At 42.7% G+C, this 63,304-nt stretch overlaps 2 protein-coding genes and 2 non-coding genes across 5 annotated transcripts; 1 reads left to right on the top strand and 3 right to left on the bottom strand.

Annotated features, from left to right (window-relative positions):
• Positions 1-30,970: 30,970 nt before the first annotated feature.
• LOC118665589 lies at positions 30,971-31,051 on the bottom strand. The gene has a single exon (XR_004970691.1).
• Positions 31,052-38,680: 7,629 nt separating this feature from the next.
• LOC118665644 lies at positions 38,681-38,787 on the bottom strand. Its single transcript, XR_004970721.1, has one exon. It is a non-coding gene; the product is annotated as a U6 spliceosomal RNA (small nuclear RNA).
• A 12,671-nt stretch (positions 38,788-51,458) lies between these two features.
• Positions 51,459-51,818, bottom strand: CUNH11orf71 (chromosome unknown C11orf71 homolog). The gene has a single exon (XM_036323975.1). The coding sequence runs from the start codon at positions 51,816-51,818 to the stop codon at positions 51,459-51,461; it is 360 nt and encodes a 119-aa protein (XP_036179868.1).
• A 204-nt stretch (positions 51,819-52,022) lies between these two features.
• Positions 52,023-62,371, top strand: RBM7 (RNA binding motif protein 7). Of its 2 annotated transcripts, XM_036324281.1 has the most exons (6): positions 52,072-52,223; positions 52,815-52,975; positions 53,202-53,364; positions 54,207-54,294; positions 57,550-57,640; positions 60,891-62,371. In XM_036324281.1, exons 3-6 carry the CDS (start codon positions 53,304-53,306, stop codon positions 61,224-61,226), a joined length of 576 nt encoding a protein of 191 aa, XP_036180174.1. In that variant the 5' UTR covers positions 52,072-52,223; positions 52,815-52,975; positions 53,202-53,303; the 3' UTR covers positions 61,227-62,371. The 2 variants fall into 2 exon arrangements, with proteins under 2 accessions (XP_036180173.1, XP_036180174.1); XM_036324280.1 differs by lacking the exon at positions 52,815-52,975 and having other exon boundaries at positions 52,023-52,223.
• Positions 62,372-63,304: the final 933 nt, after the last annotated feature.

Below are 63,304 nucleotides of genomic sequence, written 5' to 3'. Positions count from 1 at the left end.
ATCTAAGGTGTGCATTTCAATACATGTAAATTTTACTTTTAAAAGAACTGTAAAATTATATTATTTCACTGGCAATGGGGAGCGTTTGGCAATATAGATAAAATAAAAATGGCAAAATGGTAATTGCTGGAGCTTCATGGTGGTTACATGAGGGTTCATTATACTATTTACTATGTACATGTTTTATACTTTCTGTAATTACAAAATTAAAAGTTATAACCCTTGTGTTGTCAGACCATAGTAATCCAAGGATGATAGCCAAGGAGACTGAATTATAAAAATAGGTTTGGGACCTGGCTGGTGCTCAGTGGTTAGAGCATCGACCTGTGCCAAAGGGTCCTGGGTTTGATTCCCCGTCAAGGGAACATAACTGGTTGCAGTTTCAACGATCCCTGTCCCTAGATGGGGTGCATGTGATATGCAACCAAGCGATGTGTCTCTCTCATCTCTCTCTCGTTCTCTCTCTGAAAAAATATCAGTGGAAAGAATATCTTTGGGTGAGGATTGATTACAACAATAAAAATTGTTTTGCCCTAGCTGGTTTGGCTTGGTGGATAGAGAGTCAGCCTGAGGACTGAAGGGTCCCAGGTTCCATTCCGGCCAAGGGCACATGCAGGGTTGCAGGCTTGATCCCCAGTGGGGGGCGTGCAGGAGGCAGCCAATCAATGATTCTCTCTCATCATTGATGTTTCTATCTCTCTCTCCTTCTTCCTTCCTCTCTGAAATCAATAAAAATGTATTTTTTAAAAAAAAAAAATCGTTTTGGTCCAGGGCTACCTTTCGGTTTAGAGTTTCAATCTAAGTATCCTAAGGTCGAACCATCTGTCTCCCAGAGCCCACCTTTGGTCCTACGCAAAACGGGCCTCCAAAAGGTCCATCCTAGACAGTCAGGACTTTCCTGCCGGTGGAATCGCAGCTCGTGGGATGCTGAGAGGACTCCTCCTCGCGCAGCCAACCCTGTCAGAGGCTGGGTGGTCGAAGGGTCTACAGTGAGAAGCAGCACAGGGGAACTAGGCAGAGGGACTAGAACTTGGGCGCCTTGAGTCTGCGTCCAGAATTAAAAGGCTTATCTATAAACATGTGCTGTGATGAAGGATGTTTTTTTTTTAAAGAAAGAAATTCAGTGCAAACTAGTTTAAGCTCCAAATGGAATTATTGGAAGGATGCTGAGGTAGTTTACAGAATCAAAGGAAAAACACCTCTGGACTCAAAGAAGGTACCGGATAGCGCAGAAACTAGAATTGTGGACTCAAACTCCTTTGGCAGTTTGTTTCCTTTTCTTTAATTTTTGTTTCCTTTTCTTTCAGTGATGGTTCCCCAGAAATTTATACTAATGTTAAAGTCCTAGAGATTGCTGATGTGTCTTAAAACTAAATTAGAGAGAATTCACACACACACACACACACACCCCAAACAAAAAACAAGAGAGGATTCAGTTATTCTAATAAGCTAATTAGAGTTACTTATATTTATATTGCAGTGCACAATTTTGTTTATTTTTTTCCTAATGAGTACTATTGTTGGAAAATTCACTATTGCAAGCCATTGTAAAAGGCAACTTCTTGACACTTAATTGTATAATTTTCCTGAGGCAACTTCTCACACTGCTCCCAGTCCACCTTCCATTGGTTTATTTTTAAATTCCTCCACTCCAGATATGCTACTGCCCTTGAGAATCACTGCATCTTGTTTATGTCCTCACCAGCTAAGAAGCTTACATTGAACTTCTCTCTGTGTTATCTACATTACAAAAACAATGGGTGTTTTTTCACATTCATCCTGCCCCACCAGCCTACTGCCCTCAGTGCGTGGGGGAGGTCGGAAAGGCAGCCCTGCACACTTGCTCAACCCCTGCGTGGCTGCGGCAGAGTGTGGCTTGGGCCTGACACATATCCTGTGGAGACGGAGAGGCTCAGAGCCTGTGCTGGACTTAGCGTCTGGTTTGGGAGAATCTTTCCCCATCCTGGCCTGGTGTGCACTCCTTCATTCTGCTTAATGTGTGTGTATTATACAGCCAACCTGCTATGCGTGTTCCTGGTGGGAGAACACAGGGTCTCTGCCTGAAGCACAAGAGGGATGCTACAGACCATCGCCCTGCACTGGCCATGGGAGGAGATCCACTGGCCCTGGGAGACCAATGTTATTGAACCTGATCTTGCTCTCCCTCTTCTCCATTCAGGTCAAGTGTTGCTCCATCCAGTGCCCGAGTTGTGTCTTTCTTGGCAACTCCGACACCTGTGAACCTGTAGTGGGTTGACATCTGGGATTGCTACTCCTAGTGGCAGGCATTGTAAGTGCTTTGCTGCCTCCACACAGGGGGACACTGTGGGAACCATACCAGAGTCACCTGACAGCCAAGGCCACTCAGAGTGAGAAAGGCCTTGTTGTTAGTATGCCGGAACGGCCAAGGCCGCTCTGAACACAGCCGCAAGGCCACAGCCATCTCGCGGTACGCTGTGCCCTTCTATAGCCGAATGATTGATGTCGTTGGCAACCAGCCTCTTTTGTCTAAGTAATATTAAAAGTATATTACTAAGTCTAGAGAGCTCAGACAGAGCTGAGAGCTGGTACTGCTACGATGTAAAAGCTCGTAGAGAGCTCAGATATAGCTGCCAAGTTAACCAGCCAGTGAGCTGAGAGTGAAGCCCAGAGGTAGTTACTCTGTGAGGATACAGGGACCAGCCAGTGTGCTGGGCCGGGGAGACAGGAAGCTGCTGAGCCAGAGAGGCTGGAGAGGCTACTGAGGCTGTAGCGCTAAGGGAGAGCGCAGGTACTATTGCTGTGTAAAGCTGTAGGTCTAGAGGCAGCGTGTGGCTGCTCAGATAACAGCTGTGGGTACAGAGCAATGCTGCTTTTTGGGAAAGACGTATCTGTTTGTCAGCGGTGTACAGCTGACTGTTTTATGAACTGCTTAAAGGGCTTCTTTGCCTGATGGCTATACGGCCACTGGCTTCTGCAATAAAGACTCATTCTTATATACCCACAACTTCTCATGGCTTCTCCGTCTACCACCTGGCGTCCAAGAAGGTCCAGTCCCCTGGCAGAGGGGCTAGGCCCTGACAGTTAGTGCAATGCGCAGGGTTTGAGAAGGAACCTGCCCTGCTACTTGGCTAGTCGAGGAGAATTTAGAAGAATATAGGGACTCAGAGCAACTCAGAACAGCTGTGCTCTGGCTGTCTCTAATACCCTGGAAGGGGGAACAGATGTCACTTGCTCAAGGACAGGTGTCCTTCCAAACCCTGAGAAACACCATAGAAGAATACATCTATTGTTTTAATCCCTTTCCATCCCTAGTCCATATCAGATCCCCACACGTGCTTGTTGAGCTGGTTGGCCTATAATAAACATTACTCCAAAGATCTGTTGTATAACCCTGAGGAGCAGCAGGTGCACTCATCGATCGGATTCTGCAGCCGGCACAATGCTCCCTCACAGAGGCCCTGTGTCTCCAGGGACAGAGGCAGCTACGTGAGGCTGTCAGCCCACAGCCTGACACCACAGTGGCTCCTGGAAACAGCCACTGACCTAAAGAGGGCAAGCACTGAGGTTCCCAGACCTCCACCTAGCTGCATTTTCCATGACAGACAGGAATGGGTTTTGTTCATTCTAGCCGGGTTCTGGTCTAGTGGTAGCACATCTAGAAGCTTGGCCCAAGGAGGCATCCATAGTTAAGATGATAACGAAACCAGCCAATGACCTGCTTTTCCCTACAACCCTTGCTTGTCCAGTAGATGAAAAGAGGGGAGCTGGGACACCTGGGGACAGAGTGGAGCCCACATTTGTTGACAGGTCCAGACTGCCCTGTACGTGGAGCACACAGAGAGAGAGAAGGAGCATGCCTCCCCTTCTTAGCTCTGTAGGCTCTGTTATGTGGATACAGCGGTTTGGCCCATAAATCCCTCACATTCTAACTCAAAGCTGTCTTCCTTCTTCCTACCATCCATGCATGACTTACTCGGGGAACAAGTCGTGGGGCTCATGTATGAATGCTTTGCTTTCATAGAAACACACGCAAAGAGCTGTCTCCCTGCTCCGTGCAGGTGTCAGGCAGCTCCCTGGCCCTCAGAGGGTGGGACGGAGACTGCCCACACAGAAGAGTGTGCGGTGAGTGTATTAGCCAGGGTGACCCATTCTTGTAGGCTTTTCAGAGAAATAACTGTCATTTTCCGTGGTTGCAGCCAAGCGCTCTATCACTTTGTGTAATCGGGACAGCATTTTCCCGAGGGTGGCAGAACATGAGGCCGTTCGGGCTCCCCACGCCCCACCCCTACCCGGGATAGAATAGCTCCAGTTCTGAAGCCCTCAGAGCATGGATGGTCTTTGGGCGGAGTGAGCCATTGGGGCAGCAGCGTCCTAAACATCCGGGAAGCCGAGAGGAGAGACAGGCACAGACGACGTGCAATCAGCTCTGCGGCAGAGAGATGAGTGACAAAGCTGCTTGCTGATGTCCTACCTGCCCATCACCGGGTGCCACATGCCCCGTGGGCATCTGGCCTCTTATTTTTCACCAGGGGACTGAGGCCCTGAGGACTCTGAAGCTTATGTCTTGACATGTCAGAGCAGAAAGGGATTCAGTAAAATTTTCCTGCCACACGCGTGGAAGGGAACTGAATGCCACTGTTTGCAGCATTCGCTTTGTTCTGGCCCTTTTACCTACTGCTGCTCAAATGACTTCACTCAGCCCAAGTCTCCCTCCGCCTCCGCCAAAGGCAGTTTCAAGGCGTGAGCCACACTCCGCTTCATTAGTGTCTTTGTTTGGGCACCAGCAACACTGATGATGTCAGTCATCGCTCTGGGAGCGTGGCGTGTTCATACATTAACCATCGTTAGGAACAAACAGCGAACAGCTTTCCTCAGGAGCAAGCCTCATTCCCTGCACTGATAGAGCCTAAGAAATGGGGCTCCTTCCAGGGCCGGGAAAGCCCGCTGCTTACGCTTCCCTGTCGCTAAGGCGCGTGCTCCTGAGCTTAGACACCACCCTTGCCGTGGAGAAGGCGCCCTTGTTGTTTGTAAGATTCTCAAACAGCATCCTGTCACTGCCGGGACCAGGCAGTCCCAGAGCGTTCATTATCCATGCTTGGTGGCTGTATTGAGTTGTCGTTTATGTCATGGACAATCTTGTCTGCAGCATCCTGAGACGAATTTAAGTCTTGGTTCTCAACATTTCCATTTACACAGCTAAACAACAACAAAAAAAAGACATATTTTTTAAAAGGACATATACATTCAAAATGATCTGTTGTAGCTCTGCTCTCTAGTGATGGGTTTTGACATTAAAGATCAAACCCCTCTATTGCTAACATTTGAGTGATGAGATTAAGAATACTTTCAATAGCAGTTACTTTCTCAAAAGAATTTCCTGTGGTTTTATTTATCTGATGCTGAAAGGCCAACTTCTGAGAAATGATGGAGAGTGGATGTGGCTTCCGTGGATCAAGTCCTTTGGCTGATTCACTTTCCCAGACACACCAAAGTCACCTTTCCTAGCAATCCATCGATTAACTGAATTGTCAATCCCTTTTACCAACTAACTCATATTTGCTTTGTGTTTGATTGATTTCTCTGGCCACTGATAAAACAAAAATGACTCGAAAACAGTAGATTCCCTGAAACACACAGACATGGCCAAAAATCTCACTTCTTATCATTCCAGTTTATCTGTGATCATCTGTAAACAATGGAAGAACACTTTATCTGTGATCTGAACTGTCCTATAAATAAGTGACCCAAAGGATTAGACATGTTTTTCTAGCTAGTGCCTCAGGCGCCATGACAATGACAGGGACAAATCTCTTTCTGCCAACAGCCCACATCTGCTGGAACATCTCCTGGTGTGACCAAGCAGACCACTGCACTGGGGCTGAGAGCCTGCACTGGGGCTGACAGCCTGCACTGGACTGAGAGCCTGCAGTGGACCGACAGCCTGCCCTGGACTGAGAGCCTGCACTGGGGCTGACAGCCTGCCCTGGACTGAGAGCCTGCCCTGGACTGAGAGCCTGCACTGGGGCTGACAGCCTGCACTGGACTGAGAGCCTGCACTGGGGCTGACAGCCTGCCCTGGACTGAGAGCCTGCCCTGGACTGAGAGCCTGCACTGGGGCTGACAGCCTGCACTGGGGCTGACAGCCTGCACTGGACTGAGAGCCTGCGCTGGGGCTGACAGCCTGCCCTGGACTGAGAGCCTGCACTGGGGCTGACAGCATACACTGGACTGAGAGCCTGCACTGGGGCTGACAGCCTGAGGGCCAATATGAAAGCAGTCTCCAGGGAGAGCCTTCCCAACCCAGGGAGAAGCCCGGGGCCTGCAGACCGCTCTCTGCAATTGCCGGAGAGCTCTCCTCCCGGTGGAGAAGCTGGTGGTTGGGGACAAGGGATGTCTGCACTCTCTGCCACCATGTCACAGCCTTGACCTCTGGTGGGTGTGAGGTCTACCACAAGTCTGCAGGTTTGTCCTTACGAGGCTTGATTTTTGGAGGTTATCTGATTCGAGCCAGATTTTTATGTCCATAATTCACCTAAGCTGCCGGCAAGCAAGGAGCGGCATAAACCAGGAGTTGGCAAATTTTTCAGTTTTGTGGGACCTACTGTCTCTGTCACAACCTCTAATTCTGTCAGTGGAGTGCAAAAATGGCTATAGACTGCGCATGCGTGTAGTTGTGTCACAATTAATTTTACTTACAAAAATAAGCTGTGGGCTGGATTTGACCCATGAGACGTAGTTTGCCAACATCTGATCTACAGGAGTTGTCTCTAACTTTTTTTATTGCGTATGCTGTCAGTTTAAACAAAACAAAGCACAGCACTGGACAGTGTGGCTCAGTTGGTTGGAGCATCCTCCGGAGCACCAGGAGGTCGCTGGTTTGATTCCCTGTCAGGGCACATGCCCAGGTTTTGGGCTTGATCCCCAGTGTGGGGTGTACAGGAGGCAGCTGATCAATGATTCTCTCTCATCACTGATACATATCTTTCTCTCTCCCTCTCCCTTCCTCTCTGAAATCAATAAAAATATACTTTTAAATGAGATATGGATTCAATAATGCTTTCAAGTATAATTTTAATTGTGATGCCTTCATACTGTCATTACCCAAGGTCTAAAGTACAAAATATACTGAGGGAATAGGCTCACATTTAGTGACAGTGGATTTAAATCCATTATTCAAATAGTCTTGATAATTAAACAATTTTCTGACTAACTTTTATTATAACGTAAATAAACCTTTGTTGCCCTAGCCGGTTTTGCTCAGTGGATAGAGCATCGGCCTTTGAACTAAAGGGTCCTGAATTCGATTCTCGTCAAGGGCATGTACCTTGGTTGCCGGCTCCTTCCCAGCCCAGGCCTGGTTGGGGCTTGTGCAGGAGGCAACCAATGGATGTGTTTCTCTCACCTCGATGTTTCTCTCTGCCTTTCCCTCTCCCACTTTCTCTAAAAAATCAACAGAAAAATATCCTCGGACAAAGATTAACCATAAATAGATCTTTGTTTTTATTTTGTAATATTGCTGGCAAAGAATTCAAATATTTTTAAAAAATATATTTTTATTGATTTCAGAGAGAAAGGGAGAGGGAGAGAGAGAGAGAAACATCAATGATGAGAGAGAATCATTGATCAGCTGCCTCCTGGACACACTACTGGGGAATCAAGCCTGCAATTTGGGCTTGTGCCCTTGACTGGAATCGAACTTGGGACGTTTTAGTCCACAGGCTGATGCTCTATCTACTGACCAAACCAGCTAGGGCTCAAAATATTTTTTATTTTAACAAACTCATTGTTTGCTCTGTTCTAGGCACTGTCCTAAGTATTTCAAAAGTATTAACTTACTTAATTTTTATAAAAGCCCTGTGGGATGGGTACTGCTATTACCCCCTCTTTAAACATTTGAAACCTATAGCAGAGAGGTTAGGTAACTGGCCCAAAGCCACACAGCTGCTAGCTCCAAAATTCTTGTTCTTATCTACTGAACTAAGCTGCCTCTCCCACTTTTTTTGCTGTTCTTATTTTTTCACTATGAGAATTAAACTTCAGTCTACACTTTATTTTCAAGGATATTTGAAAGTCTCCTGTCTACTTAGGGTGTGGTGACTTTAGGTAAAACTAGATAAGGTCCAAAATTCCACTTATGCAGGCACATGTAAACTGCAGTACATAGCAACACAATGACGGGACTACATGGATGAGGGCTCCACTGCTAAACCCTGGCCTTGTGGAATCTCCCTTCCCCTCTAGGGAAGCCAGTGAGATGTGTTCATCAGACAGATGGAGTAACTAACTGAAAGTGCCAGGGTTCATTTGCATATTAAGGATTAGTTCATTATTTTTGAGATTTTAAGTCCTAACATATTCTTTCAGTCCTGAAATGTGCCACCTGTGCTTATCTAAAGGAATGCCTGTCCCAATTATAAAATACTAGAGGCCTGATGCACAAAGATTCATGCAAGAATGGGCCTTCCTTCCCCTGGCTGCTGGCACCACCTTCACTCCAGCCTGGAGCCGCCTTTCCACCTTCCCACACTGCCCAGAGGCCTGGAGTGGCTGGGGCAATGCAGAATGCCTGCATCATCACCATGGCAACGACACAAGCATCCTGCCTCGCCCCCGGCAGTTCAGCGCCTGTGTATGCAAATTAACCTGCCATCTTTGTTGTGTTAATGTGCATACTCACTCCTGATTGGCTGGTGGGCATTGCAAAGGTACAGTCAATTTGCACCTTTCTCTTTTATTAGTGTAGATCATGTCCCTAATAAAATATTGTCTTTGTTTATACTAGTAAACATAATAAAAACTAATCTATAATATCTATAATTGTCATTATAGTAAAATAAGTTAAAATACAATGATATAGTTAGATGCCATTGCACTAATCTTCAGCTGTTATTAATCACCTTGTTAACTTAAAACTCGGCTTCTCTCTTCTGGACTTAAAGGGGAAATCATCCTCACAGCTCTGCACGCCACCTGGGGGCAGTGGGTTGCTATGAGATGTCCCACCAGCATATTCCTCCCACATTTAATTTCTCAAGTTTGTGACCTGGTGCTTCTCAAATGTTAGTGCACATCGTGGTCACCTGGAGAGCTACTGGAACACAGTGCTGAGCCCTGGCCCTGCGTTCCTCAATCAGTATGTCTGGGTGGGGCCTGAGAATTTGCATTTCTAACCCCTGAGGCCACCCAGGTGATGCTGCTGTAGTCCAGGGGACCACTTTGAGAACCACTACTCTGGATAATGATCCATTCCAGGTCATTCCAGGAAGCAGAAGCTTTCTGTTGTACACATGGTTTTCTATTCCATATGACTTGCTATTACCCAGAAATCTTAATGCCTCATCCAACCCCATATTCTTAGATAGACCACTACGGTCTGATTCCTGCTGTCAGCCTTTATCCCATGCCAATTCTGGTCCAGTCCTTCCTCGATAGCTACCCACCACCAAACCCACCCTCAGTAATTCTTGGCCTGGCCTTGAACAGAGGCTGGTATTAATTATGAGAGAAATTACATAAGGTTATATTCTTTTCCTTCTTTCCATGCTATCTTCTTTCTCTGACCAAGTTCATATAGTCGCTCACATGTTTCAACTGCCAACTTAACGTGATGATTCTTCAACCATCATCTACCTCTGACCTCTCTCCTGAGCTCCAGCTTGCACATCTCAACTTTACACTGTACAGCTCTAACCTTGCTGGGCCATCAGTGTCAGAAACTCACTGTTATGGGTTACATTGAGTCCCCCCAAAAGATGTTGAAGTCCTAACCCCTTAGTTCCTGTAACTGTGACCTTATTTGGAAATAGGGTCATTGTACATGTAATTGGTTAAGTGAAGTCACACTGGAATAAGGTGAACTGTTAATCCAATAGTATGTTGTCCTTAAAAGAGGAAGAGAGACACACACCGGAATACCAGCATGAGACAGTGGAGGTGAAATCGGAGTGATGAAGATAGACGGAGGTAAACCTAGGATTGCTGACAAGCAGCAAACACTGGAAGAGGCAAGGAAAGCTTCTCCCTGACAAAGAGGGAGCCTGGACCTGCTGACATTTAAAAAAAAAAAAAAAAAATATATATATATATATATATATATATATATATATATATATATATATATATCTTCATTGATTTCAGAGAGGAAGGGAGAGGGAGAGAGAGATAGAAACATCAATGATGAGAGAGAATCATTGATCGGCTGCCTCCTGCACGCCCCACACTGAGGATTGAGCCCGAAACCTGGTCAATTTCCTGACCGGGAAGTTGAACCATGATCTCCTGGCTCATAGTTGGTCCCTCAACCACTGAGCCACACCAGCTGGCTCCTTTACCTTTCTTATATTTCCAATTAATTCTTTTTGTTGTTGTTAATTTTCACCCAAGGATATTTTTCCTTTGACTTTTAGAGAGAGTAGAAGGGAGGGGGAAGAGACACATATTGATGTGAGAGAGACACGTTGATTGGTTGCCTCTCACATGGGCCCTGACAAAGGCTGGGGATCGAGCCTTGCAACTGAGGTATATGCCCTTGACCGCAATTGAACCTGGAACCCTTTAGTCCAGTGGTTTTCAACCTTCCTAATGCCATAACCCTTTAATACGACGGGTACTCATATGTGGGCATATCTGCATGTGGGCAGACCCGCCTGGAGACGGATAGAAGAGCAGTGTCTCGGTTCCTAAGACCATCGAAAATATGTTTTCCGATGGTCTTAGGCGACCCCTGTGAAAGGGTCGTTCAACCCCAAAAGGGGTCGCGACCCACAGGTTGAGAACCGCTGCTTTAGTCCGAGGGCCTGATGCTCAATCCACTGAGCCAAACCTGCTCCAATTAGCTCTTACTATCTGCTACAACAATCTATCATATTGTTAAACTACTTATACTAGCAACCCTTTATTGGGACCGTTCTTTGTGCCTAGAAATGGGCTATGTTCTGTCATATTTATTTGACTTTCACAAATTTCGGTGGGAATTCCAGATGGTCTCCAACTGACGTTGGTTGGACCTGCAGTTTTTTACTTTACAATGGTGTGAAAGCAATGCACAGTCAGTAGAAACCGGGCTTTGGATTTTTATCTTTCCCTGGGCTGGCAATACGTGGCACAACAGTCTCCTGTGGTGCTGGGCAGAGGAGTGAGCCGCAGCTGTTGGGCCCGCGATCACAAGGGTAAACGCCAATACTCTACAGTGTGTGTGGCCAGTGTTTTTAGGATATTGTGTTCTAAGCACATTTACGGTAGACTGGCCCAAACTACGGTGTTCAGTAGGTTAAGTGTCTTACATGCATTTTTGACCTATGGTATTTTCAACTTACAATGGGTTTATTGGGTTGTAACCCTATTATAAAACAAAGAGCACCTGTACTATAATTATCTTTGATTTATGGGTCAAAAAACTGGTGCCCAAGTTCATGAAGCTATCCAATGTCAGAGTTGGGTTTTAAGTCTTACCCACTCTGCCACTCCTTGTGGCATGTGACGGCTCCGCCTTAAAATACAAAGTGCTGGGTGGCACTCAGGCCAACCCAGCGCCTGCTTCCTGCCGGGCCCTGCAGCCCTGGGCTCCAGTGCGCCAGGCTCCTCCTCACGCCTGAGCACCTGCCTTAACTTCCCTGCCCTTAGGGCTGTGATGATACAGTTCCTTCAATCCAAATACCCAAGGGTTTTTCACGGCCCAGAACCCTTCACATGGCTCAATGACAAGACACCAGTGGCCTCAAAGTCAGAACTTCCTGTTCCTTCCTCTGGGTTGCTTCCTTAGAATGTAGGTCATTCCACACTGCTTTATAAGTAGCCATTTACCTAATCTTATTGGCCACTATATCGTTTAATTTTGTCACTTATGTTCCTCCCATCTTTTATTACAGTGCCTCAATAAATGTTTGTTGATTTGAATTGCTAATAAGAGCAATAGTGATCACAATAATGATGTTAGCAAGCCTTTGCTAGGCATTCATACTCAACCGTTCAGTAATATTTAAAAAAATAAAGTCTTGCCCTAGCTGGTTTGGCTGAGTGTATAAAGCGCCAGCCTGTAGACTGCAGGGTCCCAGGTTTGATTTTGGTCAAGGGCACATGCCCAGGTTTTGGACTCCATCCCCAGTAAGAGGCGTGCAGGAAGCAACCAATCAGTGATTCTCACTCATCATTGATCTTTCTATCTCTCTCTCCCTTTCCCTTCCTCTCTGAAATCAATAAAAATATATTTTAAAGAAATAAAGCATTTTATTTAAAAATATGGCATCAGTTTTTCTTTTCCCACAACTGAAAATAAGAAATTTCTTATTTTAATATAATCTGAGAAGCTTCATTTGAAACATCAAACCATTTCTAGTCAATTCGATGCTCTGTGTGATACTCATTTACTAGTATTGTCTGGAAACATCAAAATCTGTCCATTATCCTTAGAAACAAATGCTCCAAAGGGGGAGGGGAGCATCCACTCTCTTCCCTATCCTCCAGCTGCTACTCCCTCTGGTCCTGGACCTTGAAGCAGATCTGCTCTGATAGTGACCTTAGGTGATGCCCAGCTGTGCAGACCGAACCTTGGACTCAGTTACATTTCATGATAGGGGATCAGACTGAGTTGAAAACGCACTGTTCACCTCACTGCCCTCACCATGCTGGCAGCTTAAACTGACTTCACTTATTTTGGAATCTGTGAGAACTGACGTGAGATCAAATGTCTATACTTCTGGGCAAGTGGTGGGAACCCAAAGAAGGAAGCAGACAAGAAACTAAATGAGCCCCAGGGGCAATCAAGCCAGACTGGACATCCCGGCGAAGCGACGAATAACTTTCGGCTTAAATGAGACACTACTTAGAAGTCACTCATGAGCAAGAATTAACCAACATGGTTACATGTGGGTGCCGTCATGGGGGATACGCTGAAGCAAGTGATTAGGGAATAATTAAAACAGTATGTCCCACAAAGCAGAGAAATGTGATGAAAACTAAAGTGCTCACTCTTCCCTCTTGGGCTTTTTAATTTTTTCCCAGTTGGAAAAATATCCCTGTTTCTGCCCATAATTTGAAATATACAGAACATTGAATTTATCGACAGAAAGTGCAGTTACCATCTAATCAGAGAAATCCCACAGGGAAAGGAGTGCTGTGTACACATCAGAGGTACCCCAGAGACCCCGCTGATCCTAACTCCGCGCGAACCGGGGAGGGGGTGCCACATTCCCATTAAAAAGCAACACGGCTGGTTAAAGAATGAACACAAGGCAGCATTTCTTCATTAGTGTCATTGCGGGGAGCTGATGCTCTGCAAGTGGGAGGCCATCAAATGGGATATTGCAGCAATAAAACGCCGGGAAAAATGAAATGCTCGCTCTCTTGTCAATCTCATAGGCTTGTCTTTCTTTTTAATAAAGCAGGCACTACCCTGGTAAGCTAATGCATAGCTGCAGTTTAGTTTTGTGCTTGGTAATTGTGCTATGGGCACTTATTCATTTGACAGAATTTGCTTTAAATGAAGGGAACTGGCAGGTTGGAAGTAAAAGCCCAATGTTGCCAAATCACCAATTAAGGAGCCTGCCAGAGGGGAAACTGGTCCCGAGACCAGTATCAGTGAAAAATGATATAATGATGCTGGGCTTCAAAAGACATTTGAAGAGACTCTTAATGAAGGAGATCAGAGAGTTGGATTACAGGGTGGCTGCTACTAGTATATGTGACTGCCAAATTTAGACCAGGAAGGTAGATACAACAGGTAATTACAGTCACTTTTACAAAATTTTGGACAGCTAAACAACAAATGTATCCGATCGTGATGAGTGGAGGAACTCGGCCTCACCTTCAGTTCTGTTCATAACGCCCTCCTGTGAAGGGATGTCACCTTGGCAGGCAGTGGGGCATGAAAAGTGAGAAGCGTGGTCCTGGCCCACCCTCTTAGAGCTCATAGTCTAGCAAAGGAACAGGCAGGCACACAGGCTAATTGCCTGTAGTTCAAAAGGATGAAGCAGAACATCGCTTTTCCCGTTGAGGCACCCACATTCACCTTTCTTTCTCCAGTCTCCCTCACCCTTCTTCCCTACGGTCTCCCTGATTTCATTCAGTTTCTCTAATTTTCCCCCTGACCCACCGCCACCTGGGGAACAACATCAACTCCTCAGTGGTTTGCAGTTGCTGGGGAGGCTCTAGTGCCTCCACATTCATAAATAACCCACTTTCCCCTCTCCCTAGTATGACTGCTTCTCAAGGCTTAACTTCAATGAATTCTTACATTAACCGCATTCTTGTCTTTTTACTTAGTTTTACCAAAGACCTGCCCCTCCCAAGAAACTGTAAAGGAGGAAAAGAGGGAAGAAAGCCCTATCTTGCCACGGGCAACACGCCAAAATAGTGGGGTGAACAAAGTCCTGTAAAATTACTGAGAACTTGTGGGTGGCATCATGAGAGACTTCGTGGAAGAGGTGATATTTTTCAATTGCGATATTTATGCTCAACACTGTGCTATGTACTGTCAAATTACCTAAGGCAAGCAATGAAACTCCGGTCCTGAGGAAGCTCTGCATTTAGCCAAGGAGATAAACATGCATGAAATAAAAAGTACAAGACAGCCTATGTGTGGTACAAATGCATTGAAATTTTTGGAACTGAAATTTATTTCCCCATTTCTGTGTTGTATTAAAGGACTAGGCAAAAGTAACTTTGCTACTTGTTCCAGGTGTTAAAGAACAAAATTCAACTGGATACATTTGAAGACCTAATTGACTCTATTAAGTGATGTATGAATTGGGTGGCATCCCATCTAGCAACTAGAAGGGCGCGCAAATGTGCTGTACAAAATGGGAGGTTCTTATAGGCAGAAAGAGGGTGAGACTAGAAGCTAAAGGAGTGACTATTTTAGGCCAGGGCACCTTCCCTTAGTCCCCGTTAAAGGCAGATTATCACTCTGCAGTTGATCAGAAAACTCCAGACTGATTGGTTTAAAATTCCATTTCTAGGAGAGGCTGACTCTGCAATTCAGTTAGTTATTAAGTTTTGGTTTATTTGACATGGCTTAGCAAAAGTGACTCCATTTTAATCTGTTGTTTTTTCTTTTTTTAAAAAATACTTTTTTATTGATTTCAGAGAGGAAGAGAGATGGAAAGAGAGATAGAAACATCAATGATGAGAGAGAATCACTGATCGGCTGCTTCCTGCACGCCCCCAACTGGGGATCCAGCCCTCAACTCGTGCATGTGCCCTGACCAGGAACAGAATCATGACCTCCTGGTTCTTAGGTCAACGCTCAACTACTGAACCACAGTGGGGCCAGGCAAATTCTTACTCTTTATACATTGATTGTACTGGGGACACAAGCAGTCAAAAGCATAAGGAATTCTAGAATAATAGAGGCCAGTGGGTGCCTTGCCTGGTTACGGCATTATTCCGATACACCAAGGTTGTGGGTTCAATCTCCAGTCAGGGCACATACGAGTACAAGAATCAACAAATGAATGCATGAATAAATGGAACAACAAGTCTCTCTTGCTCTCTCACTCTCCTTTCCTCTCTCTAAAATCAATCAATTTTTAAAAATTAAAAAAAAAAGCCAGTGGGAACCAGAACGGTCCAAGGAAAACATTTGTGGCAGAGAGAGTTGGCCTAAGAAGGATGGTAGGGAGACTGTTAATGAGAGGAGTGAGCTTGACACACAGGCAGACAGGACAGGTGTCCAGTGGAAAATAAAGGCAGGTAGAACACGGCAGACACGGCAGCCTCACCACAGAAACAACCATGCAGAAATAACAGGGTGTTTTTGGACTCAGAGCGGGAGGCATGTGAAACTGGGGAGGGTCTGCAACAATAAGGTGAACTGATGCATAGGAATCAGGAAAGTTCAGGTCCGTTGCTGGGCAAGAACATTTGAGGGAATCCATCAGGTGGCGACAGGGGTAGATATAGAGCAGGCTTGTAGCAAATATATACCCCTAGACCACGAGGCTTTGGCAGCAACCCATTATTGGGCCCCCTCCCTGTGCAGGGGGTCTAAATCTGCTTGAAATAAATTTTCCACACTTTTGCTTAGTTCTTCTGGTCCATGACTTTATTCTTCAGCTTCATGAGACATGATGGGGCGCAGGGAAGGGGGCATTGGCTCACTGTTCCTGATATCATTAACACTCTCTGTCTGGTTTTGTGTCCGCACACATCCACTGTCCACAGGCCGGGCCTCCAGCCCACAGAGCAGTTAGCACCTCAGTCTGTGCTTGGGGGTAGGGGAAAGGCAGAGGCGCTGGACAGTTATGTCACCATCTGGCACTTGGCCCCGTTGGCTCCATATGCTGCTGTTAGCGATACAGCCTAGCTTTTCCAGGGCAGCACTTTCAGGTGACCCGCATCACTGTCCTGGGAGAATGGTCTGGAGAAGGAAAAGAGCCGAGGTGCCCAGCTCTCCGTGCTATGGCTCCAGCACTGACCCTAACCTTGTGCGTCTCTGAGTAAGTCCACTCTCTCTCTTAATCTGTTCTTCACGGAAAAGGGAACTGGTGTCAACCTCATGTAAGTGTGGCACCCCCTGCTGGCTTTCATCTTTTCTTTCTCTCACAGTAACAGAAATGTAGCAAGGCGCAGGGCTGCCCAACCATACTACCTTTCCCTACCTTCCCTGCGGACGATGTGACTAAGTTCTCTCCAGTGACGTGTGGCAGGAGTGACATGTCCCTTTATAGCTGGTGTCTTGAGACCAGACCAAGAGAGGCCATATGCTTTCCCCTTTCCACTGGCTACAACCCAGATGACATGCCCACTCGAAACTAAACAAAGAACCAAGATGGAGAGCACTTGTCCCTGAATCATTGTGGGGGGGAGAATGGCCTGCTGAGCAAGTCTCTCTATGTGGGAGGAATAAAGTTTCATACTCAAGCTATTTATTCTGGAATTCCCTAAAGTTTAACCTTATCCAAGTTGGACACTGTTAGAAATGTAGAACCATTTGAAGTAAAAAATGAATAAATAAAATAGAGGCAGTGCCCTGGCCAGTGTGACTCAGTTGGTTGGGCATCATCTGTGCACCTGAGGTTGCTGGTTCGATTCCCAGTCAGGACACATGCCCAGGTTGTGGGCTCGATCCCTGGGAGGGGGTGTGCTTGAGGCAGCCAATCTATGTTTCATTCTCACATCGATGTTTCTCTCTCTCCGTAAGAATCAATAAAAAAAATTTTTTAAATAAAATAAAATAGAGGATGTGACACCTCCATATAAACTAAAGTGTTTTACAAATAGATTATGGCTGCCACATAATTGAATAAGACATCAATGGAAGCAACAATTCAGAAAAACTAAAAACTGCCAAAGTGATTTATTCAGCCTAAACTTGAAACCAGACAAAAAATGGGTCCGGGCTGCCTGTCACTACTTGAGCCAATTAAGCAGAGACAGGGTTGAATCATAGATGAGCATTTATTCCAATACTGCCAGCAGTATGGGAGAGCAGCAGGTCATCCACGAAAATCTGCTCTATACCCCCTCAATAAGCCAGCTGCTTATATTGGGTAGAAGGGAAAAGATTGCCTGGGGAAGTAGGCAAAGGGAATAGAATGGGCATGCGGGCATGGGGAGATAGGCAAAAGGAATAATAATGGTTACATATTACAGTCAGTGTGGGCTGAGGGTTTGCAACGGGCAGGCACCTCTGATTTCTGCACCAAGGTCGTTAATCTCTCCATGGTAATAGGCAGCTCTCCAATGAGGAGGATGGCCCACTACTCCAGGTCCTGGGTGTACAACTCTCAGCCAGGTTAGAATGTGCTTTATTTTATCAGAACAAAACAATCACGGTTAACAGAGCATGATTAATATTTCTTATAACTATAGCTAGTCTTCTCTGTTCTATTTTTCCCCCTAACAAATTTACTATGCAGAGCAAATTAAACAAGGGCCACAGACACTTTGCTATCTGGTTGTTGGCTATCAACCCTTGCCTCCTGTTAACACACCTTGTCCTCTTTGGTGTGTCTTGGGAGGTAGTGGCCACATCCCCTCTGCCCGCTTCTGCACATAACCAGCCTGATATAAGGGTGGCTGGAGTTCATGTCCATCATGTGGTGAGTGGCAGCAGCAGACAACACCTCGCTTGGGGCCTGCACTTTGCCACCAAGAACCTTGGCTGATGCCCCAGGCAACTGTCAGCCCTCCACATCTGAGCTTACTCACAGGCACCATTTAAGCTATTAAACAAGATCTGTCTCAAGAATCTCCCAGTTCCCTTCATTACAGCCCTTCTGGAATCCTCTCAAGTCTTTGAGAAAGTGGAAAGCAGGTGTAGCTTTCCTAACCTGACAGCAAGCAGATGTTTGGGAAAGGAATTAGTCAGCCCACAGCGCCTCGGGGAGCAGAGCAGAACTCAGTACAGCTGCCCTGTGCGCCTGCGTCTGACCAGGGCTGCTCAGCCCACTCTCTACCCACAGAGAGTGTCCTCTCTGCCCACTGGCAGTCAGGGCACTTGGCATGTCTGCTGTCAGAGATGAGAGACTCATCCCTTTGTACTTTCCAGGAATTAGCTTTTTGTGCAATGCAGAAAGCCCTGGCGGAGGGGTTCACACATGTTCCATTATTGCCTAAGCTGCTGCTGAATTGTGAGAAATGGCTCACCTGTCCGAATTTCAAATGACGGACTTGGCGGAGACAGAAGTATGGCGAAAATGAGACCTTTAATACACTCTCATGAGCGGGCGGCTGTCCCACATGGAGTAGCAATCGTGTCCCATTTATTTAGTCCCTCCTCCGGTTCCTCACTGGCTGGGTACTATGGGGTCACCTGTTCCCTGTCACCTAGGTCTTGCTGTCTCCCCGTGGGCCAGTTAAAATATTGGGCTGAGGCCTTTCTAGCTGCCTCCACCTCCCCCTGTCTAGCTGAGGCAGACGCCTCCGGGGTTCCCACCACATTGGCCCACATGCACAGCTCTTTGTTCCTCCTCCCTCCGCCCTCCATTCTGTATGTCCTGGGGAATTCAGTAAATTCCATCCAAAGCCCCCATGCTGGAGACGGAGCACAGAGGTCCATTTCCTACAGAGGCACTGGAGGGCCTGAGCCCCGGGGAGAGGGGCAGACAAAGCTCCCTGATGCCAGTGACAGGACTGGGAGCTCTCCCCTCCCTCCCCCCACACCCCACACCCCCCGCCCAGGCGCAGAGTGCCTTTCCTTTGTACCACCTTGGTCCCCAGAGCTGAGCGGGACACAAGTCAAGAACATTAATTGGATCTGGTTTCTGAAATCCCCTGGTGTACCGCAACTTCACCTCCTAAGAAACAAATTTTTGCTTCAGGTGCTTCTCCACTGGGCCTGGATTTTCCTGTTTTAGTGTATCCTCCTTGGGACTTCCTGTCTGTCCTTGAGCCCTGCAAATGACCCAGTCTTTTCAGTAGCCTGCAGCAATGGGAAGCGGTAAAGGCATGAGTGCAGGCCTCTGGGCACAGCCTGAGGCACATGTTTCTGATCTGGGCTCTGAATAGCTGTTCCCTCCAAAAAAAGTGGCACAAACTTTCCCTTCCATTCATATGCAACCCACCTACAGAAATGTTTTCCTTTCTCTCCAGTGTTCTACTTGACACACTTCTGCAGGATTCTGATCTTTACAATTCTCTGCCTGCCTCAGACCAACTTCCCTCACAGCCTAAGATCACTTGACCTTTCGTTAGGGGCAGAAAGATAATATTGGGGACTAGCTATTAGTTATAAGAAACTAGAGGCCTGGTGCACAAAATTTGTGCACTTGGGGGGTCCCTCAGCCTGGCCTGCACCCTCTCACAGTCCAGGAACCCTTGGGAGATGTCCAACTGCCAGCTTAGGCCCGCTCCCCGCACGGGGAGTGGGTCTAAATCAGCAGTCGTACATCCTAAGCACTGCCACGGAGGCAGGATAGGCTCCTGCCACCACCGCTGTACTCACCAGCCATGAGCCCGACTTCTGGCTAAGCAGTGCTCCCCCTGTGGGAGTGCACTGGCCATCAGGGTGCAGCTCCTGCATTGAGCATTGGCAACCTGGTGGTCAGTGCGCATCATAGTGAACGGTCGTTCTGCTGTTCAGTCGATTTACATATTAGTCTTCTGTTATATAGGATACGAATCATGCTCTGTTAACTATAATGGTTCTGATTAGCAAGCACACTCTCACCTGGCTGAGAGCTGTGCGCCTGGGACATGGGAGCTAACATTGGAGTGCCTGTCCCACTGCCTGTCATTACGGAAAGACTTACAACCTCGTGGCTAAGACAATCTAGCCCCAGAGGCACCTGCTCTTTATGGGCCTCTACTACATGTAATCTGGCCCCAGTGCCCAGGGGGGTGTGTCCCCTTACAAGTCCCCCTCACCCCTCCCAGCCCACATGCCTAGTAACCTGTAATGGTTATCCATGCCCACTTTCCCATACCTATAATTCCTCCTTCCCCATGTAATCATTGACCTTCTGCCCAATATAAGCAGCTGGCTTGTGGTGGGGTGCAGAGCAGATTTTTGTGGATGACCTGCTGCTCTCCCATGCTGCCAGCAGGATTGGAATAAACGCTCATCTATAATTCAACCCTGTCACTGCTTAATTGGCTCAAGTAGTGCCAGGCAGCCCGCGCCCTTCGTTGCCCAGCTGTACTTTCTTTGAGGCAAATGTCATTTCCTTCTTTAGAGGGGGAGGAAGATTAAAAGCTTGTTTCTCATGCACACGTTCACTTGATTCTATAGCAAACAGAAACTTCCTTATGAAAGGACAGCACTAATCAGACAGGCTGCTGCCCTGACAGTAGGCAGGGTCTTGAAGGTGGGATTCTGGGGAGGCAGCACCTGAAATGAGCTCTACAGCAGGAGATCTGGACCCCAGTGCAGCTTGGCTACTCACTGGCTGTGACAATATAGGCTGATCATTATGGATGAAAAGTGTGGAGAGCGGCTGCAGTGTCTGGACAGGTTCAAGCCTCAGACTAATGAGAGGACACAGTCCTCTCATGGCCACGTGCAAGTCCCAGCTTGGAGGGCAAAACCCTCCCAGGACAATTATAGCCAACAGCTGTAGTGTAAGCTTGAACCTATGGTCCGAACACGTGGCCCCATGTGCCTGAGTGATGTGGGCTTGATAGAGTTCAGGTGCATGTAATTGAGTAGGATCGAAACCCAAGAGAATGTTGTAAACATCTTGACCACGCCCTTACTTTGCCTCGTGGAATCTGTCTATAAAAATAAAGACACAGTTTGTAGTCCATGGTGCTGTCACTAGCTCTCCATCAGAGAGGATTTCCATCAGAGAGGACAGCGTCCCACCCAGACCCAGCTTCATTCTCTTGTCTGTCTTTTCTCCATCCTTCACTACCCCCTCTCAGGGTCACTGAACCTGGCTGAGCTGGTGTGGCACATAAGGCGCCCTGGAGCTGAGTATGCCATGGCCGTGCCGGCTCGCCACAGAAAAGGGGCCACATGCTACACCTGACAAGTTCAGGGAGACCTGCTTGGTGGCCTTAAAAACTCAGAGACCTGCTCTAGCCAGTTTGGCTCAGTGGATAGAGCACTGGCCTGCGGACTGAAGGGTCCGGGTTTGATTACGGTCATGGGCACATGCCCAGATTGTGAGCTCAAACCCCAGTAGGGGGCATGCAGGAGGCAGCCAATCAATGGTTCTCTCTCATCATTGATGTTTCTATCTCTCTCTCCCTCTCTCTTTCTCTTTGAAATCAAACATATATTAAACACACACACACACACATACACACACACACACTAAACCTCAGAGACCTAAAATAACCACAAAGGATGACTGGCAACCTGGAGTTTTTATCAGTCTGGTTGTCAGAATAGTATGGCGGTCACTGAGGGCTCCTTGAGACTCTACAGACCGTGAGCTTGGCCTCTGCCTCTTCTTTCTCTGTAAAGCTCAAACTAAAAGTAGTTTATGGTGGGTAGTCATGTCCCAGGCCTGTATCTCCCTTGACAAAGGTCAATCTTTACCTTAACTGAGCCGTCTATTGTCTTTTGCATCTACCATAACATTCCTTTGGAATGTCAGGGGAACTTCCTTTTTTCCAGACCCCATAGGGCGGTGGAGAACATAAACCCTCTCATTGTTTTATCATGTTAATTGTTGACTGTTAACTGTCTGGTACCCACCTGTGTAAAAGACGTATGTGTCTATCATTTTACTTTTTATCCAATCCCAGAGGTTCTCCCCCTCTTTCTGTTTTCTCCCGCCTCCCTAATCTATCACCTGCTGGCTGCCAGGGAGTCTGGACCCGAAATCACAGCCGAGAAAGGCTGCACCATGAGAAGAAAGCAGCATGGTTGGGGGGGGGGGGGGGCAGAAAGTTACAGTTTTGTTGCTGTTTTTGTTTTGTCTTGTCTTTCTTTTTAGTCTCCAAACCCAGAACACAGGACTTTTCAGTTGCAGTCACTCACCCAAGGCTTTGGCGCAGGGAGGGAAGCTCGGATTTGAGGTGGCTGAGGACAGGCTGGGGAGGGAAGCAGGGCAGGGAGGACGTGGCCAGAAGTCCTGCATTGGGATGTTCTTTTTTTTTTTTTTTTTTAATTATTATTATTAGTTAAGGTATTACAAATGTGTCCTCATCCCCCCCATTAACCCCCAACCTCCCCCCCACACACAAACTCATGCTCCCATCCCCCTGTTGTCCATGTCCGTTGGTTTGGCTTATATACATGTATACAAGTCCTTCGGTTGATCTCTTCCCCTTACCCCCGCCCTCCCCTACTTTCCTTCTGGGGATTGATAGCCTGATTGCTGTTTCTCAGTCTTTGGGTCTGTCCCTTTTCATCAGTCTATGTTGTTCTCTATAATCCACAAATGAGTGAGATCATGTGGTATTTATCTTTCTCTGACTGGCTTATTTCACTTAGCATAATGCTCTCCAGTTCCATCCATGCTGTTGCAAAAGGCAAGAGTTCCTTTTTTTTTTTTTTTTTACTGCAGCATAGTATTCCATTGTGTATATGTACCACAGTTTTCTAATCCACTCATCTGCTGATGGGCACTTAGGCTGTTTCCAAATCTTAGCTATGGTGAATTGTGCTGCTATGAACATAGGGGTGCATATATCCTTTCTGATTGGCGTTTCTGGTTTCTTGGATGTTCTTAAGCTTCCAAACCGAAGTGGCCATTTATCCCCAGGAACTGGCCCCTCCCAGTAGCCCCAGGGCAGGTGATACAGCCGCCACACCCTGCAGTTGGAGCTTTACAGAGAAAGAAAAGGCAGGAGCCCAGCTCACAGGTCTGAAGAGCCTCAAGGAGCCCTCAGTGACTGCCATACTGTTCCGGGAACCAGACTGATAAGAACTCCAGGTTGCCAGGCAACCCTCTTGGTCTCCTTACAAAGATCTCTGACCAACCGAGGGCAGAGTAATATTTCGGGCCACTCGTGAAAGAGTAGTGTTGGGTCAGGAAAACACACCCATCTTATTCCCTGAAAGCAGAAACAGTACCACCCCCACCTAAAGCCCTATTAGAAACAGATGCTTGAGTGATTAAGATTGACAACAGACAGACAGTCACAGAGGGCAGATTGGCCTGGCCTTCTTGCAGCCAAGGCCTGTGGAGACAGACAAAAGCAGAGGACCATGGATCACTTGGAGCTTCAAGCAGGGTGCTAAAAGTCAGAAGACAGTGCCTGCCAGTGGTTAACACCTAAGCACCTAACAGGCAGCCCAGAATTGGCAGACAGAACAGAAGAGTGGGGTCCTAAACCAGCTCCCTTTGGGGCATTAAAACGTGGCTGAAGTGAACTGCCCTTCAGTTTTTGTTTGTTTTTAATTATTTTTATTTCTTTTTTTCACCGTTTTCTTCCTCTCTTCTCTTTTTTCCTTCTGATTTTCGTCTTTTACCATTTTAGTTTTTCTCCTTCCTTTCTTTTCCCCTCTTTTTAAAAAATGGATCTTCTTTATCTGCATTATTGATGTGTTCTTATTATAGTCTCTGTTGCTTTATTCATCTAATTTCCTCATCCTTGCTCCTACTCCATTTCCCCTTCTCTTCTCTTTTTTTTTTTCACTACTCAATATTTTTCTCTCTTCTCTCACTCTTTTCTTCTCCTAATTTTTTAACTTGTTTCACTTCCTAAATTCAGGCCTATCTGTTCTCTCCTCTATTCTCCTTTAAAAATTATTTTTAATTTTTTTATTTTTTTTCTTGTCTTCTCATTCCTTTGCTTCCTCCTATATTCTAAACCATGGTCCTTCCCCTATTCCTCCAATTTCTTAAAACTTATTTTCTTTATTTAATCTCTGCATCTACACATTCTGCCCCCCTACCTTTTTCTGGCTGATTTTTTTGTTTGTGCTTTTTGGTTTATTTGTTTGTTTTGTTGTGTTTTCTCCCCATATTCTTTCTTTTTTTTTCTCGCTATCACTCTTGCTCTCTTTCCTAATTCTATTTCCTTTGGTGGTCACTTTTGTTGGAATTATAGGTGTCTTGTGTATACTCGTGTTCTGTTCCTTCTATGTCATGTCTTGTGTTGTATTTTGTGCTGTTCAGTCAACACCTCCACAGCAGTTGGCATGACATGGTAGGGAGGGAGCTACATGATCAGACACCCTGAGAGAAGACTCTATCCACAAATGGGACAATAATATTCAAGACCCAACTACATCAGGGGAATTCAAATATTTCAAGTAGGGGGCCTACCTGGACACCCAGCCCAGGAGAACTGAAAGACTGCACCACTGGGTCCCACAAAACATCTACTACATAAGACCAATTCAGAAAATCTGGGTGACATAGCAGTTTGATCAAATATATAGAAATAATTACAAAGGAACAGCAAAAATAAGAAACAAATAAACAATCCCCAAATGAAAGAAAAGGAGGAATCACCAGAAAAGGAACTAAATTAAATGGAGGCAAGCAATGTCAGAGAAAGAATTCAGAGTAATGGTTATAAAGATGCTCAAACATCTGGATGAGAAATACATCATGTGTAAGAATCAAGAGGACGTGAAGAATGACATAGCCACAATAAAGAACACAATGGAAGGTTTCAACAGTAGACTAGAAGAAGATGAGTATTGAATCAATGAGATAGAAGAAGACAAGGTAGAAAAACAGCCAAGTAGAGCAGCAACTGGAAAAAAATTAAATAGCAAGAGGACAATCTAAGGGGACTTTGGGACAACATGAAATGAAACAATCTATATATATAAAAAGCCAGTGACCATAATGCCATCACGACCAGAATGAACAGAGACCAGAACACCGTGGCCCCTCACCCAGGCTGGCCCCTCCCCCAAGGGGGAACCCTCACCCCGATTGGTGGCCTGACTGGCCTGCAAACCACCGGCAGCCCCTCGCCCAGGCCAGCCCAGCCCCCAAGTAGGGATCCCCACCCCGATTGGAGGCGTGGACAGCCTGCAAACCCCCGGCGGCCCCTCACCCAGGCTGGCCCCACCGCCCAGTGGGGACCTCCAACCCAGATCTGGGGCCCCCATCAGGGCAAGCCAACTGGTCCCCACTCGTGCACCAGGCCTCTATTTCTATGTAATAAAAGGGTAATATGCACATTGATCCTAAAGGCAGAACGACCAGAACAACCACTGGACCAGTCACTATGAGGCCCACTGACCACCTCTTAGTCCTTTTCCCCGGCCGGAAGGCTCTGATCACCTGATGGCAAACGGGAAACAACCGGGGGTGGGTGGTGGGGGATGCGGGCGGCGCCAGGCCAAGGCCCCTGCCCTGCTGGTCACCCCACACACAGAGGGTGACCCGCGACAAGGGTGGAGCAATACATTAAAAAGATCATACATTATGACCAGTGGGATTTATTCTGGGGATGCAACACTGGTACAATATTTGCAAATCAATAAATGTGATACAGCACATGAAAAGACTGTAAGACAAAAATCACATAATCATATCAATCAGTGCAGAAAAAGCATTAACAAAATCTAACACACTTTTTTGATAAAAACTCTCAGCAAAGTGGGAATAGAAGGAACATACCTCAACATAATAAAGGCCATATATGACAAACCTACAGCCAACATTATACTCAACTAACTAGAGGCCCACTGCACAAAATCTGTGCACTGGTAGGGTCCCTAGCAGCTGCTGGCTGCTGGCCGGGTACTCCCTCCCTTTTCCCGGCGGGCCCCTGGTCAAACTCCCGGAAGAACTCCCAGCCGAAGGGACAATTTGCATACTATGCTTTTATTATATAGGATGGGCAAAAACTAAAACCATTTCTCCTAAGAACAGGAAGAAGCTAGTGATGCCCTCTTTCACTGCTCTTGTTCAACATAGTTCTGGAAGTCCTGGCCATGGTGATAAGACAAGAAGAACTAAAAGGCATCCAAATTGGAAAGGAAGAAGTAAAACTCTCAATATTTGCAGGTGACAATCTATTATACATAGACAATCCTCAAGACTCCATGAAAAAGCTACTAGATTTAATAAATGAATTCAGAAACATAGCAGGATACAAAATTAATACCAAAAAATCAATGGCTTTTTTATACACCAATAGTGAACTCTCAGAATGAGAAACTAAAAAAACAATCCCATTTACCTATGTCACACAAAAATTAAGATACTTAAGAATAAACTTAACCAAGAAGGTAAAGGACCTATATTCAGAAAACTACAGGACATTGAAAAAAGGGATAGAGGAAGATAAAAACTAGTGAAATAATATACCATGTTCATGGATTGGTAGAATCAACATCATTAAAATGTCCATACTACCCAAAGCAATCTATAGATGCAATGCAATCCCTATTAAATTACCAACAGCATATTTCACAGACCTAGAACAAACACTCCAAAAATGTATATAGACTCAAAAAGACCCCGAATAGCTACAGCAATCTTGAGAAAGAACAACAAAGTTGGAGGAATCAATACCAGATATCAAGTTATACTACAAAGACACTGTACTCAAAATAGCCTGGTACTAGCACAAGAACAGGCATATCAATCAATGGAACAGAACAGAGAACCCAGAAATAGACCCAAGCCACTATGCTCATTTCATATTTGACAAGGAAGCAAGAACATACACTGGAGCAGAGACAGTCTCTTCAATAAATGGTGTTGGAAAAATTGGATGAATACATACCAAAAAAATGAAACTAGACCACCAACTTACACCATACACAAGAACAAATTCAAAATGGATAAAAAACTTAAATGTAAGACATGAAAACACAAAATAAGAAATCATAGGCACCAAAATCTCAGACATCTCTCGTAGCAATATGTTTACTGATACATCTCCTAGAACAATGGGAACTAAGGAGAAAATAAACAAATGGGACTACATCAACATAAAAAGCTTCTGCACAGCAAAAGACACACGCACACACACACATCATCATCAAAATAATAGGAGAGCCCACTATATAGGAGAACACATTGGCCAATAATACATCTGATAAGGGGTTAATCTCCAAAATATATAGGGATCTCATACAACTTAACAAAAGGAAGACAAACAATCCAAATTGAAAAATGGGCAAAGGACCTTCTCCAAAGTGGACATACAAAAAGCCAAGAGACATGAAAAATCCTCAGTCACTAATCATCTGAGAGAATGGTTTAGAGGTTATTGCAGTATTATAGACAAGACAAGAGGTGACTGGTTTGGACTAGAGCAATAATAGTAGATACAATCAAAGTATAGATGAGGTAGAATAGACTTGGTATTGATTAAAGGGGGCAGACAGAGGTGTCAAAGATGACTTTCAGGTTTCTGATATGAACAACTGGATAGACAGAGGTGGTAACCAGCCTCTGGGATGACCCCAATGATCCTCGCCTCCCGGTATTTACACTCTTGTGTAGTTCCCTTCCACACTGAACCATGGGTAGCCTGTGTGAACAACAGAATATTGACCAAGTGTTTACCTTATGAGGCTGAGTCATGGTATAGCTTCCTCCTTGCTCTCTTTTGGATTATCTGCTCTGGGGGAAGCCAGCCACTGTGTTGTTAGAACATTCAAGCAGCTCTAAGAAGCCTTATGGAGAAGTTCATGTGTGAAGAGGTGTCCTACCAACGTGGCAGCCATATGGGTCACTATCTTGAGAGGGGATCTTCCATACCCATTTGAGCTCTCAGATGACTGCAGCCCTCGCCGACTTCTTGACTGCAAACTCATGAGAGAGCTTAAGCCAGCATCATCCAGTTAAACTAATTCCAAATTCCTAACCCTCGGGAACTGTGAGACAAGAAATGTTTACTGTAGCTTTAAACCGCTAGATTTTCTGGCAATTTGTTTCATAGCAATAGAAAACTAATTCAACATTAGTGCCAGGTTTGGGTTTTTTGAAGGAGGGGTAATGATTTTGGTTTGGGCATGTTTAATTTCAGATGCCATCTAAGTGGAGATATTGAGTAAACAATCCTATATAATAAAAGCCTAATATGCTAAGTGTCCGACGGTTCAACTGTTCGACCAGTCGCTATGACTCACACTGACCACCAGGGGGCAGACGCTCCAACCCGTAGGTTAGCTTGCTGCTGGGGTCTGGCTGATCGGGACTGGACTAGATGGGCCAGACATGCCCTAGAGCCCTCCTGTGATCCCTCCCCTGCTGGCCAACCTCCCACAGTCCCTCCCTGGCCGGCCCAATCAGCCCCAATAGGGACTGGGTAAGATGGATCGGCACGCCCTGGAGCCCTCCTGCAGTCCCTCCCCCACACCGATCCTGCACTGGTGGGGTCCCTCAGCCTGGCCTGCAGGAATTGAGCTGAAACCGGCTCTCCAACATCCTCTGAGGGGTCCCAGATTGCGAGAGGGCGCAGGCCAGGCCGAGGGACTCTGCTGGTGCACAAATGTGTGCACTGGGCCTCTAGTTATACATAAATATCTGAAGTTCAGAAGAAAGCTAGACGAGGAATTTAAATTTGGGGAGTCCTTAGATTAGGGATGGTATTTAAAACCAAGAAAGAGTGTGAAGATACAAAAGAGAAGAGAGCAAGAAAGGCTTCTAGGAAGAAGTGACAGCTGAGCCCAGTGTTGTTATACGAATAGGGGCTAACCTAGAAAGGAGCTGGGGTATGAACTGGAGGTGGGGAAGGTAACTTCAGGGCCTCCAGGAAGCTATGATGTGAATACACCGCTTGTGGGGAGTGGTGTCCATTTAAGGCTATTTCCAAGTGTCTTCTGACTGAACCATAAAGTTCTGTCCATATATATCTCCCTTCCAAAGGCCATCCTTGTTTGGTGTTAAAGGGTAAATGAGATTGCAACATAAATATAAACAAAATATTTGGGGTTAATGAAAGACACACCTGCAATAAAAGAGTCTATTTTGCAGATGAAAAAAATAAAATTAGCAATCACAAAGGAGTTGGTAATGTATTCTGCGCCTCCTCAAGCCTCCTTTCACAAGGCAAGTGGTTTGAGGAACAGGTAATCTACCAGCTGACTCATATTTCTCGCTATGTGTCCTGGTTGCTACATTGTATCTATATTACAAGTATATCTATATTACAAGTTTATCCATATATCTATATTATATATGGAATAATACATAAAAAGTGGCATAGAAAATACCAGGAGAGATTTCAGATATGCGTTAGATTGTCAGAATCAAATAAGAAGCACAGGGGAAGTAATCAGAAAAAAATGTATAGATATTTACAGGCACTCTCTACTATGAGATTAGCCCAAATGGCAGGGGTCTGTCTGCGCACACAATCCCTGTGTTCGTGGGAAAGAGGAACATGTTTTCTTCTCTGGCCATAGACATGTGAAAAAGGATTAACTCAGCTACCTGGTTTTTGAAATTTAATGGATGTATTTATGGAAGAATATTAGAAGTGACTGGTCTTGCTTCAAAAATTCTAAATTTCCTTAACCTGGACTATGTTTTCAAAAATTCAAGATGCATTTAGCAAAGCAAGGGAAAATAAATTCAGGCTACTAGTTTGGCAGCTGGTCTGGATACAGTATTTTGCTCTGTTTATTCTGTCAGGAAGCCAGTTCCATTTGATTAAATTCTGAAATTAGAATGCATGCACTCTGGAAGATACCAGGCAGCTTCATGCTTTTACCCATATGGAAAATGTGATTAAGGAAATGAACTCAACGGCTGTAGCATCAGAAGAGATCAATGCAACAGCTGTATTCAACTAGACTCAATGGGCTAGACCTTTGCTTTATTAAAATGGATGGCTTTACCGTGGAAACTGTGGCCACATCACAGAACTGCCACATCGCTCCAAACTCAGGCCGAGGAAGGAGCCAAGTGAAACTGGCATCAAATGTCATGGCAGCGGTGCAAATGCAGGGCCACTCTCCTGCCACAAAACTCAAAATTAGCCAAAAGGAGAGATAATTAAAGAATTTATATGCACAGCCTTCCCACATCAACATACTGGATTATTTTTAAATTGCTGGTATGTCCCAATTTGGCAAGTTTTACAGAATTCCTCCCCAACAATCCTGAAATTCTCTGTGGGGTGGCAACGTCTTTTGCTTTGCCTGAAATGAAGTAGGTCATGAATAATAATGTATATGTAAAATACTGTCAGAGTCCAGATAACGCAGGCCAAATCAAGTAGAGAAAGTAAGTTAGCCACAGAAGAATATGTGCAGTATAATACCATTTATATTGTTTTTAATTTTTAAAAAGTCTTCTTTCAGTTGTGCTACTGAGTTATTTATTTTATTGTTTTTAGGGTGGGTTTTTTTGCCCCGGCCAGGTGGCTCAGCTGGTAGGAGCCTTGTCCTCTGCACCAAAAGGTTGCAGGTTTGATTCCAGGTCAGGCCACATATCTAGGTTTTGGGTTTGATCCCCAGTCAGGGTGCATACAGGAGGCAACCAGTTAATGTTTCTCTCTCACATCGATGTTTCTCTCTCTCTCTCTCTTCCTTCCTCTCTCTCTAAAAAAATTAATAAACATATCCTCAGGTGAGGATTAAATTTCTTTTTAGCTGATTTGAGAGAGAAACATTGATTAGTTGCTCCACCTATTTATGCATTCATTGGTTAATTCTTATATGTGCCCTAACCGGGAAATTGAACCTGCAACCTTGGCTTATGGGGATGACACTCCAACCACCTGGCCAGGGAGTGCCACTGAGTTATAACTCAGTGTGTCTTTACACAATGGGCTTAAAAGACTCCACTTTTGTTTTAATATTGCACTTTTTAAATCTCTCTCTGTCTCTCTCTCTCTTTCTCTCTCTCTGTCTCTCTCTCTCTCTGTCTCTCTCTCTCTCTCTCTCTCTCTCTCTCTCTCTCTATATATATATATATATATATATATATATATATATTTATTTATTTCAGAGAGGAAGGGAGAGGTAGAGAGAGACAGAAACATCAATGATGAGAGAGAATCATTGATCGGCTGCCTCCTACACGTCCCCTACTGGGGACTGAGCCCACAACCCTGGTACGTGCCCTTGACTAAAATCGAACCTGGGACCTTTCAGTGTGCAGGCTGATGCTCTAGCCCTTGAGCCAAACTAGCTAGAATAATATTGCACTTCTTAAACTCAGCTATTATACCATACACATTGTTTTAAAACAGTAAGACATTTCCATGTTACATTTAAAGATACACTAGGGCTACACGTGTAATCAAAGTAGTATTAAAAATAAAGCAAGGGATGCAAGACATCGAAGTCAGGGTTGCCGGGAGCCGGTCCATCCTTGCTGTTTCAAGGGACCTGGCATATATGGCATACTGTTCTTAATATGTTTGCTCACCTTCTTGGCACTATGTGTTTTAACCAAGGTCTCCTCTCTGAGAAAGGTTGTTTCCCCAGGTAGGGATTTTCCCCTGAAGTTAGGGAGGGAATAAAACCTCTTAACTAGTGCCAGGCGGGTAATTAATCACTTTAACTACGAACAATCATGCTTAAGCTACATAATCTTTACTCCCTGGAATGAAGATAAGAAACGCCCTAACCTTTGTAATAGAGATTGATAGGATTGAATCAACTGTTATAAATACAGATGCAACAAGACAGCAAGACCCAGAACTTAGAAGACAGAACTTAGAAGACAGAACCTACACAGAACCTAGAGACAGAAGAACTTCGCTGGAGAGAACATGGCAAAAGATCCTGGACTGAACCTGACAACAGAAATTGGCAAGAGAACCTGACTAGAACCTGGTGACTGAACCTGGCTGGAGAACCTGGACAGAACCTGGCTGAAGAACCTAGCGAGGGAACATGGCTACAGTACCTGGCTGGAGAACCTGGAGAACCTAGCAAGAGAACATGGACACAGAACCTGGCTGGAGATCCAAAGCAGAACCTCTCTGGAGATCCTAACCAGAACCTCACTGGAGATCTTGACCAGAACGTGGCTAGAGAACCTTGCTATGATGATCATCTGAACACCCTCTCCGTGTCATTCCTTCTTCACTAACTCCGTCCACACCTTTGGGGACCCCTAGACCTGCTGGGGTTGGACCCTGGCACAGGGTCGATTACATCAGGTGGGAGGAAGTGATATGGATACAGGTGATCAAAGTGGTAAACAGAAGGGATTTTAAGAGTGGGGCAATACTATTTTAAGTTGGGTGGTAAGTACACAGGTACTGGTTTCAGTTTTATGTACACTGTTTTTACATATTATTGTATAATGTTTTAAAAATCAACATCTGTCGCCTGGCCAGTGTGGCTCAATTGGTTGGAGCATCGTTCCATACACTAAAAGGACAGGGATTTGATTTTCTGTCAGGGCACATGCCCTGACAATCCTCCAATGTTTCGTTTCTCTTTCACTCTCATTCTCTCCCTTTCTCTTTCTCTAAAAACAAACAAATAAAAACAAAACGAAGGCAAACAAACAAACAAAATAAACAAGCAAGAAACCTGCGAGGCACTCTGGATTTGGCCACCAGCTGCCAGTAGCACAGCACAGTCACCAAGCGTATGGGCTCGAAGGGCAGGGGCCCTATCAAATCGGAATCCCCGCTCCACCACTACACAGTTCTGTAGACTCGGGCAGTTACTGAAATTCTCTCCAAACCAAGGCATGCAGAAGAAATCCAGCTGTTTGTCAATTTTGCTTATTTATTTACTTATTATTATATTTAGTCCTCACCCGAGGATATTTTTCCATTGGTTTTTAGAGAGAGTGGAAGAGAGAGAGAAATATCCATGTGAGAGAAATACATTGATTGGTTGCCTCCTGTGTATGTCCTGACCAGGGCCCCGGCCAGGAGGAGCCTGAAACTGAGGTATGTCCCTTGACCAAAATCGAACCCAGGACCTTTTGGTCTGCAGGCTGAGGCTCTATCCACTGAGCAAAACCAGCTTGGGCCGTTTGTCAATTTTGTACTGTCCTCCATCTAAGAATGGTTTGTACAATTTTTAAGTGGTTAGAAAAACTGCCCTCAACCACTGCTATTGAACTAAATGGCTTTGGAAATTAGCTTTTGCTGTGGGCTTGATACTATTTCTCAATGAATTAAACCTAAAGCTATAAGGCAAACAGCACTTACGCACCAAACTTATACTGTAGTAAAGTCATCCCAACAGCTAACATTGTTTGAATCACAAGTGATCTAAAGCTGTGTTATATACTTGCTGTGCTGTTACTAACAAATTTGCAGTACATACATTTTCTGTATTCAAACTACAGTTCCAACAGCGTCTTTCAGACCTGGATGTAGGTAAAAAGAAAATGTCCAGATTTTAAAAACCTATTTAAATGTGCAATCGAGGACCTAAACTTCACTTGGAAGCAATTAATCTGCAACATAATGACATGCTAAAAGGTAAATATTGAGAATAATTTAACAGAATTGTATAAATGCTTTGCAACAAATACGCTCAATTAAAACCCTATGCTCATGGACTGATATCAGTATTTAGCAACGCCTATGACAGAAAACTTCAGACATTTTCAAAGATAAAATACATATCATCTCGCTTAAAATCGCACGAGCTGAGCCAGGTGTTTGAGCATGAGCTCCCTGTGACTCCAGGCATTGTGCCATCTCCTTCATAAATACTTACTTTCTTGGCTAAAAAAAAATCACATTAATAGATGAGCATTTGCTATTGATTTTGATGATAGGAAACACTAACTTTAAACTCCAATTAAAGAAAATTATATCCCCTCCCCAAAATAATTCTATCTTCTCCTTAAAGGTATTAGTATTATAAAAGGATTGTATCAGTTATTATCTTTTAAATTTCATCAACATGAATTTTGTGGATATTTGTTTTATCTCTTGTTTTTTTTTTAAAGTTATTTATTTTTGAATTATGTTTTTATTGACTATTAGAGAGAGAGGGATAGATAAAAACATCAATGAGAGAGAAACATCATCTATTGGCTGCCTCCTGCATGCCCCCTACTGGGGTTGATCAAGCCCACAACCTAGGCATGTGCCCTGACCAGGAATCAAACTGGTGTTTTCTTGGTTCATGGGTCAATGCTCAACCACTGAACCATTCCAGCTGGACATTGTGTCTGCCTGTTGTTATGTAAGTACACACATAATACTCTCAGTTTTTCCTCTTGGACTATGTAGATTAAAAAAGGGTTTCTATGGAAAGTAAACTCACAGGGTGATCTGATTATAAATTTCTAACTGGGCACTAGCTCATGGTGGGTAGTCGCCCCAGGCATATAACTTTAGTAAAAGGTTTACCTTTGCTTTAAGCCAACTCTGAATGCATTGTTTCTATGCATCTACGTCAGTGCTTTACGACAGCAGGCTGCAAGAATTTTTAAAACATGCAATACCTGACTGTTTAGTCAGAGGCACTGACTTCATTTCCCTTCGATTGTCAAATTTAAAAATAGCTAATAGCCATCCGCCACCGTGGCTCAGTGGTTGAGTGTCGACCTATGAACCAGGAGGTCACGGTTCGATTCCTGGTCAGAGCACATGCCTGGGTTGCCTGCTCGATCCCCAGTGTCCGGTGTGCAGGAGGCGACCAATGGGTGATTTTTCTCATCATTGATGTTTCTCTCTCCCTCGCTCTTCCTTCCTCTCTGAAATCCCTAAAAACTTATTTTTAAAAAAATGCTAACAGCCAATGCAACAATAGCTGTCCAGTGTGAATGAATAAAAATTGCAAGTATTTTATGGTGTGCTACAGAATTTTAATAATTAGTTTATGTGTGCCATGAAAAAGGTTGATCTAGATTAATATACCATTGAAATAACCACCCTCCTTGGCAGAGTAGCTCAGTTGGTTAGAACGTTGTCCTATTTTCAAAAGGTTGCAGGTTCGATTTCCTGATGGGGCATATACAAAAATTGACCAATGAACACATAAATAAGTGGAACAACAAATCAATATTTTCTCTCTCTCAAAAAAAAAAAAATGGCCCTAGCCAGTTTTGCTCAGTGGATAGAGCTTTGGCCTGGGGACTGAAGGGTCCTGGGTTAGATTCTGGTCAAGGGCACATGCCCAGGTTGCAGGCTCAATCCCTACAGGGAGCATGCAAGGGGTAGTCAATCAATTATTCTCTCTCATCATTGATGTTTCTATCTCTCTCGCCCTCTCCCTTCCTCTCTGAAATCAATAAAAATATATTTTTTGAATGATAGCTTTGCTGGATAAAGTAATCTTGGTTGTAGGTTCTTGGTATTCATCACTTTGAATATTTCTTGCCACTCCCTTCTGGCCTGCATAGTTTCTGTTGAGAAATCCGCTGACAGTTGTATGGGTATTCCCTTGTAGGTAACTGACTTTCTTTCTCTTGCTGCTTTTAAGATTCTCTCTTTGTCTTTTGCTCTTGGCATTTTAATTATGATGTGTCTTGGTGTGGTCCTCTTTGGATTCCTTTTGTTTGGGGTTCTCTGCACTTCCTGGACTTGTAAGTCTATTTCTTTCACCAAGTAGGGGAAATTTTGTCATTATTTCTTCAAATAGGTTTTCAATATCTTGTTCTCTCTCTTCTTCTGGCACCCCTATAATTCTGATGTTGGTACGCTTGAAGCTGTCCCAGGGGCTCCTTACACTATCTTCGTATTTTTGGATTCTTTTTTCATTTTGATTTTCTGGTTGGGTGTTTTTTGCTTCTTCGTATTTCAAATCATTGACTTGATTCTTGCGATCCTCTAGTCTGCTGTTGGGAGTCTGTATAATATTCTTTATTTCAGTCAGTGTATACTTAATTTCTAGTTGGTCCTTTATCACAACCTCGAGGGTCTCATTAGATTTCTTGTAGATCTCATTAAGTTTATCGGCAGTTTCTAGAAAATTCTTGAAAAACCTTAAAAGTGTGGTTTTGAACTCTATATCCAGTCGTTTGCTTTCCTCCATTTCTGTCATTTGTGTCCTTTTTCTTTGTCTCCGCATTTTTTATGCTTCCCTGTGTTGATAAAGTGGTTTTCTGTGCTGAGTGTCCTCTAGGAAGGTCAGATAAAGAGCTTCACAGATAAGAAAAAGCTAAAGGAGTTCATCACCACCAAACCAGGATTATATGAAATGCTGAAAGGTATCCTTTAAGAAGAGGAAAAAGAAGAAAAAGGTAAAGATATAAATTATGAACAACAAATACACATCTATCAACAAGTGAATCTGAAAATCAAGTGAATAATCTGATAAACAGAATGAACTGGTGATTATAATAGAATCAGGGCATAGAAAGGGAGTGGACTGCCTATTCTTAGGGGGGAAAGGGGTGAGGGGGATGCGGGAAGAGACTGGACAAAAATCGTGCACCTATGGATGAGGACAGTGGATGGGGAGTGAGGGAGGAGGGTGGGATGGGAACTGGGTGGAGGGGAGTTATGGGGAGAAAAAAGAGGAACAAATGTAATAATCTGAACAATAAAGATTTAATTAATAATATATATATATATATATATATATATATATATATATATATAATGAGAACAAAAAGAACCACCCTCAAAAGGCACATAATCTTTTCTTTAAATCTTTATTGTTGAAAGTACTACATATGTCCCCTTTTTCCCGCATTGACCCCTGCCCCCACACCCCAGGCCCTCACCACCTCACTGTCTGTGTCCATGGGTTATGCATATATGTGGATCTTCAGTTGATTACTGCCAAACCACCCACCCTCCCCCACCTTCCCTCCAAGATTCCCAACTCTGCTCCATGCTTCCAAGTTTCTGGATCTACTCCATTCATCAATTTATTTTGTTCTTTCAATTCCACATATGAGTGAGATCATGTGATACTTGTCTTTCTCTGGCTGATTTATTTCACTTACCATGATACTCTCCAAGTCTCTCCATGCTGTCTCAAAGGGTAAGAAATCCTTCTTTTTTACTGCTGCATAGTATTCCATGGTATAAATGTACCACAGCATTTTTATGCACTCATCTACAGATGGGTACTAGGGCTGTTTTCTGATCTTAGCTATTGTGGATTGTGCTGCTATGAACATAGGGGTGCATACATTCTTTCTGATTGGTGTTTTGGGTTTCTTAGGATATATTCCTAGAAGTGGGATCACTGGGTCAAATGGCAGTTCCATGTTTAAATTATGGAAGAAACTCCATACTGTTTTCTACAGTAGCTGCACCAGTCAGTATTCCCACCACCAGTGTACTAGGGTTCCCTTTTCTCCACATCTTTGCCACCACTTGTCATTTATTGATGGTAGCCATTCTGACAGGTGTGAGGTGATATCTCATTGTCATTTTCATTTGCATCTCTCTGGTGATCAGTGACTTTAAGCATTTTTTCACGTCTCTTGGCCATCTGTATGTCCACTTTGGAGAAGTGTCTATTTACATCATTTGCCCATTTTTAATTGGGTTGTCTTCCTTTTGTTAAGTTGTATGAGTTCCTTATATATTTTGGATATTAACCCTTTATCAGATGTATCATTGCCAAATATGTTCTTTCATACACTGCGCTCTTTTCATTTTGTTGTTTCTTCTGCTGTGCAGAAGCTTTTTATTTTGATGTAGTCCTATTTGTTTATTTTCTCCTTAGTTTCCTTTGCCCTAGGAGATGTTTCCATAAACATACTGCTATGAGAGATGTCTGAGATTTTGCTCCCTGAGGTTTCTTCTATGATTTTTATCATTTCCCAACTTACGTTTAAGCTTTTATACATTTAGAGTTTATTTTTGCATATGGTGTAAGTCGGTGGTCTAGTTTCTTTCTTTTTTCTTTCATTTTTTTTTTTTTTGCATGTATCTGTCGAATTTTCCCAACACTATTTATTGAAGAGATTGTCTTGACTCCATTGTATGCTTTTGCCTCCTTTGTCAAATATTAATTGAGCATAATGGACTGGGTCGACTTCTAGGGTCTCTGTTCTGTTCCATTGATCTGTATGTCTGTTCAGTACTAGACTGTTTTGATTACAGTGGCTTTGTAGTATAACTTGACATCTGGCATTGTGATTACTTCAACTTTGTTCTTCTTTCTCAAGACTGCTGCAGATATTCGGGTTCTTTTTTGGTTCCATATAAATTTTTGGAGTATTTGTTCTAGGTCTTTAAAACATGTTCATATTTTAATAGGGATTGATTTGAATCTGTAGATTGCCTGGGGTAGTATGGACATTTTATAAGTACTGCGCGCTAACCGATTGCGCCACTGGAGCTCAAGTATGGACATTTTAATGATGTTGATGCTACCAATCCATGAACACAGAATATTCTTCCACTTGTCTATATCTTCTTCTATCTCTTTTTTTCAATGTATTGTAGTTTTTTTAGTACAAATCTTTGTCTCCTTGGTTAAGTTTATTCTTAGTATCTCATTTTTTTTGTGGCCATGGTAAATAGGACTTTTTTTTTAGTTTCTCTTTATGAGAATTCATTATTGGTGTATAAAAGAGCCATTGATTTTTTTTTATTTTTTAAAAATATGGAATGCTTCACGAATTTGCATGTCATCCTTGCACAGGGGCCATGCTAATCTTCTCTGTATTGTTCCAATTTTAGTATATGTGCTACTGAAGCGAGCATGAGCCATTAATTTTTGCGGGTTGATTTTGTATCCTGCTACATTGCCAAATTCATTTATTAAATCTCGTAGTTTTTGGTGGAGTCTTTAGGGATTTCTATATACCATATCATGGCATCTGGGCATAATGAGAGTTTTACTCCCTCCTTTTATTTCTTCTTCTGGTCTGATCACTGTGGCTAGGAATTCCAGTACTATGTTGAATAAGAGTGGTGAAAGCGGACATACCTGTCTTGTTCCTGTTCCTAGGGGAAATGGATTTCGTTTTGCCCATTGAGTATGATGTTGGCTGTAGGTTTGTCATACATGGCCTTTATCATGTTGAGATATGATCTCTCTCTCCCCATTTTGCTGATAGTTTTTATCAAAAATGGGTGTTGGATAGTGTCAAATGCTTTTTCTGCACCAATTGATATGATTATGTGATTTTTGTCTTTCAATTTATGTGATATATCACGTTTATTGATTTGCAAATATTGTACCAATCTTGCATCCCTAGACTAAATCCCACTTTTTCATAGTGTATGATCTTTTTAATATATTGCTGGATTGATTTTCTAATATTTTGTTGAGTATTTTAGCATCTATGTTCATCAGGGACATTAGCCTATAATTCTCTTTCTTTGTATTGTCTTTATCTAGTTTTGGAATTAGGAGAATGCTGGCCTCATCAAAGGAGCTTGGACATGTTCCTTCCTCTTGGATTTTTTGGAATAGTTTGAGGAGTATAGGTGTTATTTTTTCTTTGGATGTTTGGTAAAACTCCCCTTTGAAGCCATCCGGCCCCGGGCTTTTCTTTGCTGGGAGTTTTCTTTCATTACTGTTTCTATTTCATCAGTTGTTACTGGCCTATTCAGGTTTTCTGATTCTTCCTCTTTAAGTGTTTGGAGATTTTATTTTTCTAGGAATTTTTCCATGTCATCCACATTGTCCAGCTTCTTGGCATATAATTGTTCATAATATTTTCTTACAATCCTTTGTATTTCTGTAATGTCAGTGGTTACTTCTTCACTTTCCTTTCTGATTTCATTTTTTTGGTCATCTCTCTTTGCTTCTTGATGAATCTGGCTAACAGTTCATCAATCTTGTTTATCCTTTCAAAGAACCAGTTCTTTATTTCATTGATTTTTTTTTGTATTGCTTTTTAGTCTCTATGTCATTTATTTCTTCTCTAATCTTTATTATTTTCTTCCTTCTACTTACTCTAGGCGTTTCTAATTATTCTCTTTCTAGTTTGTTAGGTTGTAGTGTTAAATAGTTTATTATTAATTTTTCTTGTTTTTTTGAGGTAGGCCTGTAGAGCTATGAACTTCCCTCTCAGGACTGCTTTCACTGTGTCCTATAGTTGTGTGTTCATTTTCATTTGTTTCTAGGAAGTTTTTTCTTTCTTTCTTGATCTCATTGGTAATCCATTCATTGTTTAATAACATGCTATTTAGCCTCCATGTGTTTGAATGTTTTGGGGTGTTTTTACTGTAGTTGATTTCTAATTTCATTTCACTGTGATCTGAGATGATGCTTGGTATGATTTCAATCTTCTTGAACTTGTAGAGATTTATTTTGTGTACTAACATGTGGTTTATTTTTGTGAATGATCATGTGCCCTTTAGATGAATGTATATGCTGCAGCTTTGGGGTGAAATGTTTTATAAATATCAGTTAAATCCATCCTGTCCAATGTGTCCTTTAGAGTCACTGTTACCTTATCCATTTTTTTGTCTGGAAGATCTATCCTGTGAAGTCAGTGAGGTATTAAAGTTCACTATGACTGTGTTGTTGTCAATCTCTCCTTTAAAGTCCTCTAGAAGTGTTGTTTTTTTTATATTTAGGTGCGCCTATATTGGATGCATGTTTGTTTACCAGGATTGTATTGATCACTTTAGCATTATAGTGACATTTGTCTCTTGTGAGGGCCTTCATTTTGAAGTGTATTTTGTCAGATATGAGTATCCCTACTCCAGATGTTTTTTCTTTTCTATTTGCATGAGAAATAAATTTCTATCCCTTCACTCTTATCCTGTGTGTCTTTTGTTCTGAGATGGGTTTCTTGTAGACAGCATATAGTTGGATCATTTTTTTTTTTTTATCCATTCAGCTACCCTATGTCTTTTGATTGGAGCATTTAATCCATATACATTTAGGTTACTATTGATAGATACTTATTTATTGCCATTTTAATTCTGTATGTCTAGGTTTCTCTCTGTATTTCTTCTTCTCAATACTGCAGTCACTTTAGCATTTCTTATAATGCTGGCTTGGTGGTGATGTACTCCTTTAGCCTTTTTTTCTTTGTCTTGGAAGCTCTTTATTTCACTATTTTGAATGACAGTCTTGCTGGATCTTGGTTTCATTACCTTGAGTACTTCATGCCATTTCTTTCTGGCCTGTAGAGTTTCTGATGAGAAATCAGGTGTCAGCTTATGAGAGCTCCTTTGTAGATAATAGTTTGCTTTTCCCTTGCTGCCTTTAAGATTCTCTCTTTGCCTTTAATTTTTGTCATTTTAAATAGGATGTGTCTGGGCATGGACCTGTTTGGGTTCCTCTTGCTTGGGATTTTCTGTGCTTCTTGAACTTGTATGACTTTTTCCATTACTAGATTAGGGGAGTTTTCTGCCATTATTTCTTCAACCACCTTCTCTATCCCTTCCTCCCTTTCTGCCTCTTCTGGCACAATTGTTACATTTCATATTGTCCCACAGCTCCCTTAAGCTCTCCTTCTGAATATATATATATATATATATATATATATATATATATATATATATATAAATCTGATTCTCTGATTGAGTGACACTTTCAACTCTGACTTCTAATTCACTGATTTGATCCTCAGCTTCCCCTAATTTGCTGTGGATTCCTTCCAAAGTGCTTTTTTATTTGTGTTGTTTCATTCTTTATTTCTATTTTCATAGTTACAATATCTATTCTCATGCTGTTGAGCATCTTTACCATCATTATTCTGAACTCTATATCAGATAAATTTCTTACCTCCGTGTCATGTATCTCTTCTTCTGAAGAATTCTTTTGTTCTTTCATTTGGGGTTTTTCTTTGTCTCATTTTGGCTCCGTTTAGGTGTGTGACTATGTATTATGTGGCTCTGCTACGCTTCTCAAACACTAGTGCAGGACAGTCTCAAAAGCTGTTTGGACTTATTAGATCAGGCAAAGACTCAAAGCCTCCAGAGACCACCTCTGCCTATAAACTGATAGGATTCCATCTTGAAAAACCCTCAGGCAATCATCCATAGGTGTGGTGAGAGTCTTTTTAACAGGGTGGGGCAATTTCTTCTGCCCAGGTGCTAATTGTTATTCTCAGTCTCTTTTTTATATATAATATTTTTTATTGATTAAGATATTACATATGTGTCCTTATCCCCACGTTACCCCCTACCACCCCCCCCACCCCCCACCCCCCGCTCATGCCCTCACCCCTCCGTTGTCCGTGTCCATTGGTTAGGCCTATATGCTTGCATATAAGTCCTTTGGTTGATCTTTCCCCCTTACCCCCCCCTCCCCTACCTTCCCTCCAAGGCCCGACAGTCTAATCAATGCCTCTTCATCTCTGGATCAGTCCTTGTTCATCAGTTTATGTTGTTCATTATATTCCACAAATGAGTGAGATCATGTGGTATTTATCCGCTCTCCAGTTCCATCCATGCTGTGGCAAATGGTAAGAGTTCCTTTTTCTTCTTCCTCTTCTTAAAGAATACCTTTCAGCATTTCATATAATGCTGGTTTGGTGGTGATGAAGTCCTTTAGCTTTTTCATATTTGTGAAGCTCTTTATCTGACCTTCTATTCTGAATGATAGCTTTTCTGGATAAAGTAATCTTGGTTGTAGGTTCTTGCTATTCATCACTTTGAATATTTCTTGCCACTCTCTTCTTGTCTGCATGGTTTCTGTTGAGAAATCAGCTGACAGTCGTATGGGTACTCCCTTGTAGGTAACTGACTGTCTTTCTCTTGCTGCTTTTAAGATTCTCTCTTTGTCTTTTGCTCTTGGCATTTTAATTATGATGTGTCTTGGTGTGGTCCTCTTTGGGTTCCTTTTGTTTGGGGTTCTCTGCGCTTCCTGGATTTGTAAGTCTATTTCTTTCACCAGGTAGGGGAAGTTTTCTGTCATTATTTCTTCAAATAGGTTTTCAATATCTTGCCCTCTCTCTTCTTCTGGTACCCCTATAATTCTGATGTTGATACGCGTGAAGTTGTCCCAGAGGCTCCTCACACTATCTTCATATTTTTGGAATCTTTTTTCTTTTTTCTTTTTCGGTTGGGTATTTTTTGTTTCTTTGTATTTCAAATCTTTGACTTGATTCTTGGGATCCTCTTGTCTGCTGTTGGATCTCTGTATATTATTCTTTATTTCAGTCAGTGTATGCTTAATTTCTAGTTGGTCTTTTTTCATATCCTCCAGGGTCTCACTAAATTTATCGGCGGTTTCCATAAAATTCTTGAAAAACCTTATAAATGTGGTTTTGAACTCTATATCCAGTTGTTTGCTTTCCTCCATTTTTGTTTCTTTGTCTCCACATTTTTTATGCTTCCCTGTGTTCGTAGAGTGGCTTTCTGTGCTAGGTGTCCTATAGGGCCCAGTGGCTCAGCCTCCCCAGTTACCTGAGGTGGACACTCTTGGTGCACCCCCTCGTGGGCTTTGTGCACAGTCTTGTTGTAGTTATGCCTTGATTGTTGTAGGATCACTGGGAGGAATTGACCTCCAGGCCAATTGGTAGTGAGACTCAGTTGTGTCTGCAGTGGGAGAACTTCTGTGCTGAAGACACCCTTCTGGGGCAAGACTTGCTTCAGTGGGGCTTTGGTGCTCACTGAGTCTGCCCCCTGAGTGTGTCCCTTATGGATCTGAGGAGTTGTAATCCGGATGGTCCCCCTCTGACAACCGGGTACACTGGCTCTTGGATCTAAGGAGGTGCTAATTTAGCCTTGGCCCGAGGTTACCCGGCAGGAGCTACGAAGAGAACTGCAGATTCCTCTTCCTTTTTTTGGAGTTTGGAGGTTCCCTGATGAGGCCCAGCTGTGAAGCAATACAAGCTGCTGTGGGGTCTTGGGCCTTCTCTTGGAAGTTCTGGGTCTGTCTGGCCCAGCTGCAATTGTTTAGGTAATTTTCAGGTTGCAAAGGGCCGGGGCATTCATATGCAAAAGCCTCTGCCGCAGCCTGGGTGGGGCGGGGTCTCGGGGAATCAAAGGGCAGAGCAAGCAGCTATGGCGGATCCTCAGCCCTGCCCTAAGGGGCCCCGCGTCTCAGTGTCCCGGTAATTGCTGCAAGCACCTCTGAGGGAAAGCCGCCCTCAAGTTCAGAGTTCTGCCTGCTGCCAGACAGTCCAGTTTCTCCCCGTATGAGTCCTGGGTCCCCAGAGACCTCCCGGAACCAGAGTTCAGAACAGTCGGGGGCTTGTGACTCCCTCCCGATTCAAAAAGACAGCCGCGTCCTCAGGTGCCAGCCCCTTTCCGCATGCGCGAGCCTCCGTACCTTTGCACTTTACTTCCGCACCTCCTCTGGCTCTCAGTGTGCTTTTCTTTCCTTCTAGTTGTAGAATTTCCACTCAACCAGCCTTCCTGTAGTTCTGGATGATGTCCGTTTTGTCTTTTCGTTGTATTTTTGAAGTTGTTGTGGGAGGCAGCAATTTCCCGGTATTTACCTATGCCGCCATCTTAGTTTCTCTCTCTTTTTTTTTCTTATTGATTTTTTACAGAGAGGAAGAAAGAGGGATAGAGAGCTAGGAACATTGGTCAGCTGCCTCCTGCACATCTCCCACTGGGGATGTTCCTGCAACCAAGGTACATGCCCTTGACTGGAATCGAACCTGGTACCTTTCAGTTCGCAGGCTGACACTCTATCCACTGAGCCAAACCGGTTAGGGCTATTCTCAGTCTCTTAATGGGTCTCAGAAACTGTGTACTATGGGGCAAGGTGTTTTCCAATATCATGGGTCAGTCTTTCTCCCAGGCAAAGCTGCCTGTATTGCAAATGTCTGCATTAGAAAGATGACTTCTGCAATGTGAAGGAATAACTCAGCATAGGAAACTGGGGTGTCTGCCTTCTGAGCTCTAACCCTAGAGCCCCAAATCATGGCTTCTGCTCACACAGCTCCAGTCCCTCTGCCAGAGCACAAGGTGAGTAGCTCCACAGGGAATTTTGTTCATTGGCCCTTTAAGAGAGCGCCTGCTTTCCAGCTGTCTCTCCCTGACAGACAGCAAACCCACTGCTTTTTCCAGCCAGATGTTGTGTGGGCACCCTTCTTAGTTCTGGTGCTCTCTACTGAGGGACCCAGCTTGGGAATTAGACCCCACAGTTCTCAATGGCAACCCCCCACAGCTGAGATATCTCTCTGGAGCTTCAGTTGCTGTATGTGGGATCCTGGCCAGCCCTTTCGCACCTCTGCCCCTCCTACTGGTCTCTATGCGGTCTCTACTTTCTGTTCTCTGTTATCAGGGTTCTCTCCAGTGCATCTTCTATTGATTATTCAGGAAGTTTTTCTGTAGTTTAGTTGTAATTCCAGTTTGGTCCTGGGAGTGTGTCTGTGCAGCAGCCACTTACTCTGCTGCCATTTTAAATCTAGAATTCCTCTTACTAAAAATAAAACAGAAGAGCCCTAGACAGTTTAGCTCAGTGGATAGAGCATAGGCCTGGGGACTGAAGGGTCCCAGGTTTGATTCTGGTCCAAAAGAGCACATAATCTTGTTGCCTGTCCTGTAATCTGATCCCCATCTTGCTTTCTCCCATCTCCATGTAATCTTCTCTACTTTCCCTTCTTAATTTCAAATGCATAAAAGAAGCTGCAAAACTGTTATTCTCTACAGTATTTGAGATCTTGTGAGACAGCCTAGTAAGCCAGGACAAGTGGGATAGGGAAACTGAGGCAATAAATGGCCAAGCAGCTTACAGTCATCTAGGAAATTGAAAAATCCAAAGATGCTTAAGAGTAATTGATTTATACCCCTCCCCACCCAGAGGGTAAATAGCTTAAATCACCCTATTCAGAGAAATAGAAAAAATCCAATTCGTGGCGCCATTTGTGCCAATCAAGAAAGGAACAAGCATCAACCATCTGGGGAAAATAATGAATAAGAAAGCAGGATGGCAATACAACTTGGTCAGATTATGGAAAGTCTTGAAAGTCTGTTTATGGAGTGTGCAATTTTTTAGAGTTGCATTACTTCAATTACTCTCAGGTCTTTGGGAAGCTGAAGGCAATGTTTTCTCCCCTCTGATTTATAAGTGTATTTTGAAGAAGGTCTGCCTTCAAATATTCCAGTGCAATAATAAAGTAGACCATTACCTTTTTTTAACATTACATTAGCATATTAATAATTGCACCTATCTGTATTCATCAGAGGATGTTCCTAATGCCTTTCATTAGTAACAATGCCAGTCGTGACTTCAGTGGTTAGGGACTCTCAGCTGCATGCTTGCCTCCTTCTTCCCACCTACTCACCAAAGACATCATGTTGAATAAAGATGGGGTTGAACCTTGTCAAACCTTGAGTGATAAAACTAATTTGCCTAATTGATAACATTCTGAAAGCTCACTAAATTCTACCATACTATGTAAAAATCCATTTCTAATAACTGACGTGGGGAGCAAATGGAACTTTTAAAGTAGGCAGCATTTCTAAGTATTTTTGAGGAACTGAGATTCCTCAGGAAGATAGGTAGTATGAAAAAAAATTTAATTTATGGACAAATAAATTTGAGAAACACCGCTTAAAATGAACTTAGAATACAAATGAAGGGTTTCCTTTTGTAAAAGTATTATCAAAACTTTTAACATTATTATAAATTATGTCTCCCTAAGGTGATGATGAAACATACATCACTTTCAAATTTATTGACTTCTTTTTTTCAAAGGAGTATCTTGCATTTCTAGTGGAGGTTCTTTGGACTATAGGAAACACTGGAGTAGAAATTATGTGATCAGAAACATGCCTTAAAAGGCTCATTAGTTTGGACGCTATATACATTTAGGATGTAGAGAGACAGAGGCAAACAAAATAGGCTAAATGTCCAGGTAAATACAGTACAGGTGATGCGATTATAGAAATACTAGAGGCCCGGTGCACGAAATTTGCACATGGGTAGGGTCACTAGGCCTGGTCGGCAATCAGGGCTGATCTGCGGGGTGACCAGCGGGGCGATCGTGGGGGCCCCTGCAGGCACCCGCCTTGGCTGGCCCGGGCCTGCAGGGTGGGGCAGCTCCTGCGTTGAGCGTCTTCCCCCTGGTGGTCAGTGTGCGTCATAGCAACCGGTCATTCCACGGTTTGGTCTTTTTGCATATTAGACTTTATTATATAGGATAAATACATTGTAAAGATAAAATGGGCAGGACTTTGTAGTTGAATGGATGTAGGCAATGAACACAGGTAATAATAGGTGGTATGGAGTCATAAGTATTCAAGCTTATACATTTGGTCCACTGGGAAAATCAGAGTGCTTTTCATGGAAAATGGTAAGATAAAATCTGCATCTGAGTGGGATATGGATTCCCCAAAGGAATGACAGACATAATTAATTTTGCTCACCAGGCAGTTGAACTTTGACCATGAGAAGTCTACGTACTCCCCTCTCCCCTCTAGGACTTTTCTCCCTCCTTTCCTTCTTTCCTTCCAAGTTACCCCTCTTAGAATTAGACTTATCATTAAATCTGGCTACTGAGGTAAACAGTTTCTCTCTCTCTTTTCCCTTTCTTCCTTCCCTTCCTCCCTCCCTAGGTAAACAGTTTCATTGGCCTCCTTTTTTTCTCTACCCTCAATGGGCATTCTTTTTAAGAGTTTTAGTGCTGATGAGTACAGGAAGTAATATTCTAATAGGACTCCACTTCAACACGCGCTGGTCAGTTGCTTAGTATGGTCTAACACTTAAGGGGCAATAAAAACAAACAGGAAATTACAATGGTTTTAAAAAACTTACAGGAGAATTAATTTTTTGGACTATTTTTGCATTAATCTTAGAAAATTCATCTATTTTAGAATGACATTATGTTATATTTAATCACTGACATTAAATAAGAATTCACTTTGTATACAAATTCTTAATAACAAATACTGCTCTTGGGAAACTTGTTCCTGCTTCATGTAATTTCATTGAAAGAGGTTTATGTTGGTTCTTGCTTCCACAATACATTCTTTGTGAATCTAGAAATACATTCTAACTTAGACACTAGTGTAGATGTTAAGAACATGGAGAGCCCTGGCTGGTGTGGCTCAGTTGATTGGGCGTTGTCCCATGCAACAAAAGGGTGCTGGTTTGATTCTGATCAAGACCCAGTGCCTGGGTTGCAGGCTCAATCCCCAGTATGAGGTGTGCAGGAGGCAGCAGATGAATGTTATGCTCTCACATGGATGTTTCTTTCTTCTCCCTTCCTTTCTCTCTGAAAATAAACTTTAAAAATCAATAAACTATTATTTTAAAAAAAGAAAAGAACAGCCCTAGAGTTTGTTGGCCTGTGGAACAAAGGGTCCCAGGTTTGATTCCAGTCAAGGGCACTTACCTTGGTTGCAGGCACCTCCCCAGCCCGGTGTCTGGTTGGGGCTTATGCGGGAGGCAACCAATAGATGTGTTTCTCTCACATTGATGTTTCTCTGTCTTTCCTTCTCTCTTCCACTTTCCCTAAAAAAAAAAAAAAAAAAAAATCAACGGAAAAAAAATATCCTTGGGTGAGGATTAACAAAAAAAGAACAAGGAGAAAAAGAAACAGTGATGGCTTGCCTCCTACACTTGCCCCAACCAGGACTGGGGATCAAACTGAAACTGCGTTCTGACCAGGAATGGAACCCAAGACCCTTCGGTGTACAGGATGACTCTCCTACCAATTGAGCCACATTAATTTTCTTTTCTCACACCCTTTTTTTTTCCTTGCACATGTACACTATCATTCAATCAAAGCTCTACTCTTGATGCCAGGATAGAAATGAAGTCACTCCCGCTGGGTCCACCCTTCCCCATGCACTTTTTTGCCAGACTTTGTTCCTTCATTCACAAATCTCAGCCCCCTTTCCCTGAAGCTGAAGAATATGCTTCAAAGGCATATCTAATGCTGTATCTTCTCCTTGGGTTTTATCACCCACCGAATATATCTAGGGTAATCCTGATATGCCTGTTGCCCCAGCTCAAGTGATAGCACTTCCACTCTCAAAGGTCCTAGTTTGCACACTAAATATGGTCATCCTACATATTATAACTCATTTTTATCTTTCCCCCTAATTCTCCATTTCTAATTTTAATTATTCATTTTTTAGAGTATAGAATTATAGGTTAAATGGGAAAGAACTGAAGTCAGCTACTCCTATTTACACTTGACTGGATTTAGCCTTTGTCTGAACTTTGGACAGTTAATTCATTACCTTATGATGTGGTATTTTCCTAAGTTATCTCTAAGTTTTATGAAAATCTTTTATCTTTAGCCTTAATTTTATTATCCTTTCCCAGTCTAAAATCTTCCACTTATAGTTTTGGGATTCCTTTGTCAACCATGGGTTATCATAATGCCCAGCTTAAGGTATTTATCATATAATATAAATTAACATCTTTTTAGATATCTAGAAGAGTATGTTATATACTATCCTTGGGAGAATTTAGAAAATAGTTACTCAAATCATGTTTGGGTTGCATGGGTCAAATGAGAAACAGATTGAAAGGCTTAAGGTTCTATCATTTACTAGCTGTATAACCTTGGAAAGTTTACTTCATCTCTTTGTGCCTGTTTCTCAGCAAAAAGGAAAAAAAGTATAATACCTCTCTTATGCGCTGTTGTAAGAATTAAATGACATATATAAAGCTCCATAAAGGCAGAGACCTTATCTATCTTGTTCATAACTTTATTCTAAGTGCCTAGCACAGGTAGTAACAGGCACAGCATTAAGTTCTCAATGAACATCCCAATAAACACTGAATAAAAGCCCTTAGCACACTGCCTTGCACATAGTACTCAATAAAAGGCAGCTATTACTATTCTCTCATTTTTTCTAGACCTGGTTGTCTGACCTTACTATATTAATCACCCCCTTATGGAAGCTCCCTGGTTTATCAACATTTCCCTTAAGATGTAGTTCTGACAATTCAGTTCTGTGTGGTGTGTGGTAATTTAGCTGTTTGAAGAGTCCACTGGGAAAAAGCCAGTCTACTTGCTTGCATAAAGAGTTGGCTCTTATAAAACCCACTCTCTCCCATTACCATCCTTTAAACCTTGAGAAACGTATGGTTAGGAAACAAAACCATTAGCCAATAAAGAGTAACCAGCCCAGTAAGAGAACACCATAGCGTAATGTTAGGGAACCTACTCAACAGCCTAGAGTGCACACTACCTATTGGTTCATTAGGCTCTCCATCTAGAGCAGTGGTTCTCAACCTTGGCTGCACATTAGAATCACCTGGGATTCAAAATCCTGATTTCTGGGCCTCATCATCCGGAAATTCTGTATCTTTGTTATGGGGTGGGGCCACATTAATAACAAACAGAATTTCCAGGGGATGAGGCCCAGAAAGCAGGATTTTAAAAAGATTCCCTGGTGATTCTAATGTGCAGCCAAGGTTGAGAACCACTGGTCTAGAGTAAGATTCTCCATGGCAGGACTGGGTCAAGTCCACCACATGCTTATCAAAGAGATCTTCATATGCTGTGGGATGGCTCAATGAGCAAGGGCAAATAAGAAAGCCCAAGGAAGATGCTAAGTAGGTGAACAGCTTCCTAACAGAGGCTGTGAGACCAATGTCAGTAATTTCGGGACAACGGGTTTTGACCAAGGAAACTGGGATTGGATACGTATGTTAAAATGACAAATATAAGTGCAAAAAATTCATGTGGAGCTTTTGGCAAAGAAATATAAACGGATTTAATACTTTGAGAGTTTCGAGGTTTAAGGGCTTGCTTTTTAGCATGGTTGAGATGCAAGTTTGTAAATATTCCTTAAGATAATGAAGGAGGTGTGCAGGAGGCAGCTGGTCGATGTTTCTCTTTCATTAACGTTTCTGACTCTCTATCCCTCTCCCTTCCTCTCTGTAAAAAATCAATAAAATATATTTAAAAAAAAAAACAACTTTAAAAAAAAAAGATAATGAAGGGAGATGGGAGAGGGTAAAAGCCAAGGGCAAGATAACAGGATTATTGGGCCACGAGGGCGGGAGGGCGGGGCGAAGATAAGCAGAGTAATAAACTGACGCATTTCCTTTTCGCCCACAGAAGTAAAGGCGGAGGGAATCGTGAGGAAAGGCGGCCGGCAGGGAAGCTCGATTCCAAGCCTCACAGGAGGGTTCTCTGCCAGGGAAGAGAGTTAAGACCGTGGAGAGAGGTGTGGGGCCATTGGGGCGATGGCGATGGCGATGGCGATGGCGTGCACAGGGGGTGAACCCAAGGGCTGCTGACCTTGGGAAGGCTGTTCCCATTAGCTCAGTTTTAGGACTAAGAAAACAATCTTCTACCTCCTCTTCGAACTAATCATTTTCGCGGCGTAAACCGCCTGAATTCAGCAATAATATCTTCCTTGTGCGAGGCGACAGTAAGAAGACTCGCACGTGTTTTTATGTTCCCCTTGGAAATAAGATTACGGTGGCACCGAGAAAGCATTTTAAGAGGCCTGTTCACATGCTAACTGAGGGCGGGCGGTATGCGTTTTAAGGCGAAACGCGGGCCGCGGTCACAGCCGCAGGGTCAGTCACAGGTGCAGGGTCACAGTCGCAGCGCCGCGCGCGCGCCCCGCAGCAGGCCCAGTCCCGCGCCGGGGGCCGGGTACGGGGAGAACCTCGCCGCGCGGCCCCGGCGCCGCCCGTCCGGGTCCCTTCCCTTCACGGAGCGCGGCGGGCCCCAGCCGCTGCCAGTCGCCCGACGTCTCTCGGCCCGGGCGCCCGACTGGGTCGCATGCCGAAGGGGAGGTCCCGGGTGGGTCGCCCCGGGCCTGGCCACGAGGGCGCTGTCTCCAGAGACCGTTGCCAGCGCTGACGCCGGCGGACCTAGGCCGCCGCGGGGAGCGCGCCAGGCCACCGTGTTCCGTCGGTCGCCGGCGCACAGGGACACGTCGTTCAGGGCCATCTTCAAAGCGGCCGCGGTGTCCGCCTCACGCCCCTCGGTCTGTCCAGGGAGGCCGCCGCGCTCCGCGGGTCAGTCCAGCCCGTGTCGGGAGCGGAGACTGCCCGCTCCGCGAGCCATCCCGGGAGCCGCGGCCTCCAATGAGCGCTCCCCTCGCGAGCGTGCGCACTCCGTCAGCGCACATTGACGCAGGCGGGAGGAGCGTGATGACGTTTACGTGGGCGACGCCTGGTTGCCGAGGACCTGGGCTTTGGAGAGTGCGCAGTGGGAGCGTCGGCGACGACCCCTCGGCCTCGCACGGGAGGGGGCGACGCCGAGATGGGGGCGGCGGAGGCGGACTGCACTCTCTTTGTGGGCAACCTAGAAACTAAAGTGACCGAGGAGCTCCTTTTCGAGCTTTTCCACCAGGTAAGCGGCCGGGACCGGCCTTCTTCCGTTTTCCGCTGGCGTAGGGCCGGCCCCCGCGGCTCCCCGCTTTCGCGCCAGCTGGGCTGTCGGGCCGAGCACCCTACCGGTGGGCCGGGAGGGCCTGGGCCGCCTGCGGCGTCGGCGGGCGTCCCTCACTGAGCGAACCCTCGTTAGTTCTCGCGGGAGTGAGGCCTGAAGGTGGTGGAAGGACCCTCAGTAACGCGTTTCCGGGGCCAACGCTCGGGGGTCTCAGGGAGGTGATAATACACATGGGTTCTCTCTGGAGCAGTGTTGTTGTTTTTTTAAATCACAGTTGACAAACAATACTATATTAGTTGGAGGTGTACAGCACCGTGATTAGACATTTATAGAGAACAGTGTTTTTCCTGTTCGCCCTTTTCTCGTCTTCCCCCTAAGACACGGTCTTTGGTTGGTCTGGCAAATTACACTTCAGTTTTCTTGTCAGTCTGTCTTTTCCACTCGGTTTCTTATAAAATTGCGGCATTAAGATATTTAAAATAGAGGCATAAGTGCTCCCTGGGAAAGTAGCATTGTGGTGTTTCTGTATTAAAAAGTGTTAAAAATGTGCAGGATCCTGTTCCCTCCGGCCGCTGTAAGTTTGATGAAGCTGAACTTCCGTCCAAAGAAACTGCCGTGGTAAACACTGATTTCCACAGATAAACACCGATTTCCGCAGAGGGGACGCCGCTGGTTGTTGGTCACCTCCTTACAGTGGAAAAGTGCTGAGAAATGTAAATTCAGTGATTCTGTCGCTAGTTCCTCAAGGGCTCCCCACCCCAAATAAATTAATCTTCGTAATGTATCTGTAGGAGCTTTAGTCCAGTCGAGACGGAGATCTGTGGGTATCTGTTTGTTAAGAGTTCCTGGTTGCATTTCTTTTGTTTTTAATCTTGTAACATTTAACTGTTCTCCTGGAAATTGCGTTATTTAAGTTGTAAACTCTTTTTTTGTCTATAGGCGGGGCCAGTAATAAAAGTGAAAATTCCAAAAGATAAGGATGGTAAACCCAAGCAGTTTGCATTTGTGAATTTCAAACATGAAGTGTCTGTTCCTTATGCAATGAATCTACTTAATGGAATAAAACTTTTTGGAAGGCCCATCAAAATTCAGTTTAGATCAGGTAACTCACTATTCAGTTGCAGCACGAAGATATTTAAATCGGTGTTGTTTGGGGAGAGGGATTATTTGCTGCTTTGGCTTTTTGTTTTTAATTTTATTCAGTTTTAAAAAACGTTTATGGATGAAAATACTTTAAGCTTTGTGGGTAACACTGACAACATGGATTTTAAAAGTTGTAATTTAAGAACTTAGTTTAAAATTTCAGCTTGGGTTCGTTAACAGAACATAAACTTTATTGTTAGAAAGACTTGGGTCTTGGGTCCATGCTCTGAAAGAAACAAGAATTATTTTCTGAAATGCTTTTCAGAGAGAGAGTGGAAGGAAGGAAGGTGGGGGGGAGAAAAACAGCCATGTGAGAGACACATCCATTGGTTGCCTCTCTACCAAGCCCCAGTAGCGGCTCAGGAATCGAACCCGGGTCCACGTCCTTGACCCATTGCCGCATGGGCGACGCTCAAACCACGGAGCACACCCGCCAGGTGAAAATACTTCTCCTGGTTGCTTTGTAATTTACTTTTATAAATTTTGATTCTTGATCGTGTGGGAATGAAACTTTGCATGTGTCCAGTCTTACAGTTTAGTGTGAGGATCAGAATATTATGATAGAGAATATCCAGAGTGGATATTTATACGCCAGATATTCCCTCATTTGGGACCGTTTGTTTTGGATATGTCTGCTAATGAACATTTAGAATTTTCACTCTGATGAAACTCTAAAGCAGTCTGTTAAAATTTGAGGCTTTTAGCTTATGTCTACCTTTTTGGAGTGGTTTGGGGTGGGAGAGACAAAAATTCCAACTAAATTTTCTATCAAGAAGAATTTCTCAAATTATTTTATTTTAGGAAGTAGCCATGCCTCACAGGATGTTAGTTTGTCATATTCCCAGCATCATGTTGGAAATTCAAGCCCTACCTCCACATCTCCTAACAGGTAATATTTCTCACCTATTGTTAAAGCCTTTATCCGGAGTTTTCTTAGGTCGTGATCTCAGAATGCATGTTTGTTTTCTTTTTAATGTTCCTATCTCTTTATTGTGCTATATTATTTGCTATGTTGGATTATAGTTATTTATATATCTATTCTAAGGGGACTGTAGATATATAGATTATATATAATATCCTTAAAACAGATATATATATATATGTTCCCTTGTAAAGACATACCCACACTCAAATATACATCCATATAACAAAATTTCTCAAAATATTACTTACACTTACTACTTGCGATGTACTCAATTTACATTTTACTTTATCTTTTAAAATTTAAATTAGTTTATACCACTAATTGGTTACTTGCAGTTTAAAAATACGTGTCAGTAAATAGGCTATTGGACTAAGAGTTCGTGGAGTTGGATTCTAGGTCTGCCTCTACGAATTGTGTAATCTTGACCAGGCTCATTTCTCTGCTCCTATCCTTCCATTTGTAAGGAAAAGAAGTTGAATTAAATGATCTCTAAAATGCCTTCCAGCTCCTGGGGGTTAGGAAAGGTATCATATTTATATTTACTTAAATAATTTTATTGGCTTTGGGGAGGCAGAAATTTTACCAGGGACAGTTTTTTCACTGGTATATCCATAGAGCTATTCATCAATCATACGGGCTTTATTCAAGAAAGAGTTAACAAATACCTGTCATGTGTCATATTCTTTACCAAGTTTTTTGCATTTATTATCTCCTTTATGTTTCACAGTAGTTTTATGAGGTCGGGATATTTATTATCTCTTCCTTGTCTATGAAGAAAATGAGGATTGGAGGTTAACTTGTTTAAGTCTGAACTGCTCTTAAGTTGTGGGCCAGGAGTCAAACCCAGGCAGGATGATCAAGCCAGCCACTATGCTGTGCTGCCTAGTGGAGCTAAAGTCTAGATGAAGACACATAATATATGTATTTTGTGACTACCCATGTAATTACTCATAATTAGTTCTCTAAAAAAGGAGCAGAGCCCTGTCTGGTTTGGCTCAGTGGATAGAGCGTCGGCCTGCGGACTGAAAGGTCCCAGGTTCGATTCCAGTCAAGGGCATGTACCTTGGTTGCGGGCACATCCCCATGGGGAGTGTGCAGGAGGCAGCTGATCGATGTTTCTAACTCTCTATCCCTCTCCCTTCCTCTCTGTAAAAAATCAATAAAATATATATTTTTTTAAAAAGGAGTAGAAAGTGCTTGGAGAAAGTTGTAACAAGGGAAGATGATATAAATGACTGAGGACCTGACAGAGGACAATGTACTGAGATCTAATGAGTGAAAAATGGAGAGTAGATGATATTGGAGAAGTACATAGAGGCTCGATGATACAGTCTTTCTTAGAACCTATAATTTGGATTTTGTGATTTTTACCTTAAAAACCATAGGAAGACGTTGAAATGTTTTTTGTAGGATAGTAATAGGAATAGGTTTTTTTATTTTATTTTAGATTTCTATTTTAAAGAGTTGTTTGGTTGCAATGGGAAAATGGATTGGAGGGACAGGGGTGAAAATAGACCAATTAAAAAGCTATTGGTAGCAAGATAGGGAAGTTCTTGGGGCGAGGTTGGTTTGGATTTGAGTAGTGCCAAGAGCTGGAGAGAAATGGATAGATATGAAAAGATATTGGAAGAGGAACTTGTAAGAAAATAGGAGTGTAAAAAAAGTACCTCTTTGTGTCCTTTCTTGCCTGCTGAAGTTGTCTTTAGATACTTCTCAATACAGTTGGAATTCAAAACATCTCTGCCCACTTTTAGAACCTTCAAAGGTATTTTAGGTGGAGAAAAAAAGAGCTTTTATCCTCCTTAGAATTTTTTTTTGGGGTGTGGGGGGGTGGAGAGATATGTAAGTACTTTACTTTTCATCAAAGGCTAGAGTGTACATTATTTTTATATTGTTATAAATAAAATTATACACTTCACCCACTTAGCATACAGATATATAACTGATTTAAGAAAACTCAAAAAGATCTAAACTATAATACAAATAAGTTGGTGGTTTGATTCCAAAGACATGTTTTAAAATACAGTTAATCTAAATGAGATTTAAAATACAGTTAATCTAAGCAAGTTATTTCTTCAGGAAGTGAGGGATAAAGTATAAGCCCTTAAAATTCTTACTCCCCAAAACCTGTTGCTCTCTCCTGTCTCAGTCTGTCTACTTAATTGCTTAAATATCTAGATTTTTATTTTCTTCTGTTTCCCTCATCTGTCATATCTAATTGATCGAACCTGTTTCTTTTGTTGTTAATCCTTACCCGAGGATTTCTTTTTGCGTTGCAGGGGTGAGTGGAGAGAGAGAGAAACATCAATGTGAGAGAGACACATCAATTGGTTGCCTCCAACACGCACCCTGACCAGTGTTGGGGATCAAACCACACCTTTCAGTTTGCAGGCTGGTGTTCTAACCACCGACCCACACTGGCCAGGGCACCATCAGATCTTTTACATTTTAGTTCTTCATCTAGGCCCGTGGCAGGCAAACTGCGGCTCGTGAGCCACATGTGGCTCTTTGGCCCCTTGAGTGTGGCTCTTCCACAAAATACCACATGCGGGCGTGCGTACAGTGTGATTGAAACTTCGTGGCCCATGCGCAGAAATCGGTTTTCGGCCTGGGCGAGTCTATTTTAAAGAAGTACTGTTGATATTTGGCTCTGTTGACTAATGAGTTTGCCGACCACTGATCTAGGCCTTTCCACTAATCCAGGGATTGATAATTCTTTTTTTCTATAAAGGAGTAGATAGATAATATTTTAGACTTTGCAGGCCATACAGTTTCTTGCTCTGCCATTGTAGCATTACATAGATAATACAAAAACAAGAGAGCGTGGTTATCTTCTAATAAAACTGTTTACAAAAAATGATTTGGTCATGGGCTATAGTTTGCTGACACCTTACTACTCCTTCCCTCAGCTGGAATGTTTTTCTCCCAGGTAACCTTGTTATTCAGCTCTCACTTCAAATGTCTATTTACAAACGCTATCCCTGACAAGATAAGCAAAAATAGAATCCTCTCTCTCTCACCTCTACTTTCTCTTTAGTCATTCTGCATATCACTTACAACTACGTGAAGCTGTCTTATTGTCTGAATCCTTACCCCAGCTACAGGAGAGCAGATAACCTTGTCTTGTTCATTCCTTTGAGAGCTGTGTCTGCTCATGATTGGTATGTAGTAAATTCTTGTTGAATGAATGATTATATGTTGTTTTCTTATTTTTTGCAGACATGAAAGGACTGTGGATAACATGACTCCATCACCACAGATAATTCAGAGATCTTTCTCTTCTCCAGAAAATTTTCAGAAACAAGCAGTGGTAGGCTGATTTTTCAACTTGTTACTTAAAAAACAAAACAAAATACTTAAAATGTTCAGATAATTCTTTTTTTAAATGAATTTATTGGGGTGACATTTATTAATAAAATTATATAGGTTTCAGGTATACAGTTCTATAAAACATCATCTATATATTGTATTGTGTTTTTACCACCCCAAATCAAGTCTTCTTCCATCACGTTTTATGCCCCCTTTACTCTCTTCTGTCTCCAATCATCCCCCTTTCCCTCTCATAATTGTCACACTGTTGTCTGTGCCTATGAGTTTGTTTTTTTTCTTCGCTTAATCCCTTTACTCTTTTCACCCAGCATCGCAACTCCCCTCCCCTCTGACAGCTATCATTTTGTTATCTGTCTCTGATTCTGTTTCTGTTTTGTTTGGTAGTTTATTTTGTTAATTAGATTCCACATACAAATGAAGTCATATGGTACTTGTCTTTCTCACACTGGCTTATTTCACTTACCATAATACTCTCTGAGTCCATCCAGGCTGTCACAAAGGGTAAGATTTCCTTCTTTTTCATGTTCGAGTAGTATTCCATTGCATAAAATGTACCACAGGTTGTTTTATGCACTCATCTAACGATGGGCACTTGGGCTGGTTCCAAATCTTGGCTATTGTAAATGACACTTCAGTGAACCATAGGGGTGCATATATTTTTTCACGTTAGTGTTTCGGGTTTCTTCAGATACATTCCCAGAAGTGAAATTTCTGGGTATAAGAGTTCCATTTTTATTTTTTTGAGGTAACTCCATATTATTTTTACACAGTGGCTGCACCAGTCTGCATTACCACCAGCAGTGCACAAGGGTTCCCTTTTCTCCACATCCTCGCCAGCGCTTGTTGTTTGTTGATTGATGGTAGCCATTCTGGCAGGTGTGGGGTTTGGATTACTGTTTCACTTTCATTAGTTGTAATCTCTATTCAGATTTCTGATTATTCTGGATTCAGTTTTGGAAGATTGTATTCTTCTAAGAATTTATCTATTTTATCCTAACTGTCCAATTTGTTGCATACAGTTGTTTGTAACATTTTCTTACAATCCTTTGTGTTGTAAGTTGTTACTTGTCCTTTCATTTCTGATTTTATTTATTTGGGTCCTCTTTTTTCTTGATGAGTCTAGTTAAATGTTTGTCAGTCTTGTTTGTCTTTTCAAAAAATGAGCTCTTGGTTTCATTAATCTTTTGTTTGTTCTTTTTTTTTTTTAAATATATTTTATTGATTTTTTACAGAGAGGAAGGGAGAGAGATAGAGAGTTAGAAACATCGATGAGAGAGAAACATCAATCAGCTGCCTCCTGCACATCTCCTACTGAAGATGTGCCCGCAACCCAGGTACATGCCCTTGACCGGAATCGAACCTGGGACCTTTCAGTCCGCAGGCCGACGCTCTATCCACTGAGCCAAACCGGTTTCGGCTGTTTGTTCTTTTTTAAACTCTATTTTGTTCATGTCCAACTTGATCTTTATTATTTTTTCTTCTCACTTTGGGCTTTGTTGTTATTTTTCTATTCCTTTAAGTATAAAATTAGGTTGTTAGAGATTTTTCTTGTTTCTTAAGGTAGGCCTGAAATACTATAAATACCTCTTAAGGCTGCTTCCATTGTCCCATAGATTTTGGGTTGTGTTCTCATTTTCATTTGTTTCAAGATATCTTGATTTCTTCCCTGACCGGAAATCGAACCATGACCTCCTGATCACACATGTTAGTTTTCACTGGCCTGAAATACATATTTAAGGATTGAAGAAAGATAGAGTTGCATTTCACATTTTTTATTTTTCTTCAGTTGGTGTGTGTGTGTGTGTGTGTGTGTGTTTGTTTCAAATACTCAAAATTCATTCTTGTTCTTGCAACCCTATGCTGAGCAACTTTTTAAAATCACATACTCTCTTTAATACTGAATATTAATACTTTAATATACTGTAGTCTTCTAAACTAGCTGCCCCTTGAATGTTCCCCTTTTTTCTGTAATATCTCCATGAGATGTTTCATCTTTGTTTCCTTTCAGTTGCCAACTTCTTTTTTTTTTTTTTTTTTCTTTTTCTTACACTCATTTCTTTTTATTTTTTTGCCCAAATCAGTTTTGGCTTGTGGTCCCTACCCTTTTGATTTCACAGGTCTACAAAATATTATGGTGAAATAAAGTAAAATTTTGAGACCGATATAAAGGAATTAACTTTTATAAACATTTTATTTGTCTCATTTTGCTGTAGGCCATTAAAGAAAATCATCTTTGGCTAATGTGTATTCACACATAGAATTTGGGGACCACTCGCCTAGGCAGTTAGTATATGTCTCCATTTTATCTTCAGTTGTCCATCTCACACACTGTTTCACTGTTTTTATAGGGTCATCCTAGGCCCTTTGGACTAACTTGGTCTGGAAATGTTTTGTTAAAACTGTACAGAGCAGTTTTATAAGATGCCACATTTCTTTATAAAATTTTTAAAACATGTAGCTATAGTCTAATACAGAAATGAGAAGACTTGTGATTACTGTTTTTACACTAATAACCTTTCACCTCAGGGTTTCATGAAGAGGAAAGCGTTCAATGCGCAAAAGAAAGTTCCGCAATTTCTAATATAATTCTCCTTTGCTTATCTTCCTGATGATGTGACTTTTCAGTGTTTGCAAGATAAAATCAGAATTTTCTAGCCAACTTATTAGCACTTCATCTTGTAATTCAAATAAATCTTTCTAGCCTTACTGTCCATTTACTGGTTAGGAGATCTTCAACCTGTTTCAGTCAGAATTTATTTGCTATTCTATGAACCCATTCAGTATTTCTTTGTTTTGTTTGTGCAGTTTTCTTTCCTTGGCATAATTACCACCTTAAAGTAATTTTCTAAAAATAGTCCATTCATGCTTAGGATACCTAGATCATATGCCACCTTCCTAAAGCCTTTCCTAATGATACTGAGCTCTTGGCTCTTTATATGTTCATCACATAGTGATCCATATTATAGTCACTTTGTAGGATTTCTTCCCTTCCAAGCTGTCTCCATGAGGGCAAGGAGCAGTAGTTATGTACAGATATCCTGTAGCTGTACAGTGGAGTGAATTAAGCTATTGTTTTGTACTACTTTTAGTTATGTTTAAATACAGATCCATCTAGGCAAGAGTGATTTTACTTTTCTATCATTATTAGTTTAGTTAACTGTGACTAACCATTGGCTTTGATATGTAGAAATGTTTGCAATTAAGATTTCCTTCTTTTTGTCTTACCTCAGATGAACAACGTTTTGAGACAGATGTCATATGGCGGGAAATTTGGTTCTCCACATCTTGATCAATCAGGATTTCCCCCATCAGTTCAGTCACATAATCATAGTTATAACCAGTCTTCAAGCTCCCAGTGGCGTCAAGATGCACCATCATCACTACGTAAAGCCAGGCAGAGTTCTCATCCCTACATAGCAGACAGACACTATAGCCGTGAGCAGCATTACAGAGGACACAGAGATGATTACTTCTATGAAGACAGGAATCATGATGGCTGGAGCCATGACCACGATAACAGAAGAGACAGCAGTAGAGCTGGAAAGTGGCATTCATCTCGAAACTAACAAGTGTTCAAAGGACATTGTTTTTATAGGGTCATCCTAGGCCCTTTGGACTAACTTGGTCTGGAAATGTTTTGTTAAAACTGTACAGAGCAGTTTTATAAGATGCCACATTTCTTTATAAAATTTTTAAAACATGTAGCTATAGTCTAATACAGAAATGAGAAGACTTGTGATTACTGTTTTTACACTAATAACCTTTCACCTCAGGGTTTCATGAAGAGGAAAGCATTCAATGCGCAAAAGAAAGTTCCGCAATTTCTAATCGTTTTAGAAATTGAGGAAGGCACGTGTTATATGTATTGGTTGTATCATAAAGCAGATATTTTAATGATCTATTCTCTTGTATTGCAAGAACCTGCTTATTAGTGAATCACATTTTGTGTATATAATAGAAAACATTCAAGTTGGTAGTCTAAAATACAGTAGTATTTTGTGAACAAATGAGAAAATGTAATTTCAGTGATTCGTTTCACTAACATTTGAAAAAGATTATTGATAAAGTTTGAGAATAATCATATTGTTTAATTTCATAGAGAATGTAGGTGTATAAGGTCTGTGACATGCTCTTTGAGTTTTGCCCTAATTGGATATCAAGTGTAAATCTACACTTCCTATTTCATTCTAAAATATTAGAATTTTCTCATTAAATCATGTTTGACTGAATAACTGAAGTCACTCAGGAAGTTAAATATCTGTAAATGTATTTTCCTTTTAATTAAAAATTCAGTGTTGGTGTAAATTCTCCTTTTTAGGAAGAACAAAAATGCAAATGCAGAGTCAGATAAAATGATTTATGAAAGTATGCTTGTTTGGGAAAAGGTTCACAAAGCCTTTAAGTGCTGCCTCTATTACTCAAACTTTAAAAATTTACAATTTTTAAAGTGCCCAGGGTATGTGTGCAAGGACACGTTTTATTATAGGGATTGTACATGTTGTCTTTCTGTTTGAACATTTGAAAGAGTTAAGTCTTACACTCTTTCTGATTTTAAAATGTTTAAATCCTGTTAAAACTTTTATGTATCAAGATGTTTCCCTTTAATTGTAGAACTTGTTTATACAAATTCACTCCTTGATATATTTGGATCCTTTTTAATAACTATAGCATTTTTATACTGTTACTTTTTAATATATTGAAAACATAAAAAGGAGTATGTGTCTTCTTTTTAAAAGTATTTTATTGATTTTTAGAGAAGATTGGAGAGAGAGGAACATCAATGAGAGAAGAACATGGATCGGTTGCTTCCTGCATGCTTCCTGACTGTGGCTTGGGCCCTCAACACAGGCATGTGTCCTGACCTGGAATCAAATTAGCAACCTTTCTGTGGACAGGACAATACCTAACCAACTCAGCCACACCTGCCAGGGCTCTTTTTTTAAAAAAAATTTTTTTTAATGTCACTATAGAGGCATTGTACACAAAAAGTTAGCAACGTACATTTTATTGAGTGATTGGTTGTAAAAATATCAGTTCATCTGGCTGGTGTGGCTCTGCTTGAGCGTGGACCCATGAATCAAGAGGTCACTGGTTCAATTCCCAGTCATGGCACATGCTAGGTTGGTGGGCTTGATCCCCAAAAGGATCATGCAGGAGGCAGCTGATGGATGTTTCTATCTTTCTGTCCCTCTCCCTTGTTTTTGTCTCTTTCTCTCTCTTTTTTCCTCTCTCTCTAAAATAAATTAAAAAACATGAAATTAAAGAGAAAAAAATATCAATTTTTCAAGCATCTTAGAAATATACATTTTGTACATATTGAACTTAATATTTAGAGTAAGACTTCCAGTGACACATGGGCTATTGTTCCAAGTACTAAACTCCCTGGTCTCTAGGAGTTATGTACATTCAAGTTTCCTCTTTCTAAATGCACACATTTTTCTGTCTAGGTAAACCATTCAGCATAGAGAATATTAAGATCAAGTTTTTCATCTCAAGTAGTTTAATAGGATTTGTTTCCAATAAACTTGTTCTTTTCAAGTGTCATGACAATTCAGTAGCATTTGTAGATACTAGCAAAGGTTAATACTGCTCAATTGCCACTTATCTGTGGGTCAGTTTCTTTCATATTGATTCATAAGTGATC

This window comes from Myotis myotis, unplaced genomic scaffold (assembly GCF_014108235.1).
Source record: "Myotis myotis isolate mMyoMyo1 unplaced genomic scaffold, mMyoMyo1.p scaffold_m19_p_10, whole genome shotgun sequence".
Classification (NCBI taxonomy): domain Eukaryota; kingdom Metazoa; phylum Chordata; class Mammalia; order Chiroptera; family Vespertilionidae; genus Myotis; species Myotis myotis.
The sequence above is the reverse complement of the archived record's forward strand: the minus strand, read 5'-3'. Positions and strand labels throughout refer to the sequence as shown.

Excerpts from the sequence above, each read along its gene's own strand:
- CUNH11orf71 (XM_036323975.1), bottom strand. The coding sequence starts at position 51,818 with ATGGCCCTGAACGACGTGTCCCTGTGCGCCGGCGACCGACGGAACACG.
- RBM7 (XM_036324280.1), top strand. The coding sequence starts at position 52,134 with ATGGGGGCGGCGGAGGCGGACTGCACTCTCTTTGTGGGCAACCTAGAA. Across the intron at positions 52,224-53,201 it reads TTTTCGAGCTTTTCCACCAG|GCGGGGCCAGTAATAAAAGT; the intron begins GTAAGCGGCCGG and ends TTTTGTCTATAG. Across the intron at positions 57,641-60,890 it reads ATTTTCAGAAACAAGCAGTG|ATGAACAACGTTTTGAGACA; the intron begins GTAGGCTGATTT and ends GTCTTACCTCAG.